The following is a 54,060-nucleotide window of genomic DNA, read 5'->3' on the forward strand; positions in this document are numbered from 1 at the left end:
AAACAAATTAGAACATCCATGAAAAAAAAGTATAGTTTGTCAGCTAAGGCGGATGCTGGCAAGTAGATAGATAAATTCTCTCTATATATATCTGTGTGTATGAGTTTGAACATCTTATTGGCCTTTCTGTTCTGGAGCGTTACCAGTAGTTGGCATTTTGAGGTAAACTGCTTGTAATTACATTCCTGATGGTGTCTCTTGATTGTAGACTTTGACAACGATTGACCTGACTCCTTAAGAGTATTCTTGACTTGAGTTGTTTTTCTTCACTAGGGAAAGAATTCTGCAATGATCCATTTTAGTTGCCTTTTGTGGCCTCAGGTCTTGTGTTGTTGCTGAGCTCACCAGTCCATTCTTCCTTTGTAGCTCTTATAACCCAGACAATTTGAGCCATTGTGTGTTTTTTTTTTTTTGATAAACATATATATGGCTCAGGATTGTGCAGTATAGAGTTACATAAGCTTTTTTTCAGCATAACAAAGGAACAAAGGCAACATGATGAACTGAATTTTATTTCATTTTATTCTTCTATGCGAACATTACTGAGCAGAACATTTAAAAATGGGTCACACAGGCAAATAAATACCACATACTGTATACACACGATCATGTGTTTTATGGTTGTTTCTATCACCACAATAATAATAATAATAAGTTCATGTTGAGAATTTATGTGACATCATTCTCATAACCAGTAGTGGTAAAATTTACGTTATAAAATTACCTTTTAAAAACCAAATGCACAATGCTTGTTAACACACAGCAGCAAGGCTTCCATATAAGCACATTTAATCTAGATATATGTTTTTATTGTCAATGTCCCACGCTGTGTTGCCAGCGCAGATCTGTTCCGCTTGAGTTTTAATAAAAATGCACCAAATTGTTGACTCCCTATAGTTTCTTCTGTCTTTCTGATAGGTCTGTTTTTTTTCAGCCTCCTTCACTTGTTTGGACTGCATTACCATAAACAACATCTTAATGCAAATTCGAGATTGCAATCCACTTTTTACCTCTTTAATTTGATGGCTCCAACTGGCCATCAAACTGTTTAACAGGCACATTGTGAAAATGGAGAGACGGTATAGTTAATGACAGATTTTTTTTTTTTTTGTTAAGCCCATGGAGTTAACGCTGAACGCTCACACCTCAATCACATCTTGATGGCTTCGTTTTAATTCAATGTGGTGGCAAAGTATACAGAGGAAAAAATCTTGCTGTCAAAATACTTATGGACCTTACTGTAGTTCTTAAATGCATGGATTGAATGTGAACTGAAAGCAAACCAAGTGTCCAGAATAAGGCTTTACTGTGGCAAATCCTGCTGAGCTGAAAGCATGTTTTAAAAAAAAAAAAAAGAAAGAAAAAAAAGATATTTCCTGACACAAAGAAAAAGGAAACAGCACTTACCGCTGCACTATAAATAATCTGTCGTTTTGCCCATGGAACTAACAGACTCCTCAAACACATCTTCAAACAGAAGACTCTAACCAGTGTGAAATATTTATCTACTGTTTTATTTTCTACTCAGCATCTTAGGGTCAGCGTGATTCTTTCCTTCCTTTCCATTCTGTATTTCTGACTCTGCAAAGCTGAAATTATTTTCTTCGGAATTTGAAATGTGTTTTTTTTTCTCGTTATTGCTGTTGTTATTGAACAGCATGTGTTCTGTACCCAATTTCAAATCCCAGGATGATCAGTTTGCCACTGATGAATAAACCAACACTTCACACAAAAGTTCACCCAGTATACCACCAGGCAGGGATTATCACAAAAGCCGGTCAGACTGAATCCAAATCCAAGTGCAATTACTTATTACACTGCTGCAATTTCAGGAGACATCATGTCTGTCTGACAGCTGTGCTGGAACATCTAAGATCAGCTTTGACACACCATCTCAGAGGTATATAGTATGATTTGGTTTCCTTGTCACGTTGACTTTGAGTCACGGCGTGCACGCGTGAGCCTCTGTGTGAGCTGCTTCACACTGCGTCTGCTGATATGTTCATTGAGAGGGCTGCCTGTAGAGATAAGAGGCTGAAAATGGGCAAGGCATAAACAGCTTCAGAGCTAAAGATGCAAACAATTGTGTCTCCAACCCATGTCGCTGCGTTCAAAAATGAAAACAAAAACGGACTTTGGCGACACATGAGAATTAAAAATGACCTGTGGTAAAGATCAGGTTTAAAATAAATCATACAAAAACGCAGGATTATAAATTATCATAAACACATTTATTTCTTTTTGTTTAACAAAGTGACACAGTGTAAAATAAGTACCATCAATATTAAGTACCTAAGCCAAGTGAATAATAATAATAAAATAAAATTAAAAAAAAGCTTTGCTTCAATTCACATTCTGGACAAATCGAGAGGGGAAAATAACACTTAAAATACAATGACTCAAAGATTTTGACGTTTACTTCTTTGTCTGTACAGTTTCCAGATATACGTCCATTGTAGTGCTACCTTCAGTAAATACAGTTTTTTTTTTTTATTTATACTGATTAGATGAGTCACAAACCTTTTAATTATATTCACAATGATTTCTGGTTTCCATCTAGAAGAACAACATGCAGCTTGGACATATAATTTCATGTAATCGTTTTTACATTTTGAAATGGGTTTCTTTGTCAATGTATTTATGAATTTTTTATATTTTATAAGTGATGATACGGTGGACTATTGTCCTGATAAACCAGTTGGAAGGAGTTTTGGTCTGTTCGCCTCTTTGTCTTGCTGAAGATAATTCACTGTCTTTTATTTATTTCTTTTTTTTCAGACTGTCAGTGGGAGCTGCCAAACCATGAGCGTAGTCTCATTTCCTCCAGAGGAAGTAGAAGAGGAGGAGCCAGCTGCACTGAGTCTGCGGAATCCTCTTCCTCCTGATATAACGGCGAAAGACATGACCCTTTCTCTCCGTGTTCCATCCTTTGTGGATGGTCCTGGTCCCCTGACCCAAACCTCAGGGTCATCACTCAGCTCATAGATAGAACCATCCTCTGTAGTGTGCTCCAGTGACTCCTGGGAGGAATTGGATACCTCTTCAGGATGAGCGGTAAGAAGCTTGCCAGGGAGCTGGGAGGTGGAGCGGAGGTGATACTGAAGCAGCACCCCTTTGGATTTGGCCTCCTTCTGAGACAAGCCTTCTAAATGCTGCTGTTGTAGTGACTCCTGGGAAGAGTGGCTCAACTCCTCTCCACCACTACCCGAGTCAGTCCCGTCAGCCAGAGAGTTCCGCTTCAACAGCTCTGGGGAAAGAATGCTGGATGTTGCCACTAGGATGTCCACAGGGCCACTATGAGCATTGAAGGAAGTCATGGCTTTGCCTGGAGAAGACGGAGAGGATTGAAGTGAGTCTGCATTCAGATTTGTTACAACCGGGCTGAACTCATGGTTGCTTACCTGTTATTTTCGGGATGCCCTCCAGCTTAGGCACTGGCAGGGTGATGATGATGCCCTGGGCTGTGCCTACCCACAGGAGACCCTGGCAGATGAGTAGGCTGGTGACACATACAGTCTGACCTTTAAGAGAACAAATAACTACAGTGTCACTGCAGTGTTTTTTTACCTCTTTTTTTTATTTAGCTTTGCATCCATTTCTAGAGCAAAACAAGTACAGTAGGGAAAATAAGACAAAGGGGGAGGGGGGCGAAGTCTGAAAAAATATTAAACTTACATTTTTTTTAGTTAGACAATTAGATTAAAATGCTTATATGATCATTTTATATAGGTCAAGAATATTCTTTTTTCCTCACCAAGGTAGATGTATAAACAAGCCACAACCTTAATTCCATCTCTATAATGTTTTAATCTCCCTCTAGTATAATTTAATAACTGGGCATCCCCTAAAAATACGGAATTGGTCACCTATCACACACCAGCATAACCTGATGCAGCTGTTTTTCTAGCAGTTTTTAAAAGGTCTCAAAAACCTGACTAGACTTTTCCTGTTGAAGTCACTGAACTGTTTTAAAAAAACAACAACTGTCAAACATCAAGTGCATCAATTGTAACGAACTGATTATTAACTAATACATTCAGATTTATACAGTACTAAGGTAATAGTGGAATATTTTGGTAAACCTTTCTGACTGTGCATTTAAAAATAAAACACACATACATATCCCCATGGAATATTTCACACAACAACGATACTGTTTTATCCTGAATAAAGTGGCTGGAGTTGGAGCACAAGGCGGAGGACACCCTGGATGGGGTGCCAATTTATTACAACATACACACACTTACGCTTATTCACACCCCACAGAAAATGTGGAAAGGAGAAAATCAGAGCACCTGGAGGAAACCCACCAAGCACGTACAGAATATGCAAACAGACGCAAGGTAGGGATCGAACCCGGTCCCTGGAGGTGCAAAGCAACAGTGCTAACCACTAAGCCACCATACCACCTGGAATGATATTTGTGATTTCAATTTTGTCAAAGATAAAGCAGTTGCTAAGGAATTTTAAACGTACCACGTTTAAGTTTGAATATTACATAATCGTATCATAACATATTACTTGTCGGAATAAAAAATTCAATTTAGTTCAATTAAGCTCCAAAACATGTTTTCAAACTAAATCCCAGAGGCACAATCTTTCTTTTAAAATCTTTCCTGCTGATCGCAGAGAAAAAGCTGGGATTATTCAGCAAAATACACAACGCATTAAAGTCCTGAATCTACCTGGGCTCAGATATGCGGATCGTGTTGAGATGTTGATCTCCTGGAGGTGCTCCAGAGTTTCGGTGTGGAAGAGTCGAAGAGTCGAGCCCTGTGAGAACGCCATCCACACTCCTCCACCAGCCCGCACCATGTGCGTTACGCTCACCATGGGGTCCGGATGAGCGTCAAAGCTCTGACAACCACAAGAGACCCGGGTTTGAGGGGAAGGTGAGAAGGCAAACAGAAAGTTTCTTGGAATATGGCACCACCAACAACAAAATCACCAAGTTTTAACTATTCAACTATTGAAGATTTTTTATAAATAAATAAAAAATAAACTTTAATATGATTATAGTACTATTCTTCTTTTTTAAATCTGTATTAACATGTAAAAACTGTAGAATTCTTTATATATATATATGTTCAAAATGATACAGTATATATATATCATAAGAAAACAGTATGGCATCAACATTTAACAATGGCGTCAAAGCAGCTATTTAATAACCTGAATGCCTTACATTCATAGGCTTATGGCACATACTATGACGCAACATACATATGAATGTAGAATTACAACATATTAGCATTTAATCTTTTGTGTTATTCCAAAAGACACATAATAAATCATCTAGAACATCTTTACTCAGTTTTTTTTAATTATTATTATTAATTCCTCTGAGCGATAGCGAGTACCCAGAAAGCTTCTCATCTTAGGCAGAGTTCAATTTTGTCTGGAGCCAAATATATTCCTGAGATTAAGCCCGAGATGAGGGAGAGCAGAGGAGAGCTGCTTGCGGCAAATTTCTGAGGACGGCTCAACTGTCAGAAGTGATCAAAAGCTGGCATTCAAACATGATGTTGGTCTTCTACAGAGAAAACCTTTTATGCACTTCCTAGGATGCACCATTATAATGTAGCTCACAGGGAAAAAGACGGATACATCTCAGAAATATATATATATATTTATTTATTTATTTATTTATATATAATCTGTCTATAATCTTCCATTTGAGTCGTGATTTAACTCCGCTCCAGTGCAGACGAGTTTGCAGACTTTGATCTACAGAGGCAGATATCTTGCCTTGTTGTTTACACCTGTCAGAAAAAAGATCTCTAGGAATTGGTGCACTGATAAGAGTGCTGAGGAAAGTGCAGATCTTTGAAAAATGTTTTCATTTCAGCGAAGATGGCATCAAGACAAACGTCATATTTAGCAGAGTTTCATTGTCAACCAGTATATTTGTGTTAAAAAAAAAATCCCCCCTCTACATGCTGCTTGTTTAAGTGTTGACAGTGTTTACCTGTGTACTGAGATTATAGCTGTCAATCACAGCCACTTGGTTTGCACAACTAGCCCACACACACTCATCTATATTGAGGAGTTTGAGCACAGGTGCATATCCGATCACAAGCAGTCTGCTGGAGTCTGGATCCCACAGAGCTTCTGTGAGACATGAGAGAGAGAGAGGTTTTTTTTTGTAAATTCTTAATAAATGAAGCACAAAAATTCTTTTTTTTCCTATATTCCATTCTGCATAAAAGAAGATAGGAGCTGTAGTTTAAGGTAGTGTAAGGGTTTACAGTACATCGCCTATAGGTTTTGAAAAAACCTTAAAGCGCACTTTTATATCAATATTTAATATACGTGCGCTGTAAGAAAAGTAATGCAACCGTGGATAACCCTCTTTTCCATCACTTTACATAGATTGTTTACTCATTATAGTCTCCATCACAAGTGATCAATTTGCATCATTGTTGAACCCAGGGTTTGCGTTACTTTTAGTACAGCCCTTGTAGAACAAAACTTCAAACCAAATTTAGGTTAAATATACTGTAAAATATGGGTGTATCCTGTATCAAGACAACAATGAAAACGTATAAGGCTTTATTTAGGATCAGGTTTTATTTATCAAGATGGAAATGAGTGAAATTCATTCATAAATCCCAGGAGCACTAGCAAAAGTCCAGCACAGTTCTATACAACTTTAATAAAAGACTAATAAATGAGTGTTAAATGACTGTTATTTGGAAAGACTTTATCTCTAGACTTTATTTGAAGATGACAGTTTATAACATCAATGCTTTTGATGTGAAATGTTTTTTTTATCTAATTTAAAAATAGAGATAAATCCAATTTAAGGTGTAAATAAATTATTAAAAAGGAGTTAATTAAAAGGAGTTCAGGTTTACTCGGTCGTTTGCTTGGCACAGAAAACTCCACTAGCTAGTTTCTACAGCAGAGTTAGCAACATTATTAGCAAACAGAATAAACGTGTATTTTCAGGTTTAAATTTGAAAGCTTGTAAGGTTAGGATGATAAAGAAAGAAAAAAGGTATATAAAATTGACCAAAAGTATATTTAATAAGAATGCAAAGGGTGATTCACTCAAAAGAGGCCCCATATATTCTGTCATAGCTCTCGATCTGATGAAGCAATCTGAACCCCAAAAATACGCTACATTACATAAGATGCTGGAAGTTATCTCTGTTTTCTGCCAGACACATTCGATTGCGTGCTCCATGTCCCTGAACGTAGCCTGTCGTTTCCAGTTTCTGTACCATCCTCTGAAAAACACTCTATTCGGGGCCTTTTTCGAGTGAATCACCCTGTACAAACAACGCGAGCTAGCCAGCCCATTAGCCACTGTGCTATGAAGAAAGTGTCGATTCTTTTTTTTAGAATATATTTAAAAAATAAATGGAACGTTGTCAAACAAAATATTAGGGCATGCCAGGCAGTGTATTTCTACAAAGGTGCTTCATGAATATGTGCATTATTAAAAGCGCTATACAAATTGATTTAAATAATATTCATATCTTAATAGGCATGATTTAGTTTCTTTTGATTTTGAAATAACATTTGTAAAATGTAAGACCAATTAAACAAAATTACTCACATATTTCCTTGATTTTATTGTTATTTTTGTTTTCTTCGGTTAAGCAGAAACTTTTGCACTTACATGTAATTTTAAGTAATTACATCAAAAGCGTTCCAAACACTCCTACGGAATGCTGAACTGATGGAAGCACAGTTGTACAGAGCATGCAGAGAAATTTAATTCAAGGCAAATAAATCATTCGAGCCATATGGTGCGAGTCAGAATAATCAGCCAAGGAAACGTGTCCAAATTCTAGGATAATTAAAGAGATTTGCACAGCATGTGTTGTATTTTTCAGTTTTTAATTGAATATCCACTAATTTGGGGTTTGAGTTTTGTTTCTTATGAAGTGGTATGTTTTTTTTTTCTCTATGTAATGTTAAATTGGCATCAATTCCCATAGTTCAGATAGATCTTGATAGCAAAATCTTACCCGCAGTCTTTCTGCTGTAAACTGCGACTTTGCCATTAGTCAGTCCTGCGAGGAGAAAGTTGTCCGTGTGTGTTAGACACAGAACAGGACAACCTTCAGGGTTTTGGAAGGTCAGGAGGCACTGGGCAGCAGTATCCACACTGCCATAAACTAGAATACTGAAATTAACACACGCGCACGCGCACACACACACACACACAATGTTATACATATTTTATTAGCACAAACCCAAAAACATGATTGAATCTCAGAGATGGACTCACTTGCCATCTTGTAACCCCACACAGATGGTGTTTCCAATTCTGGCAGCTCCTTCAGATGCTTGTCCTTCATTTTCCTCGGTGCTGGCCTCCATGACATATTCGATGCTCAGTGCAGGTGAGGCCAGAAGGAAAGTCTTCACCGAGCGTGGAGTGGGCCTATTCAGGGAGAAGATCTCCACCTGCCCATATGCTTCATCTCCACCACTGGCCACCTGTGCAGACCCGAGGGAAATGTGTGGGTATGTGTAAGGAATGATGGAATAAGGCAGGAGGAGCGACAGAGGTAGCAAGGATAAAATTCTAATGTAGTAACAATTAACTACTGTAATTGACTTGTGAGGTATGGTGAAGCTGGATGCACCTGAACCTGGGAATTAATAATCAATAATAATCAATACTCCAAAGGAGAGATAAGGCAAATGGACAAAATATAATACAGAATAACAAGCAAGGCTCTATATGGGGAAATCTAGAACTGTTATGTGTAAGATTTCAGAGAATAAGGCTCAGAAGTTTTATTCATCTACCAAAAAGATAAAAAAAGAAAGTTTTTAAAAAGCTACGAGTAAAAATATGTTCTAAGAAGCTCTCAAGAGGCGCGTTGGGAGATCACAAGTTTGAATCCTGATGAAGCCCCAGCTATTGATCTGGGTGGAAGACATGGCATAGTACCAGTCCACTATCAATCACAGTGACACTAGCCAATAGTGGGCGTGGATTCCCCTGCCAACCTGAAAACAGCCCACCAATGTGATAAACCACTAAGGTAATACAAATCTGCAGCTTTTAATGCTATAATCCCACAAATGTAATAGCACTTGCAATTACATTTGCTGGGATTTATCACATTTGTGGTTAGGTGAAAAATCTTCAGCTTTCAAAATTGCAATAATTTCCCACAGTGTAATATTACATTGTGGGAAATTTATTACGTTTGTGGGATTATCACATTAAAAGCTACTGATTTGGATTACGCTTGAAGGCTGGTACTGCTCTCAGGGCATCTGTAGTCTTATGTACTGTATGCGGAAGAGGGCAGATAGCCCTTCCCTACATGTGTGTGACACTCCTCTGAGATATTCCATGATCATCAGTTCAAAAAGATTTAGAAAGCAGTGCAAATGTCTCAGAGAGAGCATGTGAAAGCTTTTATCCTCTCTGAAAAAAAGGTTCATTTTGGGGGAGATTTGTTTTTATAAAAGGTAGAGTAAGAAATAAATCATAAGCATTAAATGCGACACTGGAAATGTCATTAATACATAACCCATTTCATTTTGCCAATATGATTGGATGTCCACAGAAATTATAGCAGCATTAAAATCAGTTTTATACTTAGTCTTTTTTCCCCGATAAAAAGCAGAGATGCTTCAAACAGGATTTAACAAAGACTTACCGGACGTTTAAAGTATGTTCTATGAAGTCGAAGCATTTAAAGATTCTGATTATTTATACAGTACATACTGTATATACTGTCCTGTATATACAGTACAGAACCAGTCAAAAGTTTGGATTTATTTTCTACATTCTAGAACAAAAAAATTGATATAAAATAGCACATATGGCATTAGGTTATTTAGTAACAACAACATCACCAGTCAGTTGTTATTTTAAGACATGAAGGTTAGCTATTCTGGAATGGTTTCTGCAAGAACAGTATTGCCAAGTGCATTGGCAAAACCCACCAAGCACCATGATGAAACTGGCTCTCATGAAGACCTTCCCAGGAAAGCCAGACCAAAACTTACAGCTCCAGAGGAGAACTTCATTTAGAGTTACCAGCCATAAAAATCAGATCAGATTAGAGCCATTATGAAGGCTTTACAGAGCATAAATAGCAGACATCTCAATATCAAAGGAGATTATTGCATATTTTAAATGCCTTCAGAATTGTTTTACAATGTAGAAAGAATTAAAAATCAGGAAAGCCCATGGAATTAGAAGGTGTTTTCAAACCTTCCAACTTTCGACAGTATTGCACTGTGATAATATTTGTTATAGAGCACATTGTGGTGTAATAGATACATGCTCACCCAGAGATAGCCCTGAGGCAGAGATGTACTGGCTGCAGAGAAACCCAGCAGAGTACACTGCACCGGATTGTGAAGGGCCGTCTGGAGCTGTGGAGTAAGAGGAGACTTATATCATTACACAAAGTACAATGGTGGTCTGTAATATCTGTGCAGCACGGCAGGAAGTGCAATCAAAACACAATTATGTCTTTATATCACATCATCGGAGGTACTACTCTAAATAAATACTCGGGTAAATGTTGAAGTCCAGTGTTAATGAAGTTAAAGCGGAAAAGTAGAAACAAAGTATGAAAGTAAAGCTACAAGAAAGTTCCACAAAAGAAAAAGGTCTCTGTTTTGGCGAGTCACATACTAATTTTTCTTTCTAAATTAGTGCCCATTTTTCCAAGGAATCAAAGAATATGAGACAACATAACCCATAGCTAAACAACAGCAGCTTTATTTCTAATCTCTTTAATGTTTTCTTTTATGATAATGCAAACTAGTTGAATAATAATAGCTATTTTTCAGAATATAAACTGCTTTGATAAATCCCCTGCTTTGAAAAATTAGTGATGTATATGAGCATATTAGTAGTAATATTTTTGTCTTTGAAATCCTCCATCTATTAAGTATGATGCTTATCCTCTGTAGGGTCACAGGGGCCTGGAGCATTTACCAGGGAACTTGGGGCACAAGGCAGGATACACCCTAGACGGTGTGCCAGCCCATCGCAAGACACAAGCACTCACATTATGGCGAATTTGAAAACACTAATCAACCTCATGTCTTCGGACTGTGGGAGGAAACTGAAAAAATCAGAAGAAACCCACCAAGCATCATGAGAACATGCAAACTCCAGGCACACAGACCAGACGTGAGATTCGCTTGCTCAACCCTGGAGGTGTGAGGCAACAGTGCTAACAACTATGCCACCGTGTCGCTGTCTTTGAACTCACATAAGTAAAAGTCAAAAGTATTAGATGAAAGAAAAAGGCAAAGAAAATGAGAAAGACCAGGAAGTCATTATGCATTGCTACTCCCATCCTTACAAGGTTTCCTTCTACTTCCAAGGTTTTATGTGCAGTTTGAAAAAGTTAAAAGGATGCAAAGGATCAGGCTACGTTTTTTATTTTCCTTTATTTTAGACTTTTGTCTATTTATATTTTTCTGGTATAAAAATCAAAGAACAGAAGACGTCGATCAATGATCTGAGTTAAAGGGAACTGAAACGACGTTTCCAAGGAATTTATGCCAAATTTTTTGCTGAAATTTCAATTTAATAACCAAATCAGCAAAAAGGTTAAAATTACGAACTGCTTCTTTAAAAAAAATTTAAATATCAAAACAGTACTGGCAAATGTTTTACTTAAATAGGCACAAGTGCCTAAAGATACAAGTTAAAAATTGTTTATGTAACAATCTCAGCAGCAACCTCATCTGTTCCAACCACACATCATTCAGCATCACCAGTATTCTAATCACCTAGTCATCATCTCAATCCGTTTCTCACTCGTTCATGCCTTAAGATCAATGTTTTTTGATTACTCGAATGGTTCATTGGTCCCTGTGTGGCTTAACAAACAAAAAGCATTCCTCTGAAACTGGTCAGGTACAGAGACTGGAATGAAAATGCGAGACAAAACCTTGCCAAAAATTCAAGCCAAAAAGTCCTTAGGAAGCCTGGAGAACTATTCTAAAAAAAAACAAAAAACAAATGCAAGAACCCTGGCTCTTTGGAAGCAAAACAATGAAGAAATGAGGGATGGGTCACATTTTTTTGCACAGTACTGGGCATAACTTCACATTTCCTGTATAAAATATACTGTATAATCACTTGTGTATGAACATTGAGCATGTTGAAATGCACATGAGAGCATGCACACCCACACTAAACCATGCTGAGTGTGCACAGTGGCTCTCTGGTGTTCGGTTCAACAGCCAGCATACAAACTCCTTTCCATGTGAATTAGCTCAGTAGGAGTTGTATTAATCTCGAATTATCTTCAGGGCCAGTTCTTTTTGTTCTTTCTGCTCTCCTTTCAGAAAATGTCAGGCAGCATTATTTAATATGTGCATTAATTATCCAGTTAGAACTATTTATATTGGGGCTTGATTGTAGGCAGTCTCATTTTACATCTGAAAGTGAGGAATTGCTGCAGTTATGCTGCTTCCAGTCAGACTGAAGTGTTACTAGCAGGGATTTTTTTTCACTTGTTATTAGATTTGAGTCTGTGCAAACCCAAAAGCTAGCACAGAAGAGCTAAGAACATTGAATTACCTGTCAGTGAGAAGGGCACCCCCTTTCCTCTAACCTACTTTAGCTTTCTACTCTACTGCATCTTGATTGCTTTACTCGGAAGTGGGGGTAGAGGTTATCTTACAGTGGTGAAGACACAGCCATGTTCACTTTTTAGTTTTTTTTTGTTGTTGTTGTTGTTTTTTTGTTATACTGTCTCTGCCGGAGTCGGGGTAAACAGCTGTTTGTTTGCTTGTGTCTCCTCACACTGTATTGCTTAATACACATTCAGAGCACGGTGAAATTTTACACTCGGCTAAATTCATCAAATTCAGCTCCTCTTGATCCAATATATCAGCTGAGGACTTGTACACCGTAATTACTGCCCCGTGTCTGCCAGTCATATGTCATTCATTCCGATTCCTCACGGACTTGGATTTTTCTGGTAGATGGTAATACTTTCTCCTTATTTGTATTCTGTTTAAACTTACAACATACCTAATTCTTCATGCTGAGCTGCCAGGATTAGAGAGCAAGACATCAGGAAGGCAAAATAAGCAATCAATTACAGGCTGCTACAAACATAATACTCCTACTTGCAAAAAGTATCCCTCCCCTATAGCACCAATAGGCATAAATTGGTCTGAAATTAATTAAGTTATACATCTACATAAATAATAGATGAAATAAATCAACATCTTTTTCAGCACTACTTTTGCCTTGCTATTCTGTAAACCTTTACACATACCCTGACATTTTCTTTAAAAAGACTTCTCTAATTGCTTTCCTAATCACTATCTGAGGGATCTGTCATGCACTTACCACAGACAAGAACTGACATGTTGCTCTATTTTGGGGGAAAATGTCTCAGTTAAAAAAATCCATCATTATAAAACTTAAATTTAATGAAAAATCATCTAAAGGCAGCTGTTTTAGAGGTCAGTAAAGCATGTACAGTACTTGATTTTGCTTGTTTTTATTATTGTTGTTCTGTAGATCACCTTCATGAATTCTTTAGTCAAACAATTTAAGGTAATGCAGACTAAGTGTAAGTCACTTGGTGAATAACTTTGTAATGTAGAAAGAGATGTGCATAACAGTTAATAACAACAATTTATAAATATTATATATATATACTGTATATATACTGTATATATAATAGGAACAAATGCTTTACTGTGACAGGCTGCAAAGTGCCTAAATTTAAAAAATGACCTTATGCAGAAACCTCATTTCCCCTCTCATCTGATCCAACCTCTCAGCATTTAGCATCACCAGTATACAAATCACTGATCATCTGTGAACATCTGCACCTGTTTCTCACTGGATCATGTCTTAACTTAAATGTTCTACGTTTGAATGATTCACTGGTCACTCCAAAACTGGTCAGGTACAGGGAGGGGATTGAAAATCAGAGCCAGATATTTGCCCAAAAATAAGAGCCATGGAAAACAATGCCTAAAGACAACATTAAAAAATAAGAGTCTGGCTCTTTGGGGGGAAAAATATGATATATATATATATATATATATATATATATATATATATATATATATATATATATACAGTGCATCTGGGAACATAAAAAATTGTGGAAAAGTTCGTTTTCTTTTGTAATTTAATATTAAAATTAAACTCCTGTATATTCTGGTTTCATCCAAAAAATATTACAACAATTTATTTGGAGTAAATTAATGTTTATACACACGGTATGAAGGTACTGTAAGCTATAAAAAGTGTTGTATTGAAGCATATTCTTTCAAAAGTTGCCTCGAAGGGAAAAGTGAGGTAAGAAAAACAAGCAACAAGGATGACTACAGAATTGTCAAGTAAAGCTGATTCGTGGGAGAGCTTCAGAAGGAGGAGAGAGATGCTGGAGTCAGTGCATCAAAAACACACACAGATGTCTTCAGGAAATGTGCTGCAACTGTAGCAACCCTTTTATCAAACCACTCCTGAACCAGAGACAACATCAGAAGTGTCTTACCTGGGCTAAGGAGAGAAAGGACTGGACTGTTGCCAAAGTCCTCTTTACATTTGCAAGTAAATTTTGCATTTCAATTGAAAATACCTAACCCTAACCCAAGGTACCATAGTATGGAAGAAGAGTTGAGAGGCACAGATTGAAGTCTAGTGTTAAGTTTCTGTAATGATTTGGGGGTGCTGTGTCATGTGCTGGTGTTGGTCCACTGCATTTTATTTAAGTCTAAAGTCATCACAGCTGTTTTTTAAAGCATGTCAAGCTTAAAAGCTTTATGAAGATGCCAATTTCTTATTCCAACAGGACTTAGAACCTGCCACATTGACAACACTACCACTAACTGGATTGCTGACCATGATATTTCCTGTGCCTGATTGCCCAGACAGCTTACCTAACCTGAACTTCTCAGAAAATTGATGAATATTATCAGGAAGTAGATGAGAAACAATCAACTTAACAATACAGATGAGCTAAAGGCTGCTATCAAAGCAACCTGGTCGTCAATAACAACTCAGCAATGGCAAAAACTGTAGGATTCTATAAAGTGTTTTTAAATGCGATTACTGTACATTAAATTAAGTGTGAAAACAACAACAAAGAATGAAAACATTATAGATTGATAATAACGTTTTTAAGTGCTTAGGGGTGTATTCCTAATTGAGTAAAGTGTGCGCAGTGAAGCGATTTTTCACATCAGTATAAAGATCTCAGTTACTATTAAAGACTTGGGCCGCTGGAAGAATTTGCTAAACAGAGGGTGCAGTTTTCTCAGTTTTCTCAGCACTGCCAGATAGTTGGCTGCCACCACAATATGTTGTATTATGGACATTTTAAATAGACAAAATAACTATGGAATGCTATTTGAGCTCAATATTAAATACATACTGCATACAAATATTTATGTAAGTATCTACAGTATGTGCCATGTATACACAAAACAGGTGGTTTTACTAATTAGTTTGAGCCTATCTGGACGAAGAGTTGTGCTAATTAGTATCAGCTATAAATGGAAAAAATATGTGGCAGGACTTTTACTTTCTGAAGCCAGGGTGTCTACCTCTGGACAGAATTGGCTAAAACTAGGAAATTCTCACATGAATTCTAAACTGCTGTGGCAAATTTGTGTACATGATCTGCAGGAAGCAGTCAGGCAAGCACGGATTGGTCAAGTGACACCAGAATACTGCAGATGTCTTTTTGACTCGGTGCCCAGCCGGATCCAGCAGGTTTTCAAGAATAAAGGACTTAATACTAAATAGTGATTGTTGTATGGCAATGCAAGTTCATTGCATAAAATAGCTAATTATTATTATTATTATTATTATTATTATTATTATTATTATCTTGATTGTCATTGTTTAAAGATTTTTTAAAAATGTGAATAAAAGACTAATTTTCACATTTGCTCAGCACTTCATGTAATAACATTTCAACTTTTAATTGCCATATTTACCTTATTATTCACCGATCTTTAGCATGTCGGAGACAACTGCTGCATCACATGCGTTCGAGAGAAGGAGTGCGGATTCATGACCTCGTTATGCAGACTACTGCAACCCCAAATTATTTTGCCAATTTTTCTGTAATTTTACATTTTTTAAATTAAATTAATTAAGTCATTTTTGTAATTGCAAAACTGTTTAAACAGATTACAAATCAATGAAACAATCTGTTTAAAAGCAACGTTGCTTTTAAATATATTAACCTGACTAAAAACTGATCACCAAACAGAGCAACAACAAAAGACCTGGAAGACCACGAAAGACAACTAAAGTGGATGAAGAACCATTTCGCAACATCTAGCCAAGTCAAGAAAACTCCTGAGGAGGGAGATGTGTCATTATCAAAATCTATAATCAAGGGATGACTTTATGAAATAAATACAGAAATAAATACGCTTCACAACAAGGTGTAGATCTTTGTACTGATAAAACCCAAAAAACTTGGACCAGAACAACGAGAAGAAAAAAGGATGGAGAAAGAAATAAACAGCTCACGATCCAAAGCATCCAACATCATCTGTCAAACATGGTGGAGGCAGTATTATGGTATAAGTGTGTATAGCTGCCATTGGATCGGGTCACTGGTGTTTAATGATCAGCTGACTGCTGATAAAAGTATCAGGATGAATCCTGAAGTGTATGAGGCTATAATCTCTGCTCAGATTCAGGCAAATGCTGTAAAACTCATAGGGCACCAGTTTATATTGCAGATGGATAATGACTCAAAACATACAGTGAAAGCTACCCGAGGCAGAGAAACAAGATATTCTTCACTGCACAAGACAGTCATTTGCTCTTGACACGATGGTGTATGCTTCTCAATTACTGAAGACTGAAGGCATAAAGATCCACAAACAAGAGCAGTTGAAGGCAGCTACAGTAAAGGCCTGGCAAAGCATCTCAAAAAAGAAAATGTTTGTTCCCATTTATTCATGAGAGACCAAATTACAAACATATCTTTTTTTTTCCAAAATAAACAGACCTGCCTGTATATATCTACTATTGTATTATATGAACTCTGCAGGAAATCCTATGCTACATATACACTGCACAATCTGTGTTTACATGTGTGTCATTTTCAGCATCTTACTACCACAATCGCCATTAAGCAACTTGAAACTACTTTCTAAAAGAATGCACATCTAAAAGAACCCATGTCAGGTCTCACCTTAAGATCTTGAGCTTTTGGAGAGAACACAGGCACTCGGCAAGCCAGGAGCGGACACCAGAATGGAGGCTTAGTCTTCCCATCGTCATCGGCACACACCCAACCAGGCAAGTTCTCTTCCTCTGTAGACACAGGAAGTGTAACTTTAACTGAGAGAAAATAGTAAATCTAGCAGGGAGAGTTTCTGACAACATTTCTGATTTCTACTTACTTTGAGCAACTTTAGCGAGATGCAAACGGTTCACCCATGAGATTTTACTGATTGGGCTGGGAGTATTGAAAACCACTGTGAAACTGACTGGACGCCCAGACCTGCAAAAACATGTGCAAACACACACAAAATCCATAAGGAATTGAACAAAAGCTGTCAATAAAACAGTCAGATTTGTGGAGCTCTAAGGTCCCCTGATAAATCATTACAGCGTTTACTGAAGTTCTTTCAAGTAAAGACATAGCTAAGAGGCTTATAAACTCTGTAAATTAATTTTTAAAAAAAACAGCACAAAGAAAAATTATTATCGCTTAAACCAACACACTTTGCAATGGCACTCGGGTGATTAATAACCAGCTGTTATAAAATCTGTTCCCAACAAAGTCCTGTTGCCAAATCTAAGCTCAGTGCGGTCCATTTGGCTGTATGAGGAGGCAACATCGAGAGCAGCTGCTGCTCCTGAACAAATCCACAATGCAGAAGCCCTCTGGTAATCATTCCCAATAACCGCAAAGCACTTTAAATCGTTTAACAGAATAAATGTGTGGCCTAAAGCAAGCCTGCCCACATTTAAAAACGAAATGCCAGCCTGTTTCATTTTGCTTCACTACTCACTTGTCAGGCTTGCCGGGTACCATTAGCCGCAAACGGCACTTGTTGGCACACTGTATCTCGCCCTCTTTGATACGGATGAGCCTCTGCAGTGCCAGGCACCAGTCCTGACCCACTGTTGTGTTAAGATTCTGCACACACACACACACACGCGCGCACACACACACACACACACAAACATCAGCCATATCACTCAGTTAAAACTTATTTTAAGAAACACCAGTCCAAAAAGAAATCATAGCACGTATTGAGAATTAATATTCAATTCAATTGTTGATGTAAAGTTGTACCTGATAGGATCCCTGTAGAGTACCCACTAGGAGTGTGACTTCCTCCACCACTGAAAGGTCATGCTGGAGCTCATGCAGTTCTTGGAACAGTTTGGGTGGCCCTAGAATTAGCTTGCCTAAAAAATAAATAAATAAATAAATAAATAAATAAATGACTATTTCATTACTACTTAATGGTCTAATCTTATAGCATCAGTCATCATAGACCAGCGTGTCTCCAACATTTCTAACATCAAGATCCTGGCCATAGATGACAATTTCATTTCCAATAAAACAAAGTAAGGGTCCCAAGGTTATTGGACTCCTCATGTGCTTCAAATTTACTAGGTTACAGTTCACTAGACTGTAACATTACTGACTGGTCAGCTGCTGGGCTACTAAATTAATTAGCTGCTTTGTAGTGCTGGATGCTGTTGAAACGCTATACAAATAAAGTTGAATCAAATTTAATTGAAAAACTCCTCTCAAGCACAGTCTGTGCTCACAAGGTAGGGAAAAGAAAAAAGAAATTGACAGTTACGAGCCATTCATCAACCCCCAATACCAAGAGCTCTAGATCGTTTCCTATCTGCCTTATAATTAGAAACATGACTGCAATGACTTTGATAAAAACGGTTAATTATGATTAAACATTGAAATGCAAAACACTTTATTAAACTATTTTTCACTGGCAAATAGACTTTAACTCAAATAAAGAGTTAAAGGGCTAACATAAAAGGCACAAAAATGATCCACTAGCGCAAATGAGATATCCCAAAAACTTCACCATTCTCACTCCTGCGTAAAATGTAAAATATCCTAATACGCACTGCATTTTCTTGTGTATTACTGTAAACCAATGCACTGCTCTTATTCTTCAATTGTTTACATTCACCCATCCTCTATACCGCTTTACCATGTATACAGTTTCACGAGGGCATTAACCCTATCCCATGAGACTTGGCACAAAGCAGGTAACACCCTGGACAGGGTGCCAATACATCGCAGGGCACATGCATATACAGTACACACACTCAAATTCACACACTGCGGGCAATTTGAACGCCAATTAGCCTAATCTGCATGTCTTTAGACTGGGAGAGGAACCAGGGGGAAACCAGGGGAAAACCTGGGGGAAACCCACCAAGCACGGGGAGAACATGCAAACTCCATGCATGCAGACCCGAGGCAGGAAATGAACCTAAACTCCCTCGAGGTGCAAGGCGACAGCGCTAACCATTAAGCCAACATACTGCCCAGTTGTTAACAATAAAGATATAATATTATAAAATATATTGGCTGTACAATGAATATGTACATTTAATGATGAATGTGATGAATGCACTATGAAGGATAGTACAAAATCCATAAATATGAAATCAGCCTCAATCTAAGGTAAATAAAAAAAAAGAATGTTTCCAAGGACATACACAAATATGCTATAGGCTATTGCTGCAATCTGAGATGGGTCTACAAGACAAGTGCTATATTTGTCTTGTAGACTGAGCACACTATATATATTGAGCCCTACAGAAATCCTTGGACTGTATTTTTTTATTTCTTCAAACAAAATAAATAATAAAAAAGGTGTTTTATGTGAGTAGCAATATAGATTCATTGAGTTCTCCTAGCCTTGGAAATTGCATGTGGAAAAGCTGTATTCTGTATAACTGGAGGCGATAACAGGCGAGTGAGATTCTTTGTTTTATCTTGTATAATACCAACCATAATGGACTTTTTTTGTATATACAAAGCACACCGTAAGAGTTAAATCTTGTTCTCATGGGAAAAAAAGCAGTCTAGATTAAATAATACACAAAATTTACAAACATAGTTTTTTTATCATTGGAATTATAAGGGTCAATTTTGGTTACAGCATGGTTACGCAAGTCCACTCACATGAAGTTGATTCTAACTTCAGCTAGAGCTATTTACCCTAAAGCAGAATGTTTAGATGCCACAGCCATTCACAGCTGGGAGTCCAAGAGAGCTAAACCGACCCTGCTGCCTGTGTGGTAGAGGTGGCATATGGCATATGGCTGGCAAAAATGTGGCTCTGTTAGTACTTGCAGCAATGAATAAATTAAGTATAAAATAAACAAATTAAGTTCTAGACATTTACGATAAGGCATTTGGCAGTGCTTTGAAGTTTCCGTCATTGGATACATCATTACACTGGGTTACTAAGTTACTAACCTAAGTTTAATCAGTCAAACAGTGTTGGGAAGTGGTATTTCATTTATTAATTTGTTTGTTTGTTCATAATAAATGGGGGTGTTTACCCCAAATACCTAAGAAACAGATTGGTCTTGTTTTTGTTGTAATTTCTCCTGATTTTCTCCCTAATTTAGTTTAGGGGGCTGCCACATTAAGGCAACTACTACCACTCAGTCAGGCCAAAGACTATCAAGTGTTTCTTCTGAACCACGTGACGCCAGCCGACTGCATGTTTTCGAATTATTTCATTATATTTTACAATCACAGCGTAACACACTCGGAGGACAGCGCTATCTGCTTCTTCCGCCTGCATAAGCTCACAGACACCCCTGATTGGCTGTAGAGCTGTGATTAATGTGGGAGCACTAAGTACCCCTCATCCCTCCCCTTTGAGAGAGCTCGGCCAATCAGCTCTCTCTAGACCTCCAGCTGCGAGAGGTTACAGCATCACCCGGGAATTGAACTCACGATCTCCGGATGATAGGGCGAGCACTTTATAAAGAGTCTATATGCATGCCTTCCTATATGCTGCAGTGCTGGAAAATCTGAGCGAGCGTGGTGCAGCAGGGGATGTGATTAGAGCTTTAAGGTAAGTGCTTTGTAGGCAAGCATCAGTATTTTGAATTTGATGCGGGCAGCTACAGAAAGCCAGGGGAGGGAGTGAAGAAGTGGGGTGGTGTGGGAGAATTTAGGAAGGTTAAAAACTAGCCATGCAGCTGCATTCTGGATCAGCTGTAAAGGACGAATAGTGCACAGAGGCAGACCTGCCTGGAGTGAGTTGCAGTAGTCCAGTCTTAAAATAGCAAGGGACAGAACAAGCACCTGAGTGGAGAGAAATGGATGAGTTCTTCTGATATTATAAAGAAATCGATGAGACAAGTTTAAAGACGTGATTGCTTTGGATTGTTTTTCTTTCCCCACACAAGTTCAGTTGCTCAGGTAACAATGTATTTACTAAGTGTTTTTTAAATGGGTTTTTAAAAAAATATACATTAAAATGTAGACATATAAATATGCAATAGTTGTTCAGGTATGCCTTTGGCATTTGGCATCCAATGCAGTATGTGGGTCATATGAACATGGTAGAGGTGGACCATAATAATCATGCTATCTAGGATGGATGCTCTAGCCATACTCCCACACTCCCAGGTTGACTCAGGTTTGTTGGAGTGGCAGGCTGCTTTATGTTCCTGGCTGCAATGATGCATGTGTTACCTTCAGGCTCTTACTTTTAATTATACTGTAATAGCTGGTCCTACTGGGTTTCCTGCTTGCACTCTGCACACTTTATGATCTCTCTCTCTCTCTCTCTCTCTCTCTCTCTCTCTCTCTCTCTCTCTCTCACTCTGTCCTTCTCTCTAACTGTCTGTTAGAAAGACAATACTGTTGCATCCTGATTACATGCTGGTGATCCTGACTCCTTCTGCCCCTCAGGCTTGCCTGATCCATCTTCTGATGCCTTATTTTGCCTGGGGCTCCCTTCAATTGAGACTCCCCTGCAGCTGAAGAGGATGGCCCCAAAAGATACCCTATGCGTAGATGGACTGCTGCCGTATAGGGTATCTTTTGGCTGGTGGTACTATACAAATACCCTCGATTGTATCCTCATTCAGTTTTCAGATAATACTCTAGATTTATAAGTAAAAACTGTAATTAACTTTAAAAGAAAGTCTTTATTGTTAATATTGCACTCAGCACTCTTAGAATATATATCATACAGCATTTAGTTCTGAACGAGTAATCTGATTCGACAAGAAGCATTCCAGGAGTGGTGATAATGGACAGTAACTCCACTAGGACATTTACCCATATGTATCACTTCACATCCACAGTTGTAACTACAATGTTAATTACACTAACTGTCAGTCGCAGCATTGGTGAAAGTAGCTTCTAACACAAGACTGAATCCCAAATCCCTCTCTAACCCCGATCACTTTTTTAACACACTGCTTGGTGTCTTGAACAAGTAATTGTACATCCTGGTTTTCCACTTAATCCCTATTTTATTTGGAATTTAACCCCAGACTGTCCATCACCTCCTGTCCACCAGCTCCAAAGCAGCTTCAATCTGCTTTATGATAATGTCTGATAAAAAATGCAGTGTAAACAAAACTAGATAACAGTTTAAAAGTGAGCACAGGTGGAACTAAAACTATACAAAAAAAATCAATTGATCATTCCTCCTTTTTTTCTCTTTTCCCTTTTTTTGCACATGTTACAGCATGTGCTGTATTTCTGACTGAAAAAAGAAAAACAACCACTTAAATAAATTAAGCTTAACAAAAAAAGGGGGCTGAAGGTAATACAAAAAAAAAACATAACATTTACAGCGTTTATACCGTATGTTTAATCATTTAGCATTAAAATATAGGATTAAGGAAACAACAAAAAGGTTTTACTACAAAACGGCACTACAAGCGATAAGCTTTCAGCACCAACACTTTTAATTTCTTCTCTCGCTTGTTAGGTAATATTTAAGAAACTCTTCTGACCTTGTGAGCCGGCAGAGCCGAGGCGTTTGCTCCCGCTTGGCTGGTAAACACTGTCATTGTTCTGTGAGTTTTCCTGACCCACCTCCACCACCTGAACCTGCTGCAGAGGCGCTGTCCATTTCACCATGTACTTTGGACCAGCAGGAACCAGGCTGCTGATATCTGGATGCCCCCTTATTGAAGAGAAAATCATATTTAAAGAAAACAAAGGAAAACACAAAAATCTAAATTTAATTGTTTGCATGATCAGAGAGAAGAATAATAGGCAGGAAAATTAACCGTTATGATGAATTGATCTGGATGTGGGAAGGGAGTGTGGGTGTGTGTGGGTGCGGCGAGGTATAACTTAAGCTTTCCCTTGTATTCCCAGGTAATTTTTCCATCATGTGTGATTCCCGATGAGGGTAGATATTTTAATTCTACTAATTGAATCGTGTTGAAAACGCTGCAATGTTCAGCAGGCTTGAAAATGTTACCTTGTTTCATTAATGAAGTAATCAATGCCCCTTTCAATGAATCTAGACCAGCATTAAATGGAAGATAAAAGGAATATAAACCACAAAAGTTTTGAAGTCCTGAGAAGATTTGTTCAGTCCCCAAATTATAGAAAGCAAACTGTGAGTCTGGCTTACTTGAGATTGATGTTTGCACAGATGAGAATATCGTTGAGGAGGAAGACCTTGCGCTCCTTGGACTTGAGAACCTGCCCCTTGTCCCCGTACACTGTCTCGATCAGGGTTTCGCACAGAATCAGCTGCTTCTGATCTGAGTTCAGCTGCTGTGGATACACATTATATTAAATTTTTAACCCTGACTGGTCAGAAGGTGTTGATAAATTTTCTATAACGCCTGCTGCTATAGTATATACTGTATATGCAAATAAATAAAAAATATCATTATTTAAAAAAAAAAGAATTTAATCATTAATATTGTGAATGTCTGTAAGGAGATGTTTCTTTAATGTTTAGGGAAGGAGTTTCCAGCAATGATGGCAATAACAAAAACTTTTACTTCAGTACTTTTACTCACTATTTTTTAAATACAGACTCATTAGTTTTCAAGATAATGATCACACAAAAGTGCATTGATTTTCTAATCTAAGCATAAGCGTTTATGCTGTTACTCACACCTTACTGTGAGCTAAGCTACTCCAGGTGGTAAGAACAGAAAGGAAAAAACTATTCCACCAACCCTAGTTTGATTGCCAGGCGATTATGAAAGCACAGACTGGTGTGTGATTGACAGTGATTGACAGTTACCTGGGCAACAAGTCCCCCCACTCTGGGCTATGAATTCTTCTGCCTACTTTTTTAAGCATCACAAGCTTGTCAAGGTAAGATTTGAAGTTTTCTCACTAACTATCACGATTTATGTTTTACACCAATAACAACATTGTTTTATATATATTATATAAAGAATGCTAACAATTAATGTCAAATCGACAACATTTTGCTATCAACAAGTCATAGCATCATGTCCAGGGCCTTCATTCCATTATAATCATAATCATAATAATCTCTCAGTTATCATTGTAAAAAAAAAAAAAAAAAAAAGTTGAAGATATACTGCCAATCACTGGCTATATTCAAGAAGCTGAAACCTTAAATTTCTTAACAAAGTTAATCAACTATTTATTTTTAGCATTTAAAATTCCACAGATTTCTTGAAATAAAACTACCAGCGCGGCAGAGCGGCTACTTGCATCACTAAAAGATGGTCTCTTCTCTATTCATAAAACTCACCAATGCGGAACGTTATTAAAAAATTCTAGCTGTAATGTCCTTTGTCCAAAAACATGAATTGTTCATGTCTCGCTGTCCAGTCCTATCTAAACCAACCAGTCAAATAATTTAGGTAACTTGTGTTAAAACTAAAACATTTTATATCTTGTAAAGAGCAAAAGGTTTTATAAACTTATAAAGCATCTATAAACAGCCAATGAATTGTGAATTTATTTATTCATTATTAATTTACACTTTCATACCGGTGAAAATGATAAACATTTTAGATTTATGCAGAAAACACATCTTTAATAGACAACAGCATTAACTTCAGTTGTGCTTAAGATACTTTAAAATACTGTTTATCACTTGCAGAGATGTACTTATAGTACATTTTAGAGCAGGTACTTCTACTTGAAGAAAAATTTATGATTATAACATTCTTGTAGTACATTTTTATTACAATACTTTTACTTTTCATTTTTTATAAAACTTATTAGCTGCAATTTTGTATTATTATGCTTAAGAGAAAGAAAAAAAGAAAAAGAGAGGAAACAATTGTTGGTGGCTATAGGGTAAGTGACACTACCATTGCACAGCAATAACTGTAACTATAAGCAAACAAAAAAGACTTTTTACTTTTTTATATAGGACATTGTAATCAGTAGCAAATAACTATAATAGCCCTCCGAGTTCCATCACACAACCCTATGATTTTCCTAAAGCAGCACGTCCAGAAGTGCTTTACTCCTTATTTAACAACCTATAGCAGTTTTTTTTTTTTACAGCCGAGTATTTTTTAATTTAGAATAGCATTGCATTGTACCACTCAGTTTTGCTTTCGGTGGTTTGAACAATGTATACAATTGCCACCTTATCCTACCCACTCAACCAAAGAGGGTGAAGATGAATTGCAATAACCTCGGGGGATCTGCAAAGCCATTTAACTTCATATCATTCATATCAGAAAGCTGGGTATTAATGTTTTTCTTTTGCCATCTCCACTGTGAGGCTGATGGCAGATACCGGAGCACCCTCTAGTGAGAATCATCACAGAAAGCTTCATTTACAGGCCAAAGACAGATGTGAGAGCACGAACTGCAGCAGTACATGACCAAGATCATCAGTCATGAAGGCTCACAGTTAGAGGCGAATATCTGCAGTGCCGCTTAAAAAACAGGCTCTGTTCCTTTTGAACCAGGAATAAATAGAATTCAGTGACAAAGTCTAATAGCAATGAAATGGATTTATTGATCTCGGGAAGTCTAGTCAGCTACAATTATTTAGAAAAAATGCGACATCTCTGAATTTAATTTTTTTTTTTAAATAGAAAGAAAGAAATAACTGCAAGACATCACATCTTATTCATTGCGCCTGCTAAATGGAGTGGGTTGCTGAGCAACCGTGACATGTGCCTAGCAGAATAATGAGAGTGTGTTTTCGTGTGTGACCTTGCTGAGGGCGCGATCGCTGTTACTGCGTGTTAGTTCCTGGATCTCAGAGAGCTGCTCTGCTAGACGCTTCTGCTCATTCAGCTTCTCGGCTAAAGTCTCCAGCTCTGTCAGAGCCAGCTGCAGCGGCAGCCTGTCCTGGTGCCCAGATGGAGTGCTCTTCAGCATGTCCTAGACAAACACACACACATGATTTACAGTACTTCTCTATATAAACCTAGACACTTTGGTCAGGGCAAGATTCCCTATAATAATGCTCGTACTGTATATTAATCCTATTCATAGGAAATATTAATTATTACCAATTATTAATTAATTATATTATATATGTTTTTTTTCCTGTTTTAGTGTAAATGTGGTTTTGTGCACATTGAATTAGTGTATAGTATTTTTTATGTAGCATTATAATTTCGTTGTGAGTTTGTTGGAAAGTCTATATATATTAGATACATATTGTAATGTATATTTTTTACATCAATATTAAAAATTATTTAAAAAAATTAATTGAGGCTTATTACAAAGAACACCTTTTTTTAAGGTAATCATGACAATAAAATTAAAGTTACTAATGAATGAACTAAAGCAAAAAGTGAAGCTCAATGACAGGTAAAATGGGACAAAGTACTTTTATTATTATTATTATTATTATTATTATTATTATTATTGTTGTTTTAGATCTTACTTAACATAATTCCCAGCTGACTTGCTGTAATATGCAAGTGGTGTATAGTGGACAGTATAAGGTGAGGTGTCCTCAAAAAGCAGAACTGGTGATCAAACCAGGCCATTTTTTCTATTTAAAAAAAAAGCCATAAAGGGGTTCCTGGGAGGCCAAGGATTTAGCAGTCACAATGTGAAGCAGGCAGTTTGATCATACCTTTGGCGTACTGAGAAAACTTTCTACCTTGATGGTATCCAATCATTAGTGAAATCCTGGGATAGGTGCATTAATGTAACAGGGATGCATTCGATTTTATAGTGAAACAAATGTAGTTTTTCTGATACCATACACAATCAAAATAGTGGTTTGATATCTAGTAGTCATTTTATACCATTTTGCCATAAAATTGATTATAATAAAATGAATGAAAAAATAATGCATACTCTTACTACACTAATGTGTTTTCATGAAAAAAGCTTAACTTGTGATCCCTGTAGATTAATAAAACAACCACTGATCTCACCGATTATTTTAGCATTTTTATCATAAAATTAATGATTTGGTGTCATGTGTTCTGTTACTATATTTGGGTTAGGTATTGTGAAATCTCAGTTTTATGTCATTCCTTTTAAACATTATATGCCAATGAGGAAGTCATGCAAAAATCATTTGACAAATAGGCACGAAATACTGAAGAATTATGCTGGATGGCTTGATGACGATGTACTACATACAGACATGGCATTAACATTTAACGATGAGACTTCACTAGATAGAATTTATGTCCTCATGTATGCTGATATGAGAAAGATGAATATGAATTAGCAGTCAGCTAATACAAGGATACATGAATACTATCACCTATGCGTTTTAAAATACTGTGTGATTTCCTTCTCTGTTTTATCTAAACGTATCTAAAAGCAATAAGTAAAAGATAAAAAAGAATGTGTGCATACTGTATTTGTATGTGTGTGAGTGTAAGATTAAAGTAGTGCTGACCTGTAAGAGGAGTATAAACTGCGGGAAACGTTGGATCGGCTTCACCATCAGGCCATAAAGGGTGATCCTGTCTGTGCTGACAGCCTGCCTTTTCTTCAAGATTCCAAGTATCATGTGAATAGGTCAGATACAACAGTGCCACTTGTTATATTGAAATTAAAATGCAGCTCACATTGACTGAAAGTAGTACATACCGAGTGCCAGATGCGGAAAGCGTTTGCATTTGTACCAAGTCTTTAAATGATAAAAAAATAAAAATAAATAAAAATTATAATAATGACAGTAAAAGCAGAGGAACCTACTTTAAGAAAGTCCAGAAATGCAGGCTTGGACATGCAGGCTTTCTTGATAAGAGCCATTGCATTTGTGAAGTTGTTGACATAATCACTGTATACATCCAAAACCATCGATTTTGAAAACTGAAAGGGATAAAGAGGTTTATGAAAAGCTGCAGGCACACACACACACACACACACACACACACACACAACACACACACACCATTTCACAAAGCAAGATTTTAAATTGCCAGGCCCTAATCTTAAAAGAGCTTTCAGCAATCGTACGTTTTAGCTGAGGTTGCTGTCACAAACCTGATTTATTACAAACCCTTGAATCTTTTGCATCACATTTTTAAAATAAGCACAGCTGCTGCTTACAGCTTTGGTACCACACAGGAAATGAGTACAGTTTAAATAGAACTGCTGAGTACATGATTTCTGGGGATTTTTTTTTTTGTTCTTTTTGTTCCACGCGGAAAAAAAAAACATGCACATGGTACAAACAGAACAAAGCTCTACTTAGTGGCGTTAACGAATATTTTATTACCCAGCGAAACAACCTTGGGTTAACTGTAAGTCTACACCGCACTTTCAGCTAGATCGCACTTCCTGAAATTGCCTTTTTGGGCCTTTTTTTAAAAGACAGTGGAAATAACGCCGCTATGCCCACTTTCATTAACTGCCATTTGTGTGTGCTATTTCCAGAAAGTCAATCCTGTCAATATAGTTGTTGCAAAGCCTGCTTAAAACAACCTGCAATACGTCTACTTCGGATCTTTCCTGTTACTTAACATATGACATCATTTCATTCAAGAGACCTGAAACCAAAAGGTTCAGCTCGAGAGGCTTGAGGCTTATTTAAATACAGAAGTGATCAATCGAAGCTCACGTACAACAGAATGTTCGTCGATGAGACTTACAGAGGCTACGAACAGATCTCCAATGGTCTCTGCTTGGTCCCATTCGGCCACACGGGAGGCCAGGGCGATCTGGAACATGGCATGGCACTGCTGGATCTCTTTTACCCGATAGAAAATAGGCTGAATCTTTCTAGTACTCAGGATACGTGGCTCTGCCTCTAGTAAAGGCTTTTGGTAATCCTGGGATTGAATCAGAATGTACAAGATGAATCCTAGAGCAATGAATGTAATACTTGTGTATGTGTATGTGTATGTAAGTGATGTCATTTCAGATAATTACAATGAACACAATTACACTGCGAATAAGTGACCTACTTGCAGAATCCTTCTCAGGGAATCCAAGTAGCTTATCTCACTCTGGATAATAGAGCCAAGAATGTGACGTCTTACAGTCTGACAAAAAAAAAAAAAAAAGTTATATAACGTTAGACAGAATAAATGACTGTAGTTTTGCTTGACTGCTGGCACACACTCACCTGTTGAGTAGTGAGACCCTCTGGCATGGGAGAAAGTTGAGGTGGTGGGTGTTTCACTTCAGAAACGGTCACATCCAGGTAACCGGTATCATCTTCTATGTCATCTGCATTGTTTCCACAAATCCTTGTTAGTCCTGCTTTAATGCAACTGTCTCCCTAACCAACTACTTTATCATAGTTTACAAGAAAATCACCTTTTTAACAGCTTTCATCAAAAGAAAGAGGAAATCATCTCAAACCTGTGTTTTCTTTTTTATTCAAGAAGGACACTTTGCGCATCATGGCTATTTTAGTCTTTTCCAGTCCATCCTTAGTGCCATTCCGGGCCGCCTTCATGAGCTGGTGAACCTGCGAGAGAGGAGATGAGTACTGAAATGTACATCTGCATCTGAGAGGAAGGAAGAAAAGAAGGTTGATCCTATACAGAGAACACTGAGTATAGCAACAGGAGCAAAGTCGCTCAATTCCATCATGGTTCATTTGCTGTAAGCTTGGGGACATTTAGATAGTTTCATTTTCAGTGGGAAGCAAAACATTTTTTTTTTTTTTTGCATTGTGCAACATGGAGCAAGAGGAAGCAACTATGTTAAATATGGTTGAATGATGTATATAAGTACATACAAGTTATAAACTGCATCATAAACCTTACGTTTGATTAGGATGAATGATAAATGATACTGCAGTTGCAGTGCTACTGGGAAAATATACCTTGGTGTCATAGGCCTGTTTGATCTGGCTGATGTCTCGAGCACCTAACCGCATGGCCAGTTCACGTTTGGTCCGGGCACAATGCTCCTTTAGGCGCCGTACATCAGGGGAAATCTAAGGTCATCGTCGTATCCACGTGCCCGTGGTCAATAGGGATGGGGTTTAGATCAAAGTGTATAAGGAGAGACAGACACAAACACACAAAGAGGGGAGAGAATGAGGAAAAGAGGGACAGCCGGAAAGGCAGACAGTGTCACATTCAAGAAAAATCGAAAGAAAAAGCCTGGGAGTAGCTGTGATTTAGATACTCTTGTGCTTAACATAAATATCACATACAGACTGCAGAAATAATTAACCAAGCATGCATAAAATTAGCGTCCATTGCACTGAGACCAAAAATGGTTCACTGATTAGGTTAGTGAAAGGTTTCTGTACCTGTTTTCAGCTGAGGTCATGCATAAAGCACAGCAACGAGAGAGCATCGACAACAAGGGAAAGACTCAAATGAACAAAAGCAGGAGAGGAACAAAGGGGAAGCCCAGGAAGGAAAGAGAACTGAAAAAGATTGCTGAGTGGAAAAAAAAAATCCACTGATGCAGTGAATTAACCTTCCTTCCCGCTCAAATGCTGTGACTGTCGCATGTTAGTGGTTTGTGAGTTTTGCCATATTTATGAAACACAAGACCAGAGTGGAGAGTGGATGTAGTTATGTATCTTTATGACAGCATGTATCTATTGCCACCTTGTGACTGTGTGAAGAAATGATCGGGAAATAAATGAAAATGTAAAAAAATAAATAAAATAAATCACAGAGTGTGATAAAGAGCTACCAAAGAGCCCTTGCTGCACCATGCTTCGACCTCAAAGATACAGAAGCGTCTCTATTTAAGCATAAGCTGAGCCTGCGCTTGTTCTCACCTTGCTGCGTGTCCGTGGCTTGGTCTCAGTGTCCGACTGCTCGTCATAGCTCTCAAACTCACTGGAGCTCCAGCCATTATCCACTGCATCTGCTGATTCATCAGGCCTCTGGACATCCTCATAGATCATATCATCAGCTGCACACAAGTCCAGAAAGAGTTATGCAAACTGTATGAATTAGGCTTTTCATAAAAAAAATGTTCTCAGGACACCCTAAAAACACGGAAATCTTTAGAATTAGTTCAGCAAACCAAATATTGTTAGATGAGATTTACAGGCACTGCAATTAGACATAGATATGGAGATATGGTGTGCATTTATTTTTAAATAAATAGACAGCTTTTCAGGGATGCATTGAAAATGATCTCACAGCAGTCACACCCGTTATTGCATACATTGCATGGATAAAGTAGGAAGTTATTGTTATACTTTTTACACTCTGTATACACTACTTTTGTATTTATTTTATTTTTATATCTTGTTTCAGTACAGACTCATAAGTATTTAAAGAGTGAGTGTGAACATGTGATATGTTTTTCCACGGGTAAGTTGTCACACTATGATTTATTAGGGTAAGACATTACACTGGATTTTGCAACATATTGTATAAAACAAGAACCAATTTAATGTGTTATTTATTTATTTTTACTTCAAATTCAAAATTAAACTCAGCTACAGAAGAAGCTTGATTAATCTCTGAACTTGAGAAAGTTTAACCTGGAATGTGGCCATTAAATAAATCACCACCAATTACAACTGGAAAATAATTTCAGTCAAATCCAATTTTCAAATAAAATCTGTCTAACACACAAACAAATCTCCAACCATGTGTCACATCTCACTAGTCAGACTCATCAGAATCACAGACATAAACTGCTTTGACAGATCTGATGAAGAGGCATCTGAAGTCTTTTTTTACAATATTTTATCTGCCTTTGGCTTCTTTTGCATTTTAGTTTAGGTTGCGGTGCATCTACTTTGGAAGAGACGCTTTTTACCTTGTGTCTGCCTTTCAGACTTAAGTGCCTTCCTGTACTGGTGTGTCTATGAGAATAAAAAAAATTTCTTGTTCGGGTTAGTTTTTTTTTTTTTGGACCTGCTTATGGGTATGGTCAACGCTCCTCTGGAGCTGATTGGTGGGTGAAGATGGCACTAGGCAACATGTGACGACTTGCTCCGAAATGGTTGAGATTTTTGCCCCAAACTGCCATCATTGCTAAAGTTAGCTATATTTTAAAGTTATTACATTTTTTAACTAGATAGAAATTATTTTAAAAAATATTTTAAGTTGATATTTTATCACTATTGAATGTTAAAAATGGGCTCAGTTAATTATGTTAATTGTGTTTTGCTTTTCCCACACAGGACATAATATCAGACCATGTAGAGGTACAAAACCACTCTTCCACTTTTAAGTAGGCCCCTCTTATAGTAAAAATATTAACAATGTGACAATGTGACAACTAACCCATGTGACAAGGAGCTCCCCTACGTATTGTGTTATTTTAAAAACCTAGCTTTAGCACAAAATAATAAGGGAGACAGAGGACGCATGAAAAGTGACAAGATCTTTACTGTCTTTAATTGTCCTACACCCTGGACAGGGTGCTAATCCATCACAGGGCACACGCCCACACACACACACACACACAGTCACACATTACGGGCAATTTGGGAACGTCAACTAACCTAATCTGCATGTTTTTAGACTGTAAGAGGAAACCTGAGGAAACCCGTGAATCATGGCGAGAACGTGCACACACAGACCCAAGGTGGGAATTAAACCCTTAACCCCGTATGTGCAATGTCACAGTGCTAACCGCTTCGTCACATGCTAGCCGGGATTAAATGAATAATGAAGCAAATCTAACTCTAATGATATCAGTTTTTAAAAAGAAGTTTTTGCCTTAATACTCAGTTTTTGGAGTAAAGAATACAGAGTTTTAGACATTGCAAGACTCGTAAGTAAGAATGACTTCAGCTACACATTACCAGTTTGGTGGCAAATTAAGTTTTAAAGTAGAAGTTTTAATCTATTTGTTAACTTTTAAACTAAACAATGTCTTCTGAACAATTCTAGCACAAATATCTTTAGCATCAAATATCTGTGCACATACAAATCCAGCACAACAACTGTGGGACCAATTCAGCCACAATTTTAAGTTTTTCATTGTGTTTGGAATTTAGGCCAAGTGTAACCATCCAAATACAACTTTTTTACTTTTGTGTAAAAAACAGATTGATCCCAGAGTCTTTACCTACCTGCACCAGGAGAGGGGATGTTCTCACATGGAACATCATCATAAATCACTTCTGTGTCAGGGGGTGGAACAGGGAATACTTCTGATGAAGAAGAGGGCAAGTGCTCCTCTGTGTCAGAAGCAAGCTTTCCTATAAAGGACAGACACTTTCAACATTAGTGCAGGAAGTATAGCTCTTTCCGAGGAAGATTTTGATCTCACCAAAGCACAGTCTGTGCACTGGTTTCACATTCCTGCCTGAAAAAGTCAAAACCTTGAACATTTATTGATTGTGTAGTTAAAAGTGGCAGCCATTAAATTGAACAAGGTATTCATTAAGCTGACTGTGTTATCGACCGCAACGTAGCCAAAAGCTCTGTTGCTCACATTCCATGTTCTAACAGCATATAGAGTCATTCACTTAACCTATCCCTCTAGTATTAACTTCAGCCTGTGAGAGCACATATTTGAAGGTCATGGCTATTACATACCGAAAGGACAGAATGGACAGTCAATAAGAAGAGTAAACATTCTCAAACAGGGGCATGTGAACTACACTGTGCACTATGCAGTATGAATAATCTCCTTTATATTACAGTTATATCCAACCGAGTAATCTGTTTAGATGAGAGGCATTTCATAAGTGGTCAGACTGAGACTTTAACTACATGTATCACTCCATGTCACAGGTGTTTCTATGATTGTTAATTACACTAACGGATGGGTGAAAGTAGATCAGTATGGTCCACAGTACTGGAACGAGTGGAGAGCAGCTACCTGCCAAAACCCACAAGAAAACACATCTGATAATGTTATGTCATCTTAAACATCTATGTCTCCTAAATAAATGCTTCTAGACATGGCCTAAGTTGTTCTGAACTGCTTTTAAACTATCTGTGTTGTTTTATTTATGGCTAACATGAGCTACATGTTTAAGTAGCTTCTAACACAAGGCTAAATCTCAAATCCCTCTCTAGCTCCTGAGCAAGGGCAACGTCCTAAATAGCATACTAGCTTTACATTTTATGCCATTTGGGATTTAACCCCGGAACCCCGAAAGTTAGCTGAAATTCTAAAGTGGAATAAGTGGAAATATATAATGTAAATTTAGTAAGCGTCCCAGGACTATCCATAAACTCTATTTAAACTTAAGAATTTTAAACTACTTTAACCACTGATAATAACACTAACTGTTGGTCACCAGCTCTGCCAGTCACAGTTAGATAGTTCCACCAGTCGCAGAACAATATGGGTTGGCAGAGCAAAATAACTGGTTAAATAAACAAATAAAGCATAACCTGTTGATAATAAATGGTGGAACTGTTGTATAAAACCAATATCACACTCAAGCTCATGCTGTTGCACTAAATATCAGCACATAATACTGTAATATTGCTTAATTACTGTATATAAACATCATAGTCGTCACGTATTACTGTAGCTACATATTTCTGAACACTAGCACTAGCGCAGAGGAGATACATGGGTTTACTGTCTGAATCAGCTACAGCAGGATAAAAGAGGACACGTCCTACAGTCTGAGACAACTCTAAAACAGAGGTGGTTAAACTGTTTCTAAGTGGAGACTAAGCAGTATACCTTTGCACAGTCGTAGTGTGAGTTCTGACATCACACTGAACCATTCCTGTGAACGAGCTGGTGCTTGAGCTGAACACACATACACTTCACTCAGAACACTATTGCTTTTAAGCTCTTGATTTTATGGATTAAAGATTATTTATGTGTTGCATGCACAATTAATAAAATCGTGGATCTGTTTTGATGCAGTGAGTTTTGTTTTTGTGCTAATGTTTCCCTTGAATCATTTTACTGATTTAAAAAAATCATTTGTGAGCATCCAGAAATCACATCTGGACATTTGCAGGTTTGGTAGAATATTTTCAAAGGCATGCAGTTGCTTTATTATGAATAATAACAGAAAGCAGATGGTTTTGATCATGTGGAGTTTTGATTTGCATGTGTCAAATTATTTATTTAAATAACCCGTTCGGTGGAGAATAAAGCTGCAGTCAGAAGTTTATAGTACATCAGTTCATCATGACCATGAATGTCAACATGTAACATTGGACTTGCAGTAAATTTTTAAACAAAATACATATTTAATAGAAAAAGACTAATAATTTAAATAGTTTTAACTTATTTGGGGTTTTCTGATATCAACATGTACAAATACAGTGAAGATAATGTACCTATAGCATATTTAATATGTGGTTGAATGATCTTTGGAAGCCATCAACAAGCTTCTTGCAGAATTCTAGTTGGATATTTGACCACTCTTCTTGGCAAAATTGATAAAGCTCATTTAAATTAGTTGGTTCCTGGCACCAACACAACTTTTAAGCACGGTCCATTAATTTTCCCAAGGTGCGAAAAGCTTAACATTAACTTTAAGCTTTTGGCAGTGGCTTCTTTCTTGGATGCCAGCATCTTACTCTACGGTGATGTTAAACTCATTTGGCTATACATAGGGACACTGGTGTTCCAGCAGCTTCCAGTTGCAGGCCTTGGTAACATCTCCTGATAACTTATATGAGTAAATCAAAAAACCCTTTTTTTTTGTACCACTTTGTTATGTTAAGCCATGAGCTACAGTCAATCACGATAATTAACAAGAAGTTGGGAAGGCTTGTGCTTGAGAAATTAAAAGACATTTTGGGAGTTTATTCAATACTGCATTAATAATCAGAGTGGGTGCAAGTACATGTTTATATGTATAATTTTTTATGCTGTTTAAAAAAAATCAAGTTTAAAGATATCATTGATATCACTGAAAATTGCCATGACATTCATGTTCAAGGCGAGTGTATATAAACTTCTGATTGCAAGTGCACATCACCTCCTAAGAGTTTCAGACCTGTCTGAGCAAACATGGAAGGAGACTTCTTTATGACAGGTGTATAGTAGCATTCGGGTCTTGAATGTAAACCTGGAGACAGACACAGATCTGGACATTGACTAAAGAGAAATATTCTTTTCAGATGTAATACAATATAGGCGCTCTTTGATCTGTCAGTTTTTACTGTGGTATCCACTACAAGAAAAAGTGTACCAGTGATCAGATATTATTTGCCAGTGGTATTGTCACAAGTATATCAAGCATGGAAGCTTTACATTTTCTACCCACAGTATCGGACACCTATCCTATTGGTTTAACTTGTTGTTGTACTTTTAGAAATGATTGCTTGTTTTGTCTGTTAACCTTTATTACTTGTACCTGAGAAAACATTCTATCTTAACTGTATCCAAGCACTGGGATAAGTACATTAGTGTAGCAGGGGATTATATACAGTATAGAAGGTAGTTTTTACTCTCATAACTGTGTTCTGTTATTTTGAAAAAGTCAGATCAAAAGTTTAACTTGAATATCCCTAGTATTTATTCTGATCACAACTTAGCCTTATTTTGACTTTTTTTTTATTAAAAAAGATTTAATACAGGTTGTTGTTCCTTGGTTGCTCCTATTATGGGGTCATCACAGCCAACCACTTATACAACTTGGCACAGGTTTTATGCCACGTGCCCTTCCTGACAAAGCCCTCCCATTCTATTAAGACTTGGGTATTAAGGATGCCCTGCATTTAGTGTTAGGGTGTGGGCGTTGGTTGGGAATCGATTCTTCCGCATGGAAGGCAAGAAGATTGAAGTAAGATTCAAGGAGATAAATTGAATGAATAACAAAATTTGACTGAAAATTTGATTGACAGCATTTGATCGTTTAATTTCTGAGGCCAAGTGGCTGTTTACTGTTCAACTAACTTCCGTCTTGAAAATGAAGTAAATCAATCAAAACGTCTTAAACTTACAAGTTATAAATGGATTCGATAATGTGTAGGTATTTGTATTTAATTAAGACACAGATGTCTGTGAAAATATGTGTATGACATTATCGTTTATGGCTTTTAAGATCTACAATTAATACAATAGTAATAAATTCAGACAAGCAGCACATGCACCAAAATGTGTCAGGTAAACTTGGCTGGTGATCCATAAAAAGGTTCATGAGAGCAGGTAAAAGGTTAATGTACCAGCCAAAGTGTTTGTTTTTCAAGGCAAGAGCAATACCTTCATTTGTATGTGTGTTTTTCTTCCGTGTGCCTTCTGCCTCCTCTGTGACTCTTGGCTCAAAAGATACAGAATGTCTGAAACATCGACAAAACCCGCCATTAGCCAAACCAGTGAGCTTCGCAACTCAGACTGATCTAACTACAAGGCATAATGTACAGTAGCTGTGACACTAAAAGTAAATAATTAACCAATATAGGTCCCTTTATTGAGTGTTTGAGGATACATCCAATGGTCTTATCATAATGTATTTGAAATGTCCATAATGAAGATGTGTCATGGTAAACATCTGATTTTTTAAAAAGTATGTACATTTTTTTCCTCTATAGTTAGAGTGCAGCTTACCCAGAAGGAGGCTGTCCAACTACCATATCTGAAATAAATAAATAAATAAAATAAGGAAAGAAATGAGTTATATATACATTATAAGTTCATAATAAATATCATATATATACACACTTATGAAAAGTATTGTGCAAGTCTTCAGTTATGCCTCATTTCTTTATATTCTGTTTCCAAGATCCAGACTTTCTTGTATTTTCATTGTAGACTTGAGGAATAGTTCTCCGGAATTTATGAGAGACTTTTTAACTAATTTTTTTTTTCAAGTTTTTGGCTCTCATTTTGAGTCCCTGTACCTGACCTGTTTCAGAGGAGTGCTTTTTGTTTGTTAGGCTACACAGTGATCTATAAATCATTTAAGCATAAAAACATGTAACCTAATGCAAGAAGAAACAGGTGTAGATAATGACAGAAGTTCAGGCGAGTGATAAGTATATGAGTGGTCTCAACAGATGAGAGGGGAGATGAGGTTGCTGCATAAACAACTCATTGACAAAACAACAAAAAATTGCTTTTATCTCTTTAATTTCTCACTCTCTCACTGGAGCCTATCCCAGGAGGCTTAGGGCACAAGGCAGGGTACACCCTGGACAGGGTGCCAATCCATCGCAGGGCACACGCAGATACACTCACTCACACACTCATTTACATATTACGGGCAATTTGGGAACGCCAATCAGCCTAATCTGCAGGACTTTGGACTGTGGGAGGAACCCGGAATACCCGGAGGAAACCCAGAAAGCACGGGGAGAACATGCAAACTCCATAAACACAGAGACAGGAATCGAGCCTGGCCGTAAATTGAACCCGGACCCTGGAGGTGCAAGGCGACAGTGCTAACCACTACACCACAGTGCCACCTATCTCTTTAATTTCATTTACTATAAAGCAACGAGTGGAGGCTCAAGACTTTTGCATAGTATTATACATAATGGAAATACCTACCTGGGCTTGTTATGGGTGGATGCTGGGGAACAGTTTGACCCTCCTGACCAGCAGAGGTCACTCCATTTAATTCCTCATGATCAGTGATTGGAACAAGCTTCACCGCTTGACTGTAAAGTGCATTGGAGTTTGTGCTTTCACCTGAAGCAACTTCTGGAAGGCCAGTTTCAGCGGAGGAAGCTACAAAGTCCTTATTCTCCTCATGGTTTAAACCAGCATTGTTCTCATCTTCACTGTCATCAAACTGAAACTGTTCTCCCTGCTCCTCATCTTCATCATCCTCCTCTTCCTCCTGCTGGGGGGTCTGTGCCAGACCGGTTGGCATAGACTCTGAAAAGAAATTATATGATTAAATTTAAGTAATAATTGAGGGTGAATCACACCCTTGATTATTTTAGTTATCAAGTCATTATAGGATTGTATTAAGAAACTTTAAGGTGAAAATCCTAACTAATGCTCTTGTAGTTTAATTTGCACAAATCCCTTCATCCATACACCAAAATCTAATAGAAATCGGCCCCAAAAGAGGGGCAGGTACTATACCAGACGAAAAAAGAAACTTCTGGCAATATACTTCTGTAATTTAAAACTACGCTACATATGGGCAGTGACTTCATTTACAGATATTACTGAATAACGCATCATCTTTGTTTGTCCCCGAACAAAACATCCAATTATTGCCTAACTCAGTAAATTTTGTTAATTATTATAGCTACTTATTCAATCCACTCACTTACTCACTCGTCTTTTATACCGCTTTATCCTGTATTCAGGGTCACGGGAGCCTGGAGCCTATCCCAGGAGGCTTAGGGCACAAGGCGGGGTACACCCTGGACAGGGTGCCAATCCATCGCAGGGCACACACACACACACACACTCACACACCCATTCACACACTACAGGCAATTTGGGAATGCCAGTTAGCCTAGCCTGCATATCTTTGGACTGTGGGAAGTCCCCGGAGGAAACCCACCAAGCACGAGGAGTACATGCAAACTCCATGCACACAGAGACGGGAATCAGACCCGGACACTGGAGGTGCAAGGCGACATTGCTAACCACTACACCACAGAATTATTTAAATTTGGCAGTAGGAAGAAACCTTGAGAGGAACCAGACCCAATCAGGGAACCCATCCTCATCCAGGTGAAAACAGATAGCAGGGATTAATCTGCATCATACTGTGTAAGACTGGAAGTTCAGTATAATGGAAAAATGGATTCCAGTTTATTATTGGAGGCTCAGGTAGACTGTAGGAAACTCCAGTCCTGAACTTATAACTGATAATATTTTAATATGTTTATTAACAGAAGGAACAAAAATAACTACAAGCAAATACAAAATGCAGACAAAATAAAGGTTCATAAGTTTGTCTTTTTAAAAAGATAAGGATAAACAAACTAACCAACGTAGTTTCCTAGGCTAAAACCGGACTACCAACAACAACACAAAAGCAACAAACCCACAAAAAAGGAAAAAGGAAGAGGGATTTAACAACAAAAGAAACAGAAAAAGTACAACACAATAACAACATCCAATGCACTTTATGAAAAAAGTCCCATCTTTTAATGAATGTAGCTTTAGAGCCCTACAGGTTAAACGTAACTTTTTCCAACTAGAGGGAAGATATAAGGCTTTCCAGCCAAGCAGATGAACAAGATGGACTTTCCCAGCATAGCAGGACTCGTCTGCAAGCTACCAGAGAAGTGAAAGCCAAAGCATCTGCTTTTATTTGGGACAATTGCAAAGCCTCATTGACTATTATTCCAGTATTGGGAAAGGCTGTAACAGCCAAGGCCTTGGACATTGTATACAAGAACTGGGACCAATAAGTAGAACGCTTAGGGCAGGTGCGGAACACATGAGTGTGGTTGGCAGGTGAAAGCTGACATCTTTTGTACACATCATTATTTGGATGGAACAGTATTTGATCAAGTAAAGAACCTTCTGGTAACAGTGGGAAGGAAGGAAAATGTGTTCGTGCAAAGTTACACGATTTTGCACGAAATACCTAAAGAGAATAAAACAATAACATAATAAAATTATTAAAAGAAGCCAAGGTCCTATCTAAAATTAAATTAGAAAAAAAAAAAACAATAGCTATTTGTTTTCCACAGGTGTATGCAGATTCACGGGCTGATGGAGCAAATAAAAAGGTATAAATCAGACAAGTGTTCTGATTTATGATATAATTTAAATTGTTTTTAAATTTGAAGAGAGGAAACATTTTATCCCTCAGTAATTTGGAGTTTCCTTCGGTGCAAATGCCAGCCGTTGAAACCAGAGGCAAAGGATAATTATAACCTACTTGCTCAAAATAATACACTCTAGCATCATGTGACTGACAGGGAAACAAACAACTAAGTCATTTTAAAACAACCATAACAGCTTGTATGTACCACGGATGAAGCTTCTCATGAGTCATTTAACATGTTGGATGGTAAATCTGTGTAATATACTAAAGTCCAGTTGTGCACAACACTAAAACACTGTACCCAGGTATATATATTTAAAAAAAACTCTTAGAAAGCACACTGTACTGGCTGATCTCCAGTTTTTCTTTTGCTGCTTTGTTATAAACAAACAGCATTACCTTCTCTCTGGTCCTCATCAGGTATCCTCCAACAAAAACAGGCTAAACTCTTGGAATTAGTCCCCATGTGGATTTTTGGCAATACTGGAAATTTGAGTGAAGGTTTCATTTAAACCATATCCATTACTACAAGTATGCGTATGTACAGTATAAAGATCAGGAGGCAAATGGTGAAGTTCGAGGATCTCCTGGACACAGCATATGGTCAGCTGGTTTTAAAACGACATCGTGCTCTAGCGGAGATTAAAATGGTCACGCTGCACAGCTTGAGCCAAATTTGCAAAAGCCTTACTACACCACGTGGCAGTATGGACCAATCATGGCCTCAGATACACTTCCATGGAGTCTACAAATCAAGTTAGGCTCTGTATTGATCCTGTAGAAACTACTGCAATCAGCTCTTGTTAACATCATTTGACTTTCACTGCACCTGGAGTCACTAATGATTTTATTAATAGAGTTAAACAAAGAAAAAAAAAGTGTTGTCACCTGTTGGCTGTGGGGTAAGGGACTCCGGGGATGCCATGGGCTCAGTCTGTAGTCACATCTGCTTTTCTGTATGAAAACAGGAGCCTTGTGTTATGGAAAGAATGTGACACACAGTGTGATTAAAGATACATATTCAAGCTGATTGCCACATCACTGTTTTTCAGTTTCTCACCCCCTTGAATGGAACTTTATTTTGATGCCATTAAGAAACCCAGCTGAGCAAACCTTCCTTCTCTAGACCACAGACTAGATGGGATAGATTATCAATAATGGATTCATAATTGTGTGAAAGAGAGAGGGAAAGAACAAGAAGAAGAAGATCGCCAGAGGAGGCAAGGCGAGAGTTTCTGACAGCGGTTGTGCTGTGTGAGTCTGCTAAATTCCTCAAGGATGTGTGGCGAATCCAGGCTTGTTTTTAACTGACATGGTCCTCCCACTGTTGCTCGGCACAATGAACAGCATGACTCAAAAACAGACTAACTAAGCCTTAAGGAATGAGCAGACCCTGAACATGAATAATAGCTTATTAAGGTGCTGCCTCGTTCAAGCATTTCCAGTTATTTTGTTATTCATATCGATGCTGTATTTAAAGACATCCAAGGTTCGATTTGAACACAGCATCCTCAGAAGATCAGCGTAAATAATTCACCAGCAAGAGGAAAGATAAAGGCAGAACTTAGGAAGGGCATAGAAGCACAGTTATTTCAGTAGGCTTACAGTATATTTTACTGTGAGATTCTCAAATCTGATTGGTGAGGAGGTGTTGAAAGAACTGCTCGGACTGTATTTCGGACCATAACTCAATTCATAGCTTTATATTAACGTGCTTGGTCTAATAGATTACCATTTTTATTGTAACAACGCATTTATAGACACATTTATGCTGGATATGCCATGACAATTATAAAAGTGTGGAAAACCATGGTATTGATATATATATAAAGAAAATTTATAAATAAGGATATGGTTAATATGTTCCCAAGGACCTATACATATAATATTTATAACAGTTTGTATATATTTAATATATTTAATAGAGGCTATAAAAAGTCTACCCACCCCTGTTAAAATTCCATATTTTTGTTATAAAAAGCAGAAAGATTTTGTGATAAGTAAAGCAAGAGCAGTCATGTCAGATATTTATCTGACTTTAACGTGATCTACAGTACTAGGCAAAAGTATTAAGAATATTGTGCTTTTAGTACAAACTTTATTATAGAATATTTTATTTTGCTTCATTACATTGAAATTAAGTCAGTAGAAAACATTCTCAAACATCAGTGGTCCTCCATAAAATTGAAAGTTACAGAAATTATTTGTATGCCAGTAAAAAAAGCAGCATATTATATAAGCGACCACTTTTTAGACAAAAAGAAATATGGAAGCTTTTTTTGCATGCAAAAAATTTTTGGTAAATTGTACAAATTGTTTCAGCCCACAAAGCGTTGTCACACCAAATAATGGCTTTGCTTCATTAATTATGGTTCATTAATTACTGCTTGTAATGCTGAATTAATGATGAATTTCATAAGTAAGGCGCAGGAGGTGGCTGAGTTTACCTGAGGTGCTGCCAGATATGGACACTGTTTTGGCTTGGTGAGGTCATTTGTTCTGAAAGCTAATCGTTGTTTGGATGGTTCTCTTGATCTTCCGTGTTACTTTGATTATTAAAATATACAGGAGACCATATTTTGGTGTGTGAGAATGGATATAGTATTATTGAATGCATGTAGTTAATCAAGTGAAAACCTTTAAACAATTATAAAATTGGACCTTTGGACCTTTTAAAGACATTAATGTGTAACATTTACTTGCTTTGGCATGATAGCCAGATGAAAGTAGTTAGAAAGTTGTCATCTAACTTGGGATGCGTCTGGTGTCTGGGGATGATTCTCTCTACCTAGAAGATGGTTCTGGCCTCGACTGGTGTTGGCAACTGTTTCTCTGGGGACTTGACAGTTCGATAGTTCATGACTGGAACTTCTTACAAGTCTACCTGAGTCTCCAATAACTACCTGGACTCCATATTAACATCAATAAACATCAACTATTATGGCTAAACTGCCTGCCACCTAACACACTGTATAAATGCAGATCATTTCCTGCTTTCTGTTTCACCTAAAATGAGGATGGGTTCCCTGTTAAGCCTGGTTCCTCTCAAGGTTTCTACCTATTACCATCTCAGGGAGTTTTTCCTTGCCACTGTCGCCCTCAGCTTGCTCACTAGGGACAAACTGACCATTTTGATTCATACACATTCACATTTCAAACAAACTTAAATAATTCTTGTAAAGATTGTGTAAAGCTGCTTTGCGACAATGACAATTGCTAAAAGCGCTATACAAATAAAATTGAATTTAATTGAGTTGCACTGAATCTACTTCTTCGTCTTGTTGATGCCAAACAAGAATTCAGAGGGAGCAGACTGTGGGCATTTATAGTGACCAATCTATAAGCAGATTGTAGTTAAAATTAGTGAAACCATCAGCCACTGTCCTTGCCTATAAACTGCCAAAACTTAACTTGAAGACGAGCGCAATTTTAGCAAACTTTTCAGATGCACTATTTTGAAAAAAAATTTCAGAGGAAGTTTTTCTGAAACAATTTTTTTAACACTTTAATATAACACAGTATTATAATGTGGGCATTGATATCTTAGTGGTAGGTTTCCTGCCTGGCATGCAGAAGGCCAGGGTTCAATTTGCTCAAACCCTAGTCACTGCATGCAGTGCCGTTCCCAAGCCCAAATAAAATGGGAGGGTCGCATCAGGAAGGGCACCCGGCGTAAAACCTGTGCCAATTTGTTGTGCGGATAGGATGGTCCGCTGTGGTTTTATGTATGCTTGGTAAAACTGAAGCAGGCATGGAATATTTTATCAGTAAGGGCTTCCATCTGGTCATCCTGCCCATAGCCCAGACATGCTGGGAGTGACCAATTCTTGCCAGACATCCCTGCAGCTCCCTTAGGGCACTTTACCATAAGCATGCTTGATTTGTATTTTATTTTAGGGAAAATGTCAAAAGCAAAGCTCTCATGTGCTTTCCTGTGTGTGTAGGTCAGATGATAAAATTGGCATGTGCTATGCGCACACTGAGATTTCGTAAAGGACCAACAGCACTGATGGTGTTATTTACGTGCTGAGGTACAACTGATTTGATCAGTGTGTAGAGTGTGCTGTACTGTGCCTGAGACCATCTTTTTTCAGGGCGTCTTCACATAAGTGTTCCAAAAACACTTGACTCCAAGGTCTGGTGCATTTTGATAAGTGAGATCATAAGCATTCTAGGCTTGGGAACCACACCTAAGTCCACTTGAAGAGGAGAATGGAGAGCAAAACAAAATGTTAATGCTGGCCAGTGGGGTGTGAGGGGATAAATCGTTCCTACAGTACATAATAAAATCTGCAGTATTGATTTAATACTTCCAAAACCTAACTGGACTCATATAAACACTCCTGGGTGTTAATTCAACATTGTGGAATCTGTTGCGTAGGCACGGTACAAATATCTTGTGCCTAATGTGAAAACACCCTAAATGGACTCAGGCATAGTTCCAGAACCTGGAACAATTGTCTTCGCACTGATCAAAATAAACCAGACTTTGGGGTAAAGTGCTCAATCCAGGAGCACCAATGTTAGAAAGCCCTTTGTTGATGTAGGTCATGTGGTAGCTTCTTTAATACACAATACGTTTTGTCTCGTTCTCTAATCATTTTTGGAGAGAACTCTGGTGGCCCATTTATCTGTATTTGTTGGCCTTAACAGTGTTCCATTTTACCGTCTAATGTTTTGGAAATTCTTATGTACCTCTCCCATGATAAATGTCTTTCAACACTGGCATTATGTACTTGCTCTCTCCCCCCTCCCTCATAAACCTGTTACTCTTTTTAACTTGAATTTTGTTGGTTATATCACATCAAATGTGTAAAAACAAAACATTTTGATGTTATTTATCTTGGCTTAATTTTTCAAATCTAAAAAACCTTGAATTTTTTACAGAGGCTTGTACATTTTTTTTTTATTCTATATTTTGACTAACTTGTATCGCTGACACAAAACAACTATAAATGATTAAAAAGCATGACATCATTCACTGATAAGCTGAAAGATAATTCACTGGCAAATTGTGGTAGTAAGAGAGGAATAAACATTTTTGGATTAAAATGAATAATGATAAACTATGATTGAACTTTGTTGTTTTGTTGTAACTCTACAGTAATTATATTTTAAATTGAGATTTCTAAGCACTAATGAAATCTGCTCTGGATAACATAAATGCTGTAAATGCAAGAACCTTCAATGTAATAAACAGCTACAAAAAACTGTTTGAACTCTGACTTGTTTGCTACATTGCTACAGTATGGAAAAAGATTTTCCTTGTCTAGTGTTCCCAAAAAACAAGTCGCGCACTATTTATTTTAAACTTCTTTAGGAACAACTGACACAGTGTACCGTTCAGTTCAGCACTTGCAATTTACGGCAAAAAAAGGAAGAGATTCTGCAAAGAGCTGGTCACGTGTCAGCTGTGAGAGGCAAAGGCCGTAACAAGAGTCAGAGTGTTTCAAACAGCCATCGTCATAGAGACACAGGCTCAGTGTGACATAAATAAGCCAGGGATCGCCTTGACCACAGACACAATGAGTAAAACATCTCCACCTCCACACATGAACACTCCTCTCTCTTTCTTCAATAAGCTTTCTTTTTTTTTTATGTCTCATCTTATGCAATACAGTACGCCAATGGTTTCTGCTTCTTCAAATTAAATGTGTAACTTCATTTGCGACTTTTGAATGTTTAGAATTTGAAATTCATTCAAGAATTTGTGGAAATTTTTCCTTTTGATGATGTCTTACAAAACTATATTTTCTTCTCACCGTTTTACTCATATGTTTACACACCTGTTTTTAATTAACATCAGCCGATTCCCACAAATATGTCCTGAACTTTACACTTCAAAAGCGCAATTTGATTTCAAAAGTTCTTTGACTCATATGCATTTCTGCCTGTAAGAATTACCTTCAGGTTGTTGTCTTGACAGATCAAACGAGTATCCTGTCAGATCGAAATATTATTCATCATGCAATTTCAACCATGTTTTTAGAACTATTTTATGATTTCATTCTGACATTCTGACATTTTCATTCTTGTGTAAGTAGGTTATATCCTATAATAGATGAATATTTGTTGTTTTTTTTTCTTTAGATTTTGGAACTTTTTCTAATCCTGCTATACAGTATATATTTCTGAATCTTGATCCTAATCTTTTTTCAACTGAACCAATTTGGTTTCTTATTTTAGGATAACCTTTCCTATTTTTGTCTTATTGTATCTAAAGAGAAGTGGTTTATCACCTATTATACTTATCCAACTATCCTTGTTCAACTTTTCTCAAAAGTTATAGTTATAACTATAAGAGTTATAGTGTTGTTTTATACTGTATACCAGGTAAAAGTCATGCTCTAGACATATGGTAAGGGACTACTTTTCAAATTTTGCAGAAGTTTTCTTGACATTTACCATGAGACAGAAGAGATTACAGTCATAAACTTTCCTGCAATAAAAGTGTAATAAAACATGTGCAATAACCGGCCTAACATAAATGTCTGGACCCTAGGAAACTTCAATCTACAGACTTCTTTCAAACTACTTTTTGGTTTATTATATATTCTTATGCCCATTGCAAGAACAAAAAGTATAACTACAACTATATCTACGATTATTTTATTTCTGTTCTTTTCTTTTTAATTTCTTGGGTATTTCAACAAGACATGCTGAGTGGAGGCAAAACATACAATATAAGCAGGACTGTATTGGTAGTATGTGGTGTAAAAAAAAACTTTGTTCTAAGCTGTTTTAAAGATAAAACTTAAATTATTATGGGCTAGAATACACCACAGTATGTATGAGTTGTTTATTAACAGTTTAGTGTAGCTGTTTCTTTGGCCTCAGCTTGTATGGCTAACATTTATTTTTCAGTTCAGTTCTAATGGCTTTCACCTAACAGCAAGTCGTGTGCAATCGTTTCACTGCAATCATTTGTGGATCTTTAAACATCCTATTAAAAATCCTAATGCTGAAATCCTGAGGTTTATTCTATACATTTATTAATGTTTTGTTGTGACTTTGACTCTGCCTTTTTCCTGTTCACCATCATCCAAGCTTTGTTGCATTGTGCTATGGAGTAAGAGAGAGTGATACATGATACATGAACATACACATGAATTCTTACCTTTTATTCCAAATCCAGATTCACAAACCACAATGTTTCCGCCCTTGGTTTTCCTCTGAGATCCCAGCTGCTAAAAAAACTCCATTGTCACATCTGCTCCCACTTTGGTGCAGTGCAGCTCTCAGTCATCTTGTGCTCGTATATCCAGTACCCCTCTTCTAACGCTCAGTGATGATGAGAAAAAATGTCCACCATTATGTGCTTTCTCACAAGGCCTGACTTCTGGACACCCTTTCAGGACAACTGTCACGCTCACACACATATAAGAGAATAAGAGGCTCTTCCCTTCTGTTCTTTTTCCTCTATCCCTCCCTCTTCTTTCCTTTCTGTTGCCTCCCTCTTTTCCTCCCTCCCCATGCAGCACATCAATAGACACAGCCTCCCTTCAGAATGCAAACACTCCAAAACCGCCAGCAGCCAATAGCAAATCAGCAGGGCCGAATCCTAGCCAATCACCTTGCAGGATAATTTTTTGAGACTTGAAGGTTGGCTCAGAGAGCTATGGGGGGTAGGTATGGGAAAATGCTGAGCCTTGGATAAAGAGAAAAGAGACGACAAAGAAGGAGAGAATGACCAGTCCGACATGCTTTTGGTATTACAACATCTGCAAGAGCAACTACCGCCCAAACATGAACACCATAGTTGGATGTTATTTATGCTTACAAGTGTCTGTTCCTCATTAATCTAGAAGATCAACAAACATGAAAAAAAACAAAGGGACCAGGGACACACTGTACATGATATAATGGTCTTTATTGGTAATATGGTCACATACGTGCAGCTTAAGCAACCACTATAAGAATTACAATCTAAAAAAAACAAATGAAAAAACATTTCTAAATAATTAGGTTGAAGTTAAAGTGTGAATACTCACTTATAAACATCACTAGTATTAATTTCTTTAAAAAATCATCTCCTTCTGGAAAGAATTAATGCTCAGGTTCAAGCTGAAATTTTTACCCTTTCGCTGTTAGTTTGCCAACAAGCACAGGAAGGGATGCGTGAGGTGGAGGTCAAAGTGTTTACTGATTTCAGAAAGAGTTTTGAGTTTTCGTCCAAAATCCACATTCTGAAACTGATAGGAGTGATTTTCTCCAAGGGGCCAAATAAATGGAAATGCAGCAGTTAAGAAAGCAGTTAAGAGAAACATTACATGCCTCAACAGTGTCTTCAGCTGAGGTAAAGTCAGTCCAAAGATTCGCTTGATCACTTTTAAGTTATTAAACAAGAGATTTCTAAATGGTATTGGTCATTTACAGAAATGACCAAGAGCCATTATTTTATGTTAGAATATTGTCAGTTATAAGTAATCCACAAAAGGCTTTAGTATTTAAGCTTTGCCCTAGAGCTGAAGAGAAAATCTGTGAAGAATTAAAAGTCGCATGGCAAGAAGATCTTAGAAGTACTATGAATAAATAGACTTGGGAAAGGATTCTTGCATGTATATAAGAAGCCAAAGGCAAACTGACACATGAAAGCATTTAACACATTCTCACTTTGATTCATGCTTTATACCGTTTATACTGTACACTGTCACAGGTAGTCAGGAGCCCATGCCACAGGGCTCGGGGCACTAAGCAGGTACACCCTGCATGAGGTGCCGATTCTTTTCTACACCAGTAAGACTACACAGAATGGTTGTGATAAGAAACAACTTGTGTTTGAAGTGTAAACAGGAAATGACTACTCTGGCTTGCTTATTATGGGAGTGTCTTTGGGTGCCATCATTCTTGAAAACTATCTAGGGAAGTGGCTTGGGTGTGAACTTCCAACTTCGCCAAGATTATGTCTCCTAGGAGACAGGACAGACATTTAGCATATTAAAATTCAAAACATTACTCTTATTATGTTAGGCATAGTTTAAGCAGGCTGATTAATTCTTAGTGGCTGGAATGACACATAAATGCCTACCTTAAGAATGTGGGTATATTAAGTTACTGAAAGTGTTATCAGTCAGGCTCAAAAATGTTAGCCAGACTAATGAAAAAAGAGACCTGTCAGAAGAAATGGGAAATTTTTAATACTGTATGAACATCACCATATACATACAGTAGTAAGACCTTGATGTAAATCTGTATCTATATTTATATATATATATATATATATATATATATCAGTCTAAACGCTATTCTGCATTTTATTTTCTTTATCTGCTGAAACATTCAAACAAGATGACAGATAAGCAATTTCTAAAATAGGCAAATGTTGTTGTCATTAAATTTAAAATCAATAAGAACTTGAGTTGAAAAATAAACAAATCAGGATTTCCATCAGGTTTTCATTCAAACCAAGCCAGAGCTACACCTGTTATATCTTCGAGTTAGTTATACTGTAGATCCTGCTTAGCTGGAATAAATACCTACAGTCACACCAGTCAATTATGGATAGAATTGGACACCCTTCTGTTAAACTCTAGCAAGCTAACCTGGATGTTAAAACCTGGAACTTTTTGTTCTAGTGCTGATCTAACACCTTAAGTAGAGCAGGGTGTGTTGGAACTAATCTCTGTGTGATACATTGTCTGGAATGGGGTTGGGCATAAATGCCTTAAGCATTCACCCTTTTTAGTTTAAATAGAAAAAGCATTTTGACTAAATTTCAGAAATGGGACACTGGAGAAGTACAGTACAGTACTTGGCAGTGGAATGTTTGTTCGATTAAATATTTCAAAGATGTAGAGATGAAGCTTGTGTATGGGTTGAGGATGTCACACTTGAGGGACATACTGTAAGACAACCATTGTGAACGATACTTCATCACTCATACCTGTGGGCGGTAAATAGAACCTTCTCCATCAGCGTGATTGCTTGATACTTCCTAGCTCTTAAGCTTTTAACAAAGTAAAGATTTTCAAGTATAAAATGCATTTTCTCTAAGAGCCAACGGCAAAGCATTGACATCTGTCTCCCACCTTCACAGCAGGCTAAAAGCAGAAAGAATTTTGGTGCTAGCTTTAATGGTGAGAAACCTCCTGAGGCACTCTAAAGACAGGAAGACAAACTGTAACACATGATATACTTATTCAGTTGTCTGAGAAAAAGTAAGAGCTGCACCACTGCTTCACAGGACAAGACTTGTTTATACAGTGGTATGTGTGTGTACTGTACAGTACTGTACAAAAGTCTTGAGCAAACCTTTCATTTCTTTATAATAAAGTAAATAATGTTTTGATTAAGTTAAAGAATTGGGAACAAATGTTCCACTGCGAGAGGCTGCAAAGTGCCTAAAGATACAACTTACTTTATAAATATATATCTAACAATCTCAGCAGCAATCTCATTTCCCCTGTCATCTGTTCCAACCACTCAGCATTCAGCTTCACCAGCATACTAACCACCGACCTGATCATTTGTCATCATCTGCAACAGTTTCTTACTGGTCCATGCCTTGCCTTAAATGTATTTAACGCTTGAATGATTCATGGGACACTGTATGTCTTAACAAAGACTGGACTGAAAAAAAAAGACAACAACTTGTCAAAGATGAGAGACAAAAACATCCTTCATCCAGCCTGAAGAATTATACCTCAACACTACATTAAAATAAATACAGTATGAGAAAGTCTTCCTTTTTGAAAGCAAAATATATCAGTGAAAACAGTAAAGCAACCTGCCTAATATTGTGCAGATCACTTTGTGCCACCAAAACAGCACTTGCCTTTGAAAACATGAACTCCAGAAGACCTCTGAAGTGAGAAATGGCACCAAGACATAAGCAATAGGTCCTGTCATTTCCTTGTAGTTTGCCTTTTCATGGATTGCACTTACCTGAGGAGGAGATAGCAATCAGCTATGAACATTAAAACTTGACTGTGGGGTAAACGCTTTCAGTGGTAGACTGGGTGAGTATGGGCACTCTGACCGGTCTTAGACAGTGCAGCCCCATACACATACACAATCTTTAATAGACTATGTTCTTTACCTTTATTCTTTGAAATCAAGACAGCTGTGCTAGCCTTCACTCCTGATGCACATCTATGAGCACCAGGCACCCACGATCCTGTTGTTGGTGCACTGGATGTCTTTATTTGGACTTCTTGTGATAGGTACTTACTCGGATCCTTAGGTTTGTCCATTTCCTGCTTTCAAATTTCAAAAACATACTGTTAACTAGCTGTTTAATACAATACTGTATATACCACCTCCTGTCATGTGCAATTTAAATAATATAAATCAACCTTATTCATGTCACCTGTGATAATTTATGTGTTATGGCTGATCAGTGTGTATGCACACACTCACACACAATTAACTTCCTCCTGTCACAGTAAAAGGCCTTGATGTGATTATAGACTCCAGTCTTTCATTTGAAGCTCATGTAAATAATATTACTAGGATATCATTTTTTCGTCTTAGAAATATTACCAAGATAAGCAATACTTTGTCAATACACAAAGCAGAAAAATTTGTTCATGCTTTTGTCACTTCTAGGTTGGATTATTGTAATGCTTTACTGTCTGCATGTTCAACTAGGTGATGTAACATTATAATGATATTCCAGTTAGTCCAGAATGCAGCAGCCAGAGTCCTCACTAGAACCAGAAGATATGAGCACATCACCTGATTTCATTCGCACTGCAGTGGCTTCCACTGAATTTTGTGAAATTTGTTGTTTAATGAAATGTTTTATGATCCGCCACACCTACTCCGATCATAATAAGCAGACTGCTTTTCAGTACCATGTATGATGAAATCTACAGCAGTGAAGCTTTACAAAGGAAGGCCATTACAAAATTTATGTAATGGCCTTCCAATTAATTTTTATGATTCAGACACAGTCTCAATATTTACGTCTAGGCTTAAAAACTAGTTATTCAGCCAGGCCATCTGTGAATAGATTTGTCCTAGGTAAAGGAGCAGATCTGGGCGAGCCAAGGACGTAGAGTATTCTGGTGAACTTGTATGTTTAGATGCTCTCTTTCCCCACTCTTATTGATTATTTAGATTTGTTAATGGTGGGGTGACTAGTTGCTCTTCCCTGGAATCTTCTTTCTAGCTCTTCCTTTTAATTATGATGTCATAGTCAGTCCTGCATTCACCTTATTCTGGGACTTTAACCATTACCCAACTATTCTCTCTCTCTCGCTCTCTGTCGAGCTACACCCGCTGCTCCTAAGCTGCCAGACTGTATGTGTGTGCCTTGTGATGGATTGGCACCCCACCTTGTGCCCTAAGCCTCCTGGGATAGGCTCCAGCCCCCCCCCCCCATGACTCTGAATACAAGATAAAGCAGACAATGAGTGAGAGTGAAGAGTTTTCTATGAAAAACTCCAATAACTCAATTTTAACTTTTCTGAAACTTTTTAAAATAGTTAATAACTTCCAGCTTTCTAACAACTCTCTGTTGAGTCTGGTTCTGGTTTCTTCCTATTGTCAGGGTGTTTTTTCTTGCCACTGCTGCCCTCAGCTTGTTTATCAGTACCAATGTAATCATTTTGATTTATACACATTTCCCCAAACATTGAAAAGCTCATTTCCCTAATTTTCTTTTTGATTTTGTAAAGCTGCTTAGCAATGATGACCAGTGTTTAGAGTGCTAGAAAAAAGAATTGAATTGAAAAAATGTTATTTGCACATGATCTGTTCGTGACTTAAAAATAGCAATAATAAACAGCATCATAATTATAATTATATCCTGTATTAGCTTCAGACAGAGACGGCTAAAATAGATATTTAAAAAGGTCCTTGTGGTCAATTAACTTAATCTTACAAAAAGAAATCTATGTGATATTTAACTTTTGTAGTAGTTTTTAGGGCCGAAGCACTATGACATCAGCACTATAATAATGCTGTTTTAATAGTGCTGATGTAATAAATGTGCAAGAAACCTCTTGTTCTTCTAGGAATTATTAGGACACAAGCACTATGACATCTGTAACAATAACATCATTGCCACGCTCTAATAATGCTGTTTTAATAGTGCTGATGTCATAAATGTGCGAAGGCTGATTCTTTAAAGGATTATTATTACTTATTATAAATGAACATTTATGACATCAGCACTATTAAATACACACACCCACACATACATACTACACATCCTGAACACACAAACACACACAC

At 37.4% G+C, this 54,060-nt stretch overlaps 1 protein-coding gene across 7 annotated transcripts; it reads right to left on the reverse strand.

Annotated features, from left to right (window-relative positions):
- Positions 1 to 2,209: 2,209 nt before the first annotated feature.
- Positions 2,210 to 48,283, reverse strand: arhgef10lb (Rho guanine nucleotide exchange factor (GEF) 10-like b). 7 transcript variants are annotated; one of them, XM_053481838.1, is made up of 29 exons: positions 47,999 to 48,283; positions 41,770 to 41,835; positions 38,688 to 39,017; positions 37,746 to 37,773; positions 37,401 to 37,477; positions 36,193 to 36,264; positions 33,340 to 33,468; positions 31,078 to 31,214; positions 30,160 to 30,273; positions 29,691 to 29,799; positions 29,452 to 29,555; positions 29,291 to 29,368; positions 28,976 to 29,155; positions 28,077 to 28,193; positions 27,775 to 27,867; positions 26,115 to 26,285; positions 23,575 to 23,720; positions 22,943 to 23,115; positions 18,255 to 18,370; positions 17,968 to 18,095; positions 17,353 to 17,453; positions 17,142 to 17,263; positions 10,273 to 10,359; positions 8,243 to 8,454; positions 7,980 to 8,137; positions 5,969 to 6,111; positions 4,686 to 4,857; positions 3,402 to 3,521; positions 2,210 to 3,325 (listed from the first exon to the last, which is right to left on the reverse strand). In XM_053481838.1, the coding sequence occupies exons 2-29, from the start codon at positions 41,804 to 41,806 to the stop codon at positions 2,775 to 2,777; spliced, it is 4,005 nt and encodes a 1,334-aa protein (XP_053337813.1). In that variant the 5' UTR covers positions 41,807 to 41,835; positions 47,999 to 48,283; the 3' UTR covers positions 2,210 to 2,774. The 7 variants fall into 7 exon arrangements, with proteins under 7 accessions (XP_053337813.1, XP_053337811.1, XP_053337812.1 ...); XM_053481836.1 differs by having other exon boundaries at positions 36,175 to 36,264; XM_053481837.1 differs by having other exon boundaries at positions 36,175 to 36,264; positions 41,770 to 41,853.
- Positions 48,284 to 54,060: the final 5,777 nt, after the last annotated feature.

The sequence above is a fragment of the Clarias gariepinus genome, chromosome 22 (genome assembly GCF_024256425.1).
Source record: "Clarias gariepinus isolate MV-2021 ecotype Netherlands chromosome 22, CGAR_prim_01v2, whole genome shotgun sequence".
Lineage (NCBI taxonomy): Eukaryota > Metazoa > Chordata > Actinopteri > Siluriformes > Clariidae > Clarias > Clarias gariepinus.

Excerpts from the sequence above, each read along its gene's own strand:
- arhgef10lb (XM_053481836.1), bottom strand. The coding sequence starts at position 41,806 with ATGGCATCCCCGGAGTCCCTTACCCCACAGCCAACAG. Across the intron at positions 36,265-37,400 it reads AAACACACATACAAATGAAG|GTTTACATTCAAGACCCGAA; the intron begins GTATTGCTCTTG and ends GTCTGTCTCCAG. Across the intron at positions 4,858-5,968 it reads GCTATAATCTCAGTACACAG|AGCTTTGACGCTCATCCGGA; the intron begins GTAAACACTGTC and ends TGTGGTTGTCAG.